The sequence below is a fragment of the Beta vulgaris genome, chromosome 9, assembly GCF_026745355.1.
Source record: "Beta vulgaris subsp. vulgaris cultivar EL10 chromosome 9, EL10.2, whole genome shotgun sequence".
Taxonomy (NCBI): Eukaryota; Viridiplantae; Streptophyta; class Magnoliopsida; order Caryophyllales; family Amaranthaceae; genus Beta; species Beta vulgaris.
Genome location: NC_079210.1, coordinates 31,479,286 through 31,551,374, shown reverse-complemented (window position 1 = coordinate 31,551,374; position 72,089 = coordinate 31,479,286). Strand labels below are relative to the sequence as shown.

The following is a 72,089-nucleotide window of genomic DNA, read 5'->3' as shown; positions in this document are numbered from 1 at the left end:
GCTACATCCACACTTCAATCCCAAAGGGCTCTTGCGTGAGGGGCGTGATAGAGTATAGATCTATTCTTGGGGCCTCAACCATCAGCTTAAGCTTTTGATTGATTTGATCCTTTGACATGGTATCAGAGCCCGGGTTGCGGGTCTCGTCCAAACTGGGGTATTTGATCGCTACTGGATAAGGATTTACCTTGATAGGATGTCCATCCCCTAAGAGGATTATTGCTCTGACCTTTCCGGTTAGCTCTAAATTTTTAAGGACACTCACAAGTTAAATATAAAATAAAGATATTGCTGCGGTTTCATCCTAAAACCGCAGCAATATGGTGTCATCGAGAAAATTTCTAAAAAAATTGACTATTTGACCAAATATATTGCTGCGGTTTTTGACAAAAACCGCAGCAATATATTAAAATAAAATTAAAAAATTATATTTTAATATATTGCTGCGGTTTTTTAAGAAAACCGCAGCAATATTATAAAAAAAATATATAAAAGAGTGACAAAGCTCGCTTAGGGTTTTATTCCTCTCACCCCTTCTCTCACTCCACGCCTCTCTCACCCTTCTCACACTCCACGCCTCTCTCACTCCTTCTCTTCCTCTCACTCCTTCTCTTCCTCTCACCCTTTACATCTCACGCCTCTTTCCTCTCTCACTCCTCCTCATCATCCTCTCAAAAACCGCCGGATCTTCGCCCACTTTTCGCCGGCTGGAGCGTCGTCTTCATCAAGACCGCCGGCTCGTTCGTTGTTCTTCGCCATCTTCGGTGCTTTCAGTGTTAACACCATCTCACGATCCATCGCTGTTGAGATCTTCGCTCTCATCAAGAACGTTCTTCGCGAACTCTTCACTCTCTGTTGTTCATCGTTCTCCATCTCACGATCTTCGCTTGTCGCGCTCCGTCGTCGCTGTTTGTGTAGTCTGTGCGGAGCAAGCCGGATTCGTCGCTCCATCGCTGTTGAGATCGGTTTAGGATTTTTTTATTTTTTTTCTTTTTTTCAGATCTGTACTCGCTGAGTCGCTGTTGAGATAGCTTTTAGGATTTTTTTTTTTTTTCAGATCTGTATGTTTGTAGATTATTTTATTTTATGATTTTTCTTTATTTTTAATATAGTTTTTGTTTGTAGATCTGGTAGTAAATTCTTTGTTTTCCTTTTTTTTGTTCGTTTGGTGAGATCTGTTCATAAATTTTTTTATTTTAGGATTTTTTTTATATTATGTTCTTCTTTAGATCTGTTTCTTTATTTTTTAATATATTTTGTTTTTATTATAATTTTTGTAATTAATCATTAAGTTGTAATTAGTTTTTTATGTTAATATATTAATAAGATTTATGTGATTTTATCTTTAGTTTGTCTTCAAATATGGTGGATAGTGGATATGTTAGTTGCATGGTTTTAATTTTTCAAATTCATTTGCGAAATGACAAAAAAAAAAAAATTTTTTTTTTGTCTGTACCAGGTCATATTGCTGCGGTTTTGGCTAAAAACGCAGCAATATACTGAATTTTTCCTGATAAAAATGAAAATATTGCTGCGGTTTGGCCTAAAAAACCGCAGCAATATTGGTATATTGCTGCGGTTTAAAACCGCAGCAATATTATTAATACCTATTGCTGCGCCCTCAATTGCTGCGCGCCCTATTCCGCAGCAATATGGCACTTTTTAACCGCAGCAAGTAGGCTTTTTTCTACTAGTGTCAACATTCCCACTGTAACACCCCCGCCGACCCCAACCCTTCTTCATTTGATAAAACTCGGGTTTTGGGTGGAAATAAAATCCACGAGGGTTCGACCCGACGCGTGGCGTTACCGCGCACTTATCTCCTTGGAAATAAATGCAAGGCTAAATTAAAGTATACTAAACTCAAATTCATTAAACCTTACAATCAAGTAAATCGTTTATTAAACATTACTTAAGAGTTTAAGTTCCAACGGAAGCTAATCATATGCTAAGTGGATGATAACTCTAAATGATCTCCCTTTTGTTCCCCCGATCGATCACCACCTGACAAATACATTGAAAAGAGACAAGAGAGCAAGCTCCCAAAATCAGAAAAATGACTCCATTCCGTAAAATACTTAAGTTGTAAATACTTTGTAAAATAGTAGATTAATAATTTTGGAAGTCATAGCACATTAACATATATATACACTAAATATATATCATTAATTCAATTAATCTGTTATTCAAGGAGAGGAAAGAGAACGCTAGGAAGCCAGGGTCAATCCCTTGTAACCACTTTAACATTGTAGGCCAGGGTCAATCCCCTGTACCACCTACGGATCGGATAAATAATGGCCATAATACAGAGTCCTAGTGTGCACACCCCTTCTACTTGGATCACAACAAGATAGAAGAAAGACACTAAAGAATAATCAGCATAGTAATAGAGAACCTGTAGGGGCCGCTGAACCATCATACAGGGCAACCCGTTCATCATTTCCTCTGATGTTTCACTTTACGTGATTAACATCTTTTAATCAAGTCATCACATAAATCACATACACATTTACGTCATCTTGTTCAATCCAGTGTGAACATATTCAATCCATCATAATCTCAATCCATTCATAGCAATTTCAATAACTCATTTCATATTCACAACCATCACTTGAGTCCATTTATCACTTCAGATTCATAATCATTTCATTATCACAAGTTCTTACCGATTTCAACTTTCATAATGTCTCAATATTAATAATAATAATAATATTCATGATAATCATAGTAATTATAATAACAATAGTAATCATCATAATAATAATAATAATAATAATAATAATAATAATAATAATAATAATAATAATAATAATAATAATAATAATGATCATATTAATATGATAATAATAATCATAATATTATTAAATGACATTAACCGATTTTTATTAACGGTATAATAAGCATCTTTGTCATATCGTACATCGTCCATAGTCATGATTCATAATCGAAATCCATAATCATTGTCCATTTTGTCATTCGTATTCATAATTCGCATTAGGTCGATAATCCATAATTATAGTCCATACTTATAAATTTTATAAGCACATAATAATCACGTAATCAATTCGTTTTACACTGACGGATCTATGTTTAGATGGACATAGGAGATTACATCGTGACGCGTGCCCGAAAGTTAAGTTCGCGAACGTATTAGCACTCTTGATATTCCTCGTCTACGCAATCGGAGTCTACAATAGATGTTAACGAGATCTAAATTAGTTTCTAATAACCCCTTTTTATATATTATATAAAATAAGCGATTTAAATAATCCAAATAACTTTAAAGAAATTCTTAATGATCTTTAAGAGAGTTTATAAATCAAAGTGTATCATTTATGAAATCATTTTAAGTAATCAAAGATTACTTCAATTTATTTTATTAACTTAAACAATTATTTAACATAGAACTAACTTTATTATACTCCTTATTTTATTTTAGAAAGTCAAGAAACATTTTCATATTATAAAAGATTAATTTAAACTAAAATATACTTACTTAATAAAGTAGGCTAATTTTTTTTGGAAGGTTATAAAACATATTTTAAAACACAATAAATTAAAAGAAAAGGAGGAAGGAAGTTTTTAAGAAATCAGTTTCTCCGTCTGAGAAACAAAACAAGAAGAACGAAAGAAGGGAGGAACAATAGAGGAGGTCGAAGTAGGGGGCGAAGGAGGAAGGGTGGTGCGGGTTTTTCGGTGGTTCGCCGGCGAAGCTCAGGCGCCACGAAAAAGGGATGGGTTCGAGGTGGCTGGCGCGGGTCGCAACAGCAGAGAGGGGCTGTAGAGGCGTCGCGAAGGGGGGGGGGGGAAGGCATGTGTTTATCGCGGGTTGCAGGCTGCGGAATGGGTTTTGCGGTGGCGGTTGGAGGCCGGAATTAAGTCGTTCGATTAGTGGTTCATGCGGTGATGAAGAGAAGCAGATGAATTTGTTTATGGTGGGTTGAAATTTCATTTTTAATTTTCAAAATAAAAATCAGAAATAAAGGAAGAAAGAAATGAATTGAAGCAAACCTTTTGAGATTGTTTGTTTGAGTAATTGGGTGAGTAAAGTTCAGTATTTACAGGAGAGTTTGGTCAGAAATTTGGAGCTTTGGTCAAGTTCCATTAATGGTGGAAGTGAGGTGTGAAGGCTATGGTGTTTAGCCTTTGAAAATTTACCCCTGAAATATGATATTTGTAGACTGAAATTCAATTCTTTACTGACAAGCTGTGAATTGTTGACAATTTGGCTCCTCTGAGCTGTTGTGTGAATCAGACAAAGAAGGAGGGAGGGGAAGAAGATGGTGAAACTGTTTCCACCTTTTTTTCTTTATTTTATTTATTTCCTTTTTCTTTTTGGCTAAAAGGCATATGGACTATGGACTTGGTATTTGGGCTTTGGATTGCTAAAAAAGGATGGACACATGTACAAAGATATCCATAACCAAATTTAAAGAGTTTAATTTATTTAGAAACAATGAAATGAATAATAAAACAAGTAAATGATTTATTTTAAACTTGTTAAATAAATCAAAACTAAATGAAATCATTATTTTAAAACATAGTTATCAAATAAAATCGCATTATCATAAAATAATTTTAAAGAGAAATAATATTAAACCTTACTAAATAATAAAATAACTTCTGAAAATTCGGGGTATTAACCACATGCAACTTTTCCATCATCCCATTCATATTCGTCCTAATGTTGCATGAATGGACGAGTTGCATTTACCCGCCTATTCATCCACTATCGCACAATAAAATAGTGGGTCGTCAATATATTTAATTTGGTAAATTGATCCAAATTTCGAAACCATTAAAATATATTTACCTTCTTGGTCGTCGTAGATCTGGATGTGAATGTCACTCATACCAAGACAAGTAGTTAGTGGCGCAAGCCGACATTTATGTACCTTGTCAAACATCTCAATGTTTACGCAATTACATGTTGTAAACAAAATAACAATTGTTTAATAACAATAATAAAACAAAATATTAATATAATTAGTATATTACCAGTCGCAAACCAGAACCATCCGACTTACAATGGAAAGCAGAAGATTTCACAATATACTTTCCCTTGCTAGGCCTAGATGCAAACTCTGGAGCAATAATAGGAACAGTTACAGTCTGCATACGACCTAATGTTGCAAACATCGATCAGCCATATAGGGTCGATAACTCACCGGTATCGAATGGTGCCCTGTATAATGTTCTCTGTATGGTGTTGGATGAAAATCATGACCATAAGGCAAACAATCCACTTGCATTTTTACAAATAAGCAATTTCATCTAATGAAATGCAAGTATAGAAAAAATTCCTAATAATAGTACATAAATAATAACTTACATCCTCTGGTGTCCGTGTGTCTAGCTGTCTCCTGATAGAACAAAGACGGTCATGAGACCTCTTCGTGGGTAACAATCCAACTTTGCGCTCGTGGAGCTTCCCACCACTAATATGATGTGCGCGTGGCCTAAAGCATGGAAAATACTAAAAATCCATGCATGGAGTAAAGTCAAACAGTCGCTGATCCCGATTGTGGAGGTCCGACTAACCCCACCCAACTGACAATACAAGTACGCAAGTTTAGCCGACCCTAGGAGAAAGTGTGAACGATATCTGGAGACTTGGCCTCAACAATGTCAAAGGGTCTCAACCTCTATCCATTCTTATCTATGAATAAACAGTACCTAAGAATCAACCATATAATTGATAAGTGCGTTTTTGACGCACTTTACGGACTCCTTTTAGCTCATTTTGATCCTCTTTCTCTCCTTTATTCACTCTTTCTTCTCCATTTCCCCTTCTATTTCATGCACTTGATCATAGTGATATTTTACTAGATCTTCGGTCATTTTTGACGCAATTTCTAGTACAATTGCTTTCACCTGTTTTATATTCTGAATATAGGTGGAACTACTTAAGATGGATATGAGTTGTAGATTTGGCAAAATGAAGCAATGAAAATAGAGCACACGTTGATAAATGGTATTGCACCAAGCCCCTGTCCGCTCGCACAAAGGAGCACATAGTGCCACAAAATCTTGTATGAGGAACTTCAAACGGACACAACTTTTCAACTACACATAGGATGAAGGTAATTCTAGTTGGAGGTAAAAGGTCGTTTCTATATCTTTCCAATGACTGGTCATAATCTTGATTTGTAAAAAGAAAAGTTACGCTCGTTTAAGTTGAACTGTCCGACTAGAAAGAAAGTTTGGTGCGCCGACACCATTTGACGACGAACCACGAGGGTTTGGTGCACCCGCACCTCCTCTTGGTGCGCCTACACCTGATTTTGGTGCGCCAGCACCGATAGAAACCGTAAAAGAAAAATTATGAGGCAATCAAAAGACGATAGTGTTGTTTTCAGAAAAAACGTATGCTTTATTATTATAGTTGATAGATAGTGATTCTAGGGTTTATACTATACAGAAAAAAAAAAACACTTTAGTTTTGTCTAAATTTGAGATTCATTGATCATAGTTTGTGATTCCTACAACATTAAAGGTATTTTCATCTAATTTAATTTGAAGTTTCAGTTTTTATTTCATCTTTTTGTGGTTGTTCTTGTTTTTCGTTATTATTAGTTATCCATTCTTATATTCTTATAATTGTTATTTCTTTTAGATTAATCATCTCTTAATCATGTTTAGCCTTAGATTAGTCATAGATTTTATGTTTAATTGCTTAGAATCCATGATAAGTGAGTAGTTTCTTATATAGGGTTAGGGTGAAAGTATGTATTAGGGTTTAAATGTCTTGTTGATGTGATTGTGAAGTTTTAAAGAAGTTTATGCATTGATCTTGGTATTTTGAGACCTTAGGATAGATACTGATCACATTTATGCTTTGGTATTTTGGATTCAAATGTTCTCAAATTGAATTTTGAACTCTTTTATCATCCCCAAGAATCAACTTGATTTTTAGGCCAAGATATTGGGTAGAAATCCGCGGATCCTTCATTAGGATTTTTCCAAATTTATCGAATCTCTTAATCAATTGACTAAAGACCATTGGAGAGAGGATTTAGTTGATTGATTAAGTGATTATTCTTGAGGGCCATTCGAGAGAGGACTCGAGTATTTTAGAGGAAAACTTAACCTTGCATAATCGTCTCCGTTGCCTACAATCGCATTAACGATCATTGTCATTCTTATTCATACTAGTAACCCTAATCTAGTGTCTTCATATCTGTTGTTTTAACCCGTGTTATTTGTTAGTTCTTGTTATTAGCTAGTCATGTTGTTACCAAATCTTTTCAAACCCCCAATACCTTTCAATTAGGTAGTCTAGACTTGATAGACTTTGATTGATCCCGTTTTCCTTGCGGATCGACCCTTTTGCCCTTACTATGTTCTTAGTAATTGCTTGTTAGGTTTTTAAATATTGTTTGAAAAGCAATTTTTGGTGTCTTAACGACACATAAAAACCTCTTATCAATATACATGTCAGCTATTTCTCCAATGGAGCTGTGTCTCCGCATTTGATAGAATATCAGCAACCCCTTGTGCCGCAACAACACCATTTTCCCAAAATGGACTCCCGAGCTCTTGAACTGTCCTATCGATCAAGTCTGCAACCAAACCCCTAAGAGCACCACTCGAAGTGGTGTCATGGACCGTGCACCCCTCAACTGGAATATGCAATATATGCCACACATCATGCATCATGATCATCATCTCCCCAAACGGTAGGTGAAAAGAACTCATAGTAGGCTGCCACCGCTCGACAAATGCTAAAATTAAGGGCGCATCAATGTACGTGAACGTAGTAAAGGATTTATAGTACAGAGGCATACTACAAAGACGATCCTGTATCGATGGAGGCAACGACCTAACCCACGTCCTCAAACGTGCACAAATCCTCTCTCGCGTCTAACATATTAGGAGAATTCTATCCCCGCCCTCCCATATCTCCATAGCTACATGTCCACCAAAACTAGGGATAACCACACCTCCTTTCAAAAAATAAAAATAAATTAATGTCCACATCTAAATGGAAACAAATCATACACAAAAAAACAAATAAATCATCCAACTACCGACACACAAGCATCATTAAACCAATTCCCCCCACATTTTCTCATCCAAACCCAAAAAAAAACAACCTCCATCACCCAAAACTGATCCCCTTCTCCAAACCCAAAGTCCCCCACTACCATACTACCATGGCAACAGAAACAGAGCTAGAAGAGCCAGGACTCTCACAGGATGGACCTACATGGAAAGAGCTCCTCGGGTCCCACAATGGGAAGGTCTGCTGGACCCACTTAACGACGATCTCCGTCGTCTCATCCTCCGCTGCGGTGACTTCTGCCAAGTCACATACGACACATTCATCAATGATCAAGCGTCCGCCTACTGCGGTGCTAGTCGATACGCTAAAGTCGATCTTCTAGAGAAAACTGCCTTTCCTGGTGGCTCAGACAAGTATGACGTCGTAGGGTTCTTGTACGCCACCGCACGTGTTAGTGTTCCTGAGGCATTTCTGCTCAAGTCTAGTCACGTGAGAAGTGGGATAAGGAGTCTAACTGGATTGGTTATATTGCAGTTTCGAATGATCAAATGAGTAAGGAGATTGGAGGAGAGAGATTTATGTAGCCTGGAGAGGAACTATTAGAGATTATGAGTGGTTGATGTGCTTGGAGCTCAACTTCTGTCTGCTAAACCTCTGCTGCGTCACCAACAAGAGGACCTCTTGGTAAGAGATTCAAGTTTACCTTTTTGTTCTTTTAATACCGTCTTCAAGACGTCCACTTTATCGTTATTATCTTCAATTATGGACTAATAAATATTATAAGAGATTAATAACTTAAAATTATATAATGAAACGAATCTAACAAGATTGTATATGATAATCTTCATTCTTATTGCATACTATGTATGTAAAAATAATTATTGAAATTAAATTAATTGCGTAATTACACCTAGTAGTAGTTTGTATAAACATCGTTTACAAAGTATCGTCAAAGAAAAACATTTTTTATAGTACAATAGTAATGACAAAGAAAGTAAATGAACAGAGGAAATAAAGTTTTTCACTTTTATCTTTCTTAGTTTTATTGTGCTTTCTTCACCACATGCACTCCTCTACCTAATTGACATGCATCACATAAGTGACATATCCATCATAATATGCAAAGACAATGAAAAATAGTATAAATGAAAATTGTACGAAACTCAGTATTAACTACCGAATAAGACAACATATAAACTAATTAAAAATAAAATCCTCCCTCATTTGAAATGTGCATGATCTACTCAAAATCACTATATAGTTTTATAAAAGCTTTAATTAATGGGTGGCAATTGCATATATGAAAAATGGGAAAAAACTCTAAATGGCCAACAACATCAATTCTAGTTACTTTATTCTAAGGGCCATAACATTTTAACAAAAATAATGAATAGTCAATATCAGTTTTAGGTAAGTTAGAATGTCACTAATTTTATATCTTCAATATTTCATTAAATATTTACATAATGATTACAAGGGACTTATTATAGAATCTTATATTAAATTTATAAACCCAAAAAAAATTCCCATAAAATCGGCATAGTTTTAAAATCTAGTATTTCTATTATAGTGAGATAAAACAATTTTTTAAGTTTATAAATCATACAATAAACTCAATTTCTTCAACCTACTCTACCAATAACTCGGCTTTCATCACATATACGGATATATCCATCTCTTCTCATTAACCTACATAATTTCTATGCCTAAAATCATACTCCTTTACCTCTTCTATCCTTCCTCCAATCACAACAACAACCACCTTCATGCGGCATCCCATCTTTATTCTCTTTTATCCATCTTGCCTTTCCCTAAAGATCTCCCAATTCAATGATAAAACGTTACGGAGAACAAGGGTCTCAAAGATGATCTTCCAAGACTGATTGCTTTTACCCCACAACAATATTATGACTCTATATTTGACCAAGGATTATACGGAATCTACTCTCAAGTAATTTGAGTTTTCCGTAGGAGATAATTTTCAGGAGAAGATAGAGTAATGGTTACCAAATTCATGAGATTAGGGGCAGACAACTGAGGAAGCGCGAACGCCAGGTTCGGAATTGAGGAACGATGATGGCCATTGAGTTCGTAGGGTTGCGAAGGAGAACCGCGGATGGTCAGCGGGGCTGGACTAGCCGACGATGTTAACCCCGAGTGGCGCAGTGGCCGAAAAAAGAGGCGAACAGCCAAGAAACGTCGAGGAGGACGAGGCAGTGGAAGAGGTGGCAGTAGCGACTGTGGCGGCGTCCATGGCGGTGGGCGACAAGCGGCAATCCAAAGGAAGAAGAGAGAGAAAAAATAATTAATGTTTCCTAGGCTATGACCTTTCTAGGTGGTATCGGAGCCAATACGACATAAAGGTTACCAGTTCAAATCTTATCCATCCCCTCATTTTTGAGTGGAATATTTAGCGCCAGGTATGAGGGAGGCATGTGCTACATCCACACTTCAATCCCAAAGGGCTCTTGCGTGAGGGGCGTGATAGAGTATAGATCTATTCTTGGGGCCTCAACCATCAGCTTAAGCTTTTGATTGATTTGATCCTTTGACATGGTATCAGAGCCCGGGTTGCGGGTCTCGTCCAAACTGGGGTATTTGATCGCTACTGGATAAGGATTTACCTTGATAGGATGTCCATCCCCTAAGAGGATTATTGCTCTGACCTTTCCGGTTAGCTCTAAATTTTTAAGGACACTCACAAGTGAGGGGGTGTGTTAAAATCCATTGAAAGTCCACTTGTAAGTGTCCCACATTGGAGAAAGAGGAGAGAATAAACCACTTTATAAGATTAGGAGTTACTCCTCCTATCACTAATTGGTTTTAGGATGAAACCTCCTAACTTGTAAGTGGGCTAAACTATCCTCCTCCTTATTAGGTTACCCAGGCCCATTTTCATATAATCTGAAAATTAACAAATAATGTTTACGCTCAAACACTGTCCAATTGAAACAAATGTATTGTGGCATTTATGATAAGGGGTGCTGATTGAGTGGATCGATCGCAAGCAGGGCATTGCTCGAATCAACTCGAAAACTCGAAAAACTAAATGAAATCAACTCGAAAACCTATTAAACTCTGTTGTTGTTGATTGTGCTCGCTTTAATTTAATGAAGTAATTTTCTCTTAGTTTTCTATTAGGAAAAAAATGATAAAAAAGAACTTATATGCTGAGATTAATCATACAAATGGGATAGATGAAACACTATATACTTTTCGTGTTTTTAATACATGTATCATGTTGACTTCCACACTTGTGTATGCACTACTTTGACTGATCATATTATCTTTATTCTTTAATTCGTAGAACTTATAAAAATTGTCATTCTGAAAATGAATTTTGAGACTAATAAAAAAACTTATTATATACTCCATCTGTTTCTTTTTAATCTAGACATTTTTCTTGTTGATCTATTGCTTTTTAATCTACAAAAGAGCTGTTTTTTTTTTCTTTTGAAAACATGTCTCTTTCACTTTTTCATCTTATCTCTCTTAACTTATCGACTTCCTGTCTTCCTCCTTGATTTTTTTCCAAAGTAAAGTGAATAAATAAAAAAGAATTGGAGGGACAATGACAAGAAGAATAGCATTAATATATTAGCACTAAAATGTTGTTTAAGTTAATTAGTATTTGAATAGTGTAAAAATTTCAAATGTTATATATATATAATTGGAAATGGAGTTAGTATGTCTTAATAACATTGTTAAATGGAATTGCAGATGACCAATCAACCGAATCCGTTGCTCCAATGAAAGCAACAACTGATAATGGGACAGGTAGTTTTAGCCTTTAGTACGTAGTTAAGGTACAAGTTACTCTATACGTCCTCTTAAATAATGTCGTTAATCGTTATGAAGTTTTATCCTTCGATCATCCTACTGGCAGGAAATTTTTTTCCTTCATGGATCCTGACTTGTTGTCAACCATACGATTCCAAAAAACCAGGTATGGGGCAGACTAGCTGAGAGTCAAAAACTAATGAACATATACACTAATTAATTAGGAAACATTATAAAAAAGTGATAATACTGAGATAAATTTAACGTCTTATAATGAACATATATATTAGTCAAATAGTTCAGGTCAATGTTTTAATATAAACAGTATTGCCGATATCATAGTTAGAATAGTTAATTTATGAAAAAATTGTTTGAAGATCCTTTGTCTAACTAAAAAGCTGGAGAAAATACATCATAGTTATTAGTTAAGCCAAATGAGGTAAAATGTTATTTGGTACGACCATAATCCATAAAAGTTTGATCACGATCTGACAATATCTATGTAATATATTTTTCATAATTTGTCATAGTTAAATTTCTATCTGATTAATTAGTTATTATTTCTGATCTTACCTGAAATAGACGGTGATGATGAAGGCGAGAACGAGGATCCTAAAGTAATGGCAGGTTGGCTAACAATATACACATCTGAAGATCCAAAATCTCCATTTACAAAACTCAGTGCAAGAACACAACTTTTGACTAAGCTCAAACAGCTTATAGATCAGTATAAAGGTGAAGACCTTAGCATCACATTTGCAGGACACAGCCTAGGAGCAACATTATCAGTCGTAAGTGCTTTCGATGTTGCTGAGAATCTTACAACAGAAATTCCAGTTTCAGCAATTGTTTTCGGATGTCCGAAAGTTGGCAACAAGAGTTTCAAGACAAGATTTGATTCGTACCCTAATCTAAAGGTCCTCCATGTTAGGAATGTGATCGATTTGATTCCTCTATATCCGTTTAAACTCTTGGGGTACGTAAATATAGGTACTGAACTTGAGATTGATACAAGGAAATCGAACTTCCTCAAAGACTCTAAAAATCCTAGTGACTGGCATAACTTACAGGCTATATTACACATAGTGAATGGGTGGCATGGAGTAAAGGAGGAGTTTAAGCTCGTAATTAAACGAAGTATAGCGATAGTGAATAAATCATGTGACTTCCTCAAGGAAGAGTATTTGGTGCCTCCATCTTGGTGGATTGAGAAAAACAAAGGCATGACATTGAATGAGGCAGGGGAATGGGTTTTTGGTCATCCAGAGGAGGATCCTACTCCAGAATTTGACTAAGAAGCACTTTTATGTTTCAAGATTTTTCTGCTTATGATTAGTTTTTTTTTTTATCTTGAATGTTTGTAACATGTCAAATTTGGTTGCTTCCCTTGTTTTGTAACTAGGTTGTGTGTCTAGTTTCTATATCATTATTATGTTTAGCATGAGTTACTACTTTTATGTAAGGTTGGAAGGCTAAACGTGTACCATATATAAGTAAGAGTAATAAGATGCAAAATGTAGTCTCTTGTGTATGGACATAGGTACAACACATCAAAAAACATTTGCATTTTGTGGTGAACAAACGGTAGTTTTGAATTAAGCAGTCATGATAAAGAGCCTTCTACAAATCCGCAACTTGATTGTCCTTTCTTCTAGCGAATACGACCTTCGTCTTTTGGAAATAGTGTCGTAGCTTCCTACAATCAATAATAAAATTACTATAAAACTCATCATAATCCTTTGTGTCCGCAGTGATTATATCCACGGCCTTCTTGCAGTACGAGTGTAGAACAATATCTGTGAAGTTGGCTTCACTCGCTACATGTAATCCCTATCGAATAGCTAAGAGCTCTGAATAAAGGGGGTTAGTGGCATAAGACAAAAAATAAAACCTTTACACCAATACCCTTGACTATAACGAATAACACCCGCAATGTATGCTTATCTTAGTTTCAATATTCACATACGAGGCATCGCCATTCACATGGACCCAATTCCTTGGAAACATGGTTCATGATGGGCTTTCGGGACAAGAGTTTTAGTTATTTTTTTATTGTTGGACACTAAGTTCTTTTGCAAGGATGCTTGCATTTTTTAAGTGTTACTTGAGGTGGAGGGAACTTTGTTGCATCAAAGATAAATCGATATCGAGCTTTCCATATTTCAAAGCAAACAAACGGGATCAAGATCAACCACCTTACCCCCTCATGCTCATCCTGATCTATCGCAATGCTTTCTCTAACCCAGTCCCGTGCCTTATTAAAATCCCAAAGGGTAGTCGGCGGATTACCAAATTCCACATCATTTCAGCCTTGATGCAATCTCGTATAACATGTATGGTACTCTCTTCCCCACTGTTGCAACAAGGAAAAATGGGTGAGGGGATAATTTTTCGTTTGTAAAGCAGGGAAATCATGGGCCATCTATCTGACCAAACAAGCCATATAAACATCTTAAGTTTCGGGCTAGTATCTAGTTTTCACATTGATTCCCCATCTTACTTTGAGGATCTGTGTTGGACTAGGGTCATGTAAGCTTGAGAAATGGAAAACTTGTCGTTGACAATAAAAATGGAGCAGCTCTTATCTTTACTAGGCGGGGGTGAGGGGATTGGGAGTGCCAAAATACATGCGGAGATGAACTCCGGTAAGGATGCCAAGATTTTTCCAAGGTTTCATGAATTATGGTGGATGAGGTCCGCTATCCTAAGACTCGACTCTTTCTCAGTCAAAGGCTCATGCACCCACATTCTTATATTGCTCCTATGCCTAACCAATCATAAAGGCAAAATCTAATGGTTGTTTGGACTGCTATTTTCCATCTCACATTTTCCACGAGGAAGGAAGAGTTGCATCCTATGTTTTTCCAAACATGCGACCCATTTCGGAAGGCTATGCTATAATTATCATGTGTATATTTGGATGCTATGCAGTCTTTTGCAAGACTTTGCCCATCGTGAATGATTTTCCATCCTAGTTTCGCTAGCAAAGTGTGATTAAGGTCTCCATGACTCCTAATGCCTAATCCTCCCACGTCCTTAGTGAGAAAAGTATGTGCTTGCCCCACCAAATGTATTTTCCTATCCCCTTCCACATCTCCCTACAGAATGTCATTACATATATTGTTTAGTTCTCGGATAGTAGATTTCGATAATTGAGTGACTTTCATATAATAGGATGCCACCGAGTTCATGGATGATTTGATCACTGCTAACCTTCCAGCCCTAGACAAGCACTTTACCTTCCACATAGCTACCTTCCTTCTCACCTTATCTACCACAAATTGAACCTCGCTTCTCTTTGGTCTCGTACGTGAAAGGGGAAACCCAAGCTATAGGCCGAGATCCTCACTCTCTTTGATGTTAAGGGTTTCCTGAAAGAGCTAGGTCACAATGTTTATGGTTGTATTGGGGGAGAAATTTAGTCAGCTTTTTTCTTCATCAATCTTTTGGCCAGATTGGTCGTAAAAGGTCTAGAGCATTTTTCCCAAGGTGAAGGAAGTAGATTTATCTACCCTCCCAAAAATAAGGAGGTCGTTTGCAAACATCAGGTGTGATATAGGGACCTTATCTTCCCCATTCAAAAGGGGACCATGTCTTTTCATGGCATGTATGGTTGATCATGCTCGTTAAATGTTGTAGACAGATATTAAAGATAAAAGGGGACATAAGATCACCTTGTCTAAGACCCCTAGAGTGATGAAAGGAATGATACTTTTTTCCATTAATCATAATTGATGATGCGGCTTTGTTTATAGAATTCATGATGAGCTCTATGGAAGGATTGTCTAAGTGGTGATTTGACAAGCACTCCCTAACAAAGTTCCATTCCAGACGGTCATAGGCCTTTTTTAGGTCTACTTTTAACGCAAACCATCCCGTTATACCCTTTTTCTTATGCATAGCACGTAACACCTCATATGCTACCACTAGGTTGATATTCGTACCTCTTTCTTGTATACCCATTTTGATTCGATGAGACATGAGAAAAAATATATGGTTTCATTATGTTTACAAGCACTTTTGTTACCAGTTGGTATATGGTATTGTACAGACTTATTGGCACAAATGCTTCACACTTTCAGGGTTTGGTTGCTTAGGAATAACATAAGTTAGGGCTTGGCCTAAGTCTTGTGGAATGTCCTTTCCCATAAACCATTTCCTAATAGTATCACAAATGTCTGGTCCTACAAGTGTCATTCTTTTTGGAAGAAGATCGGATGAAACTCATCCGATACAGGGGCCTTGAGAGGTCTTATAGAACACATGGCTTGACGGATTTCCTGATCAGAGGGAGGGTGTGTTAAGCTAATCTTGTCAGGACAGGTTCTGAAAGGATTTCTACTAGAGAGGAGCTTTTCAGTTGTATACAAGTCCATATAGGAAGTCCTAATTAGATTGTAAAGTTCAGTCTTATCAGTCACTAAGTTTCCCACCGCATCCTTTAAGCATATGATTGCACTCTTTTGTCTCTTGATAAGCACGCTTCTATGAGAGAAAGTTATATTCATGTCCCCGTGTTCTACCTAGTCCAGGCGACTCTTAGCTAGCCAAAGCCACTCTTCCTAAAGGAGTATATCCATAAGCTCCTTTTAGAGGTCCTCCTCAAGTTTGAGATGGTACATAGAGTTTGGATTAAATTGGAGGTAGTTTTGGATACCATTAAGCCTAGCTGTGATCCGCTTCTTTTTGTGTAAGCATTCCCAAAAACGTTTTTGTTCCAAATGATAAGCTCTTTTCCGATTCTTGTGAGTTTCAGGCCAATGTTATCAAATCTCTCTCATCCCCACGCCTCTTGCACAACTCTCTCAAGGGTCGGATCTTGAATGCACATAGGCAGAAACGAAAAGGCTTGGCCCCCACAAGAGGAGGCAGGTTGTGAAAAGTGCGAAGGATCGATGCATGGTCCGATGATATTCGAGCTAAGTGCCATATACTAGAATTTAGAAACTTTGTAACCCACTCATCGTTCCCAAAAGCTCTATCTAATCGCTTATCAATGGGATTAATTTTCCTACGATTAGTCCATGTGAATTTCGGTCCATTGAAACCAAGATCAAGCAAATTACAAATATTAATAGTGTGATTAAAGTGGTTGGTACGATGACTATTTATTGGATCCCCCCCCCATTTTTCAGATTGACATATAACTTCATTGAAATCACCCAACACTACCCAATGCATATTAACATTTTTTGAAACATCATATAAATTATCCTAGACTAACTTTCTATTTCTAAATTTTGGGCTAGCATAAATAGTAGAAAGGAATATAGAAATGTTAGAAGTTACCTCCACAATGGCATAAACTCCTTGGGCATTCTTGCTGATGATATGGACATTCACCGGGGCTGAGTTCCATATTATAAGAATGCCCCCCGCATAATCGATAGGATTAATAAGAAACCTTGAGTCAAAGGGGATATTTCCTACAGTATTTGCGGTTGTGGGCGATCAAGTGCATGAGGTTAGGCTTAAATGTGTTTCGCGCCAAGCCACGCACGTTCCAATATAAAATCGACATATTATGCGGGAGGTGCGGTTTTCTCTTGAGTGCATTGACCACTCCTGAAGGTTTCTCGACCTAAGGATCAACTTCCTCGCCGGTCATTGGACACACCCATTTGTCTCTGTGGCTTGGCTCGCATGTTAGTGTATCTTAGGTGTTTTCCTCCTCTTACCTTGGCCTAGTGGAGAGTGAGAGTTATTTGCTTTAGCATCAGGATGATGTCCATCTCTATAATGGCGTGGGAGTTTCTCAAAGAATTTCAATATACTGTTGTAAATTTCAGTCGAACTCAGTTCTTCCTCTAGGTTATGAACAGCTGCGGGTCCAACCATGACCCCATTATGTGGAGGATTTCCCGTTCGTCTTCTTCAGCTTCTACCACTTTCTTTATTCTATAGTTGAAGAAAATCCATGGTATCGGGGGTAGGTGAGCTTCATCTTGGACTCAAGGAAGGTGAGCGCTACAATCACCCCATTGTGATAGATGAGGAGACCTTAATTTTCTTCCTCAACTTCGGCCGGTTTCAATTTGAGAGCTTTGACCTTTGCAAAGGTTGGCTCGTCCAACATCTCCCCTTCTAGATGTAGGTAAAAAACATGGCGGTGATCGACGTCCGAGAGAAGAGGAAGAATTGGCTTGGATAAGATACAAGGGTACCTCCATTCTAGCCTTTGAACATGGGGGGGAGCGAGTGGGAGACTCGGGTGGGGATTTTTCGGACGATACTGGTGACAGTGGTGGAGGTGTGAGGTCCGACCTCAGCACCTGGGTGTGAATAAGCTGGTGGGCGAAAGGCGAAAATATTTTGTGGAGTTACGTTTTTGTGTGGAGCTTTAAATTCTTGGGTTTGGGCAAGTTTTGTTTCGAGTGGGGGGAGGGGGGGGGGTTATGGGATTTGGAGTGGGAGAGATGGGTTCTAAAACCGGAAAGGGAATGGAGGTTTTAGGCACAAGGCTCAAGGCCCCACTTTTCGACTTTTCCTTGGATGTGGAGGGTTGAGTTTCAAACAAAGGTTGTGACAAACTGTGGAGAATAGCAAAAGAGTAATTAATATAACTCATTGTTTTCAGATAGACTTGACATCTTAAGTTTATAGGTATTTCGTTTAGTGGAAGTTTGTGCTGCCACTTTTGGGAGGGTGCTGATAAGATCACCCTTTTTTGGGGTCCATCTCTTGGCAACCGGGGCCCAGATGTTTAAGTCCACCTGGAATTTTATTTTTTGTTTCCTTCTTCCCTTTCACTGCGACCTACTCGCCTTCTTCCTTTTGTTGCTGGACTGTCTTCACCGATGACAGGTGAAGAACTTGATTTTTCTCGCTGTGGTCAAAGGTTTGGTATTGTGAATAGTACCATGGCCATCCAAAAATACCACTTCCTGGAAGAAATCACCGAACCATATACTTTTAGGGGGTTTCTGTCCTTCCTCCACTAACAATTGTGTCCATGGCACCACAATTGTGTCGAATATGAAGCTCTAAGCAATAATATTCAATGGCATTCCTCCACAATTTTCAATTATCTTCGTCAGAGTCAAATAATGGAATTTATCTAAAATACATTACTTTGCAATATGGTCTTATAAAGGCACACTAAATAATGACAATCGTAGTTTTGATATGTCAAAAAACATTAGACCCAACTACAATATTCTTTATGAAAGTCCAGTAGGTATTCAACTGGGAGTGAATTGAGCATCTAAAACTTAATTCTAATTTTCTTTTCATTTTTTTGGAGACCAATTGTTGGCTGCATTGGTTGCATGAATAGTGGAATGATGAATGATAAAACAAATTTGAAGACCATAATAATGTAACAACGTTCAACTCCTAATAAACCTATCTAGCTCCTCTTACTAGTAGAAAAAACCATAAATGACAAAAAAAAGTCCTATTTTATAAAAATCAAAAAAGTTTATTCAATATTTAATGCGCAATAACGAGGTTCGACTCCTAATAAACCTATCTAGCTCCTCTTACTAGTAGAAAAAAATATTAAATAACACAAAAGAACTTATTCGATTTTAGAAAATCAGAACCGTTTATTCAATGTTTTAATGCGCAAGTTCTATGATCAATTGAATGATTAGATGGGGGGTTAAGGACTTGATTAATAATTGATCGATGGCCTAAAATTTCGCGCGTTATAAGCCCAAAGTGAGGGGAACCCTAACCCTCATTTCCTTATTTCCCTCGATCTCTCACTCGTCTTCTCACTCCTCTCTCCTCTCCTCACCCACTACCATCAACTATCATGATCTTCACCACAAACCCACCACCATCATCCCTCCACTTCACCCACGAACCCTCCTCAACAAAACCCACGAACCCTCTCTCCCCTCTCAATGCACAACCACCAACACGAACATAATCCTCACTACTCATGCCTCTCCTTAGTGTCACTCCTCCCTCGGTCAATGCGCACCATCATCATCATTGCCGCTCACTCAACAATTTCTCCTCTCCTCTTCTCTCCTCTCCTCTCGTTGTCATTGTTCCATATTTAGGGTTGTAACTTTTTATTTGATTTTTTTAGTTCAGATGTGATTTCAAGATTATTATTTACTTTTGATGGTTGTAATTTTTTTTATCCAGATTTTTTTAGTTCTAATATAATTTCAAGATTATTATTTACTTTTAGTGCTTGTAATATGTTATATGATTTTTCATATGTATATTAGTTTTCTTTGATTTATCTTCTGTAACTTTGATTTTTATTTGATATTTAGTTGGTTAATTCAAGTAATGTGACATAATTTCACTAATTAATTCAAGTAATGATATTCAGTTGGTTATAGAATTTATCAATTTGTGTTTTATTGTTGGTTATTTGTAAATACATAATTGGGTCTCCCCATTTAAGGACCCGATGCTGAAACATATTGTGGTCTTAATTGGTCCGACCCATGGGCAGAGCAGTCTGAAAAGTCATTCCAAATCAAAGGTGTTAAAGTCCTATTCTAAAACCCAATTAATTCTTCATGATAATTAATTGTATTTTGGGCCCAATCCTTTGAAAATCCCAATCAATTGTTTAACAATAATTAATTTATTAATTTAATAAATAAATATTTTCAAAAGATATTTTAAATAAGTTGAAATCAGATTTTGTCTCGTAAAATCAGATTTTTGGAATCAATGGATAAAGGAAATTCTTTTGAAAGGCATTCCAAACAAGCTGGCAAAGGCTTGTCCAAAGTCAGGCTGGTGCGCCAATTCCAAATGCAACTTTCCTGACATGCGGCACTGTGCCACACCCCGTGCCACGCACTGTGCCATGGATCTGGCACATTGTTGTGCATTGAGCGCAGTTCTCTGCCTGAGACATGGAATTTCTTTCTTATCTTTTTAAAAACGCGTGTCGCATGTATGCTTTTTACTGGGCATGCCGCGTCATGCGCTTTACACGTCAGCTGTGTCAGGCACAACTAGCCCATGAAGCGCAGTTTCGTTTTCCATATAAATAGGCTTGATTTTCGTACTGATTAAAAACACATTTTTTTCACATAACACTCGACAAATACTTTATGATTCTATTTTTACGAACTACAAAACCTCCCTACAAAACTCATATCTTTCAAACACAAATACATTCAATCTACATACCTTCATACATTCAGATTTTCAGGCTTTATGATTGCTCATCCCAAAGGTTGTCAATCTTGTAGACCTTAGCCACAGTATAATCTTGAGGGTCCTTAAATAATTTTTTTTATATTGAAGTTGCTAATAGTTTTCTTTCTAGATCTAGATCTTCAATATAAAATCGCTATACTATATATTATAACCTCTTCTTTATACTTTATTTTATGTTCATATTATTATTGCATTTGTATATTATATGCTTGCCTAGTTATTATATGTATATTATATGATTCTCCTGAATGATTTTTATCGCCCACATGTTACTTTTAACTAATCAAAGACCTAAAGAACTGTTCTAAGCTAAGATTAATCAGATTAATTTGGATAACCTATTAGGTTCCCTGTAATATTGCTTGCGTAAATAACATATCACTAAAACTAGTCTTTTTATGTGTATCCTGAACCAATCTAGACTAATTATTTTTGGGGTGTATAAAAATATTATATGATGATTCTTTCGCATAAAATCTGTAATGAATCGATATTTCGTAAAGGCCAGCAATGGGAAGCATATTTCCTGACTGTGTTGTACCCTCACCCCCAAACTCAATCTTTGGTTCACTTTGACCATCTATGGAGTCATGACGGGGAAATCTACATTGGATAAGTTCCTTATTCGTCCCTACTGTTTCCCAATATCCAATTAGGTTTATATGATTCTTTTTTTAAAGAATTGTTGGCGACTTCAAAAACATTTTCAATACAATACCTTTGCAGTGGGGTAGTCAAATCTAATACGCACTCATCCCACAGAGGCAAAATTAAAATACGCCTACAATTTTGCAACTCCACTGGTGAGGATCTTAAAAAAATTATTTTTTAAAGAATAAGTGGGTGAAACTTGAAAAATACGATTCATTCTTTTTTTATGCCTTCGAATGATACACAGTTTTGCATGTGCATGACTTTTGATCAGCCATAAGGACAATCTTCTTTGCCTCATTAGCACATGTTCTATGTCTGAGGTCATCCCCGACGGGTTTGCGCTTTTTCCTTCTAAAAAGCTTCCTCAGAGATAGTGTTGGATCTTAGTTATAAGCAAGCCTACCCAACCATGACATTGTTTTTTTTTTCCTCTTGACTTGAGAACTGGAGTGCGTCTTACACGTGGCCACCTCTTTAAGTAGGGGTACGAAGCGTGAGATATATCTCTTAGTCATAAACCCTTTTCAGACTGAGCCTAAATTTGACCAATAGTTTCAAACATAGAATAGGAATTTAGGTTGGAACTTTTGCATCCATCTTATATGACATTTGCCTGTGATTGCAATTGCTGCTTGTTATTATCTTGTCAAATTATCATTATTATGTGTCGTTCCTAAGATAGCGCCTAACGAACAATAAAAAATCGTCAATCAGCCAATATGTCGCCTAAATCCCCAAAAAAATTTGTCGGAGAGTAGTGCGCCAAGTGCATTAGGTTGCGCATGGTGCACCACTCCCGCGCCAGACGCACGACTGTGCGCAGCAATGCTGCGCAGCACGCAGTCTGTGTGCCGCGCGTTTTTCATCAATTTAGTCGTCGCAATGGACGATCCAATGTACATTCCTATGTTCGTTTGTCTACATTCGCTAAAAAGAAGTGATCATTTTAGGAGTTTCAATTCCTGCATGGCACACAGTCTATGTGTCGCACATTTTTTTGTCAATTTAGTTGTCGTAATGCACAATCCAACGTACAGTCCTATGTTCATTTGTCTGTATTCGCTAAAAAAAAGTGGTCATTTTAGGAGTTTCACCTAATTCAAGAAAAAACAGTCCTTTCATGCAAGGCCGAATTTGTCCTAAAAAGTGCATCTAGAAATGTGGTCATGGTTGAGTTAGGAGTGCCATGCATGTCTACCTCTTCCCGCTTCATCCCTGCTGTGCAACTAACCTTTCCTATCAATCTTACTATACCACATTCAATCAATTTCAAAAAGTTACTTTTTCAAAATCAATCCCACACCCTTTTCTATTTTACTCTTTTCTAAAAGCATTTACTGAACATCATCATACACGACATTTGCAAAAATATATGCATCATCTTTTCCTAATAAAAGATAAAACAAGGGTTTCCTTTCAAAAATGAATTTCGAAAATTCTAAAACCAGTCTGAACACCTTCAATCTAGTACATTTCAATCTAAACAGTCCAATTCACTTGCATTCATTTCAGGCCCATATTCATTAGAGTCGATTTTGCATTCATATTAGGTCCGTCTAATTTGAGCCCATACATTCATTAGTATTAGCTAGACTCGATCTTAGGCCCATATAAGTCTAGCCTATGTAAAAATTTAGGCCCATTTACATCTATGTATGAAACCTAGTATAAGTCAGGTCTAGTCCATGTCTAATCCAAGTCTATGCCATTCTAAGTCCAATCCTAATCCAAGTCAAACTATATGTCAATTCATATCCTAGGTCTAGTTTGCATCTCCATGTAAGCCCTATTCAGCCTTCGGACTATAAAAATCGAGTCTTAGGAATATAAAAGTTCATCCCTTAAAGTCTAGCCTGCTTGCTTACCCGTAAGTTCAAGGTCTAACATTCCTTAAGTCTAGCCTGCTTACTCACCCGTAAGTTCAATGTCTAGCATTCCTTCAGACCATAGGCTATTTTTGTGTCTAGCCTACTTTCTCACCCATAAGTTCAAAGTCTAGCATTCCTTAAGACCATAGGCAATGTAACAGCCCGAATTCTCCCGACCAGCTTACATAGGATTAAGCATAGCGAAAGAGACTCTAGTCGAGATAACCCGAACTATTACCATCACACTCACCGAACTACATCGGAGAGTGTGGAACTCAATTCCCAACTCTATTCAAAATAATTAACTATTGCAACTATGCTCTGATTCTCAGACTTTATTCCCATAAATTTCTACAGAAAATCCGGCAGCATTTCTTTTGAAAATATGACAACTCTAAAGCGAAAAATAATATGAACCTGTTACAATTTCAATTTATAAAATATTTCCAAATCCCAAAGTTGAACAACCTCAACGCTTTCGCGGAGCAACAACCAACACAGAATCAGGAGCACTAGTTAACGATTCTTAAATGAAGAAATAGATTATAGAAAATAAACGATTAACTATTACAAGTGGAGCGTCCTCACTTCAATAACAAATATAATATTGCACTATCTCGTCTCCCCTTGAACTTGCAAAAGAACAACCCACGGCTTCAACCTGAAACATATAAAATACTGCCACCCACCAAGTGACAGGCCACAAAAATGACAAAACAATATACACACATCAGCAAAGCTGAGTACTAAACCCGTAAATAAGAGTACCACATGCTTTGGTGGCTTTTACTTGAAAACGACTCAGCAGTCAACATAATCACATTGTCATAATATGCATTACATCAACTCATGTTGACAACATACTTATACATCTTTATCTAATTGTTGCTTTTCTATTACATCGTCATTCACACATTAGCAAACCCAACAACATGACTTGAAACAATCTTGTAATTGATACATATCTTATATAGAAACTAATTAGTCAACCTTTCAACATATCACGATCCCTTATAAGAAATCTGGGTTTACCAACTTTGATATAAGTAATATACTTTACTTCCTTTAATTTATTTCTTATCAGAAATCCAAACTTATGTTTTCATACTCTATCAATCATTCCCTTATACTGTCGTACATAAACCCTTATCAGGCAATAAATGACATAACAACTTTCATCATAACGATTCCTTATCGGGAATCCAATAACTAGATATGATTCCTTATCGGGAATCCACATAACAAGATACGATTCCTTATCGGGAATCTAACGTTAGTATCATTTACCATGATATGTCTCCTTATCAGGAAACCAATATCGATATTCATATTCATATACTGAATAAACATTCATTACTTACCTGATATGATTCCTTATCGGGAATCCGATATCGAAACAACTTACACGATACGATTCCTATTGGGAATCCACTATCGATATAACTTTCAATATTTAAATAACATTCCTTTTAACCAGGGGGAAAGAGAACGCGGCGGAGGAGACAAAGCTTACACTCCGACAGTGGGGGTCGTCACCCAACCATTCGCTTTACTTTTGGCCAATAACCGCGACTAGTTCGGAGTACATTTTTCCGCTGATTTCATCAGCCATCCACAGGTTTCACATTACCTGATATAACGCCCGATTATCGCCCCACAGAGCAATGGGCAGGTTTTCCTGTGGGGCCCCGAAGGTTCACAATCCATGGGGCACTGTTCATGTCACCTCATCCGTCGACTTAGACGAGGCTACTTTCCCCTTTCAGATTCCTTTCGATTATCGTTCATAACTCAATCAGATCATTCATATAACTCATCCAATGATTTAGTAATCCTTTATAACGATCTTTGAACAACGGACCAAACCAAGTGATTTCCCTCGCAGATGACCATAATCATTTAACATATAACTCTTATAAATACGTATTTCAAATTGATACATCTATGCTGTTCATTTCCAATTACCATTATAGTACTTGTGAACCACAACTGGTAGTAATTAATCATGTCGATAAAATATCCACAACAATATCTCTAGGTCTCTCAGTTAGAATTAACTAACGAGAGTTATCAAGCCAATTCCACACAACACTTGCCTTTGCATATAGATAGTTCATACTACTTCTCTTTTCATACTTATCAATCTATATTCATCTTGATAATAGTATTAGTTATTAAGTGTTGGCAACACTTACCATACCTATGTCTCTCTCTTAGGATTAACTAAGGAGAGTTACTGAACCACTAACGCACTAACTCACACTCTTGTATGTAAATAGTTTATACCCCCTTTATACTTCATGATTATTAATCGAGATTTAACTCAACAATGATAACAACTGTTATCAAGCATCAACAACAATTACCATAGGTCTCTCTCTTAGAATTAACTAAGGAGAGTTAGCGTAGATTCCACAACTCGAGATTCATGAAACAAAGGTCGATTAGACCTAATCAATTATGGGCCATGTTATCTCGTATGTCCACTTCCAATTATCCTTCTAGATGATAACCATTAATCAATTGTATTCTTAACTAATTGGTACTCCAATTACAGACCATTAATCATGGTTAAACACCACATTCATAATAATCTAAAACGAACCTATCCTGTTCCAATTAGATTATGCCACCATATAACCGAGGCTACATTGATGTAATTCATAAACTTATACTAATCTCAAGTATTGACTTGGCTCTATGAGAACCAATTAAACAATACAACTTTACCATATTATTCCATCTTTATTCATTAAACTAAAATCATTTATTGAACACATCCTCAGGAATCTAATCCATAACAAGGTAAACTAACTCCAATAATCTTCAAATAAACAATAGTAATTGGTTACATTTCTTCGACTTCTTGTGAGATTACTAACTAAATTGGTACACTTAAACACTATATTGACATTATTCTTCCATATAGGTTCATATGAAGTCTCTAGTCGTATTATCTACCCCTCTTCGAAACTAATTACTCATGAATGCACATTACTATAGACTTTCATGTGATTACTCGCCTTCTTAGAGTCATAATTGATAAGAAAATCATTCTAGTTATAAGTAAATCATCACGTTTCAACTCCATAACCCAATCCCATCATTTCACCGCAATTATGTTAACGAATAACAATAACCATCACCCAATAAAACTCATTTCAAGAATTAGTCCAATTCACTTTCTTAGTATACACCATTTCAATAATCTAAATGACAATTTCTGATTGAGAACATTGATCTTATGGTATAACTTACTATCAATATAACTAGAGTAAGACTTCCCATTAATCAAATGAAACTAGTAAGTTTTATTGAACTAACTTAAGAACTTCTAATCATAATTCTTTACCACAAACAACAACACATCAACTATGTTTATTAGTAGAGTGAAGGTGCTACTCCAATTTGAGTTCATCACAACCAAGAGGAGCATCTACAACAGAGGTGTAGAACAATAACAACTAACAAAAATAATCATCAGCAACATCGAACAGCAATAGCCAACAACAACAATAACAATACAACACATCAACAGTAACACCACAACAACACCACTGCCAATCTACCACAATAACAACATATCCACAATACCCTTTGGGTTTTTAATTTAAATAAACAACATTAGTTCAACATAACTATTCACATCATCAACATAGTAAGGAAATTATAAACTTCAATTAGAACAAACCCATTTAAAAGAAAGGTAAAAAGAGGTTAGTACTTCTGCTCTACTAGGAGCAGCGAAAAACAGAGAAGAACCGAGAAACAGAGGGGTTGAGGGAGATTTTCGAAGCTTCAGTGAACATCATCGGAGCTCCGGCGAGGCTGAATAACAGCAGCGCAGCGCCAACGGCAGGATTCCTGTCATCGTTTGTCGATGAAATAACGCGCCGCAACGAATTGCTCGCTAGACAACCCACGAACAGAGCACGAACAACAAAGAAGAAGCGAGAGAAGTACGCCGTTGTAGAACAGCACGACTCCGGTGAGCTTAGGACGCCGGCGAGACTAGAAAACTCCGACGAGCAGCGACGGCGAACGAGAGAGAGGAGGTCAGTTTTCGCTGGGGTTGGGGTTTTCAGTTTTGGAGTTTTGAGGTTTGAGAGACACGGGGAGAGAGAAAGAACTTGGGGTGGGTTTTTGGTCTTATCTCCCAAACCGACAAAGGAAGCTAAATGAAATGAAAACCGACCCAACTTAATAAAACGTAACAATTCAGTTTCATATTTTGAATAAATACTATTTAAATAAATTTTATATAATTGAAAACCAAAATATCAATTAAATAACAAAAATGATAACTTCTCAAAATCGAATATATAAATATATTACAAACGCGACAAATATAAAAAAATCATATTCCAACATAAATAAAATAAGAAATACGACACACAATTAACTTAATAAATATAATTAATATTTAATTAAGCACACTTAAAATAGGCTATTACAGCAATTTTGGTGTCTAGCCTGCTTGCTCACCCGTAAGTTCAAGGTCTAGCATTCCTTAAGCCCATAGGCAATTTTTTGAGTCTAGCCTACTTAGTTTAATAAAAGTTTTGAATTCTAATTTTCTAGCCTGCTTGTGTTAAGTAAGAGTTTGGTCTCTAATACTATCCAACCTTCCTTAATGTCTAGCCTACTTGCTCACCTGTAAGTTCACAGTCTAGCATTCCATAAGTCCATAAGCAATTTTAGAATCTAGCCTGCTTAGTCTTATGTAAGTTCAAAAGTCTTGTTGTCTAGCATGCTTACCTTGAGTTAAGAGTCTAGTCTTCCTTATTGTCCAGTCTTCCTTAAAAGCTAGCTTATGCTCACCCAAAAGTTCAAAATCTAGTCTCTCCTAAACCCAATCGTAAAGTCTAGTCTGCTTTCACAGTCCAGTCCAGTCCATTTTTGCATTTCCATATAGTTAGGCCCATGTCTCCGTCATGGTCATGTCCATACTAGTCCAAAATCCATAACCAATGGTATTCCCATTTCTAATCATTTCCGTTTCTCACCTCTCATTCCCATTTTCATCTCTTATTCCCATTTCTCATCTCAATTTCTCATTTCGAAAACCTTATTTCTTAAAATTTATGAGGTACATTCGATTTATGTTCAGGACGGATCGTGAGATTATAACTTGGGAACGCCTCACAGAGAGGATACAAGGTCAACCCACTCCCAGACTCGTCAAACACATTCTCAGACGAATCATCTGACTCGTCTGAATCATCATCTGAAATGGGGAAATGCTACTGAACAGATCATTGCTATTATGGCCCAACTTTAACTAATGAACTCTCGTCTTGTGGAATAATACAAAGATATTAAGGCATTGAGAGAGACACTGATTGAGGAAGAAGCGCAAGATGACACTCCCCCGCCACCATCACCTCCTGATAAGATCGAGACAAAACAAAGGTTTGAGAAACTCGAGCAGTTGATCCATTAAATTCCTGCATTCGAGAGTCAGGCTCATGACCATGACATTATTGATGATGAACTAAGGGACAAGCTCACAAAAAAGGTAACATTGGGTGACATCCCAAAACTCAAAAAGGTCAAAGACCTAGATGACCACTTGAAAGCTTTTTCCATCTCTATGGCTCTTAAAGGCATGAGCAAGAACCTGTTTGCTTATATCTTTCCTTTAACCTTGGATGCACATCCATCCAAATGGCTCAGATTAGTGAACAAATCTAAGCTAAATGACTGGGACTGCATCAGAAAAGATTTCCACAAACAATATATATACAATAGAGATGGAGCTAACTAAATAAAACTCCAATGAAGATTACGTCACCTTCATTAACAGATGGAGGGAAAAAGATGCACAAATGAATAATACGCCATCCTAGGAGGATCAAGTCCGACTGGTGATTTGTAACCTGCAGCCTAAGTATGGGGATATTATTAAGTTCCAACCCATAGAGTCTTTCACGAAGCTCTATATGGAAGGCCTGCTGATTGAAGAAGAGGTACAGGCCAACAAGAACAAGGGTTCCAACAACAACAAGTCTTTCAAGAAGAGTAACAATAACCCTTCAACCTCTAATGTCAGTGCCTTAAATGCTAAAAACGGGAGGTTATCAAAAGCCTCAGAGAACATTCACTCCATTGGGCATGACTCTAGAAGAAGCCTTCAATAGATCCAAGAGGTACGGGCCAACAAGAACAAGGGTGTCCAGACCACGCTCTCGAGAATAGATCCAAGAGGTAGGATCCAAATGCCTAATGCAGGTACCACTAAGGGAATGTACACCAAACATATACGTGTTGGATCTTAAAGAATCACCTACGGGATATGGTTGAAGACGGTCAATTGCGAATTTCCCCTGCAACAAAAGTCAGTACTAGTGGCAACCCCTTGGGAAGTGCCTAAATAATGTTGGGGCATAGTCATTTTAATGCTAGTTTTCTAGGTGGAGTCAGAGAGTCCATCTCCTAGCTCCTTCATTTCCTTTTCTGTCGAGTCTATGTCCTCTAGGACTATAATATTTATCAGCCTTGTTATATTTATTTTTAATTAATAAAATAACTGCATTTTATTTTTCTTTTCATTAGCTTTCCACTATTTTTATTTATGCTTCGAGTTCAATGATGAAACTTAAATCACCTCGTGAACTTGACTAATAATCATAAAAAGAGATCTAAAAAAAAAAAAATGGCAAAATAAAAAAGAGGACATACTTTGGACCAGGAGTTATTCCCCACTCCCTTCCATAAGACATCATCCTTAAATTAAACCATCAACAAGAACTAATCTACCAACACTCATTCACCCAATTAATCACACAACATAAGTTTTCAAATTCCAATTCACAAGCAACGATGATTTCAACATCATAAATCGCATCCAACATCCACAATTCATAATCTATTCATTAATCTTCAGTCATAATTTGAAGAAACAACAACCATAGCAACAAAAAAATGAAATACGACAACAACAACAAAAGAAGATTAGTACCTTCGGTACTTTGTGAACCACCAGCAAATCAAGGTGGCGACGACGACATGGAAGATAAGACGGACGGCGGCAGCAGCACACCAACAACAGCAACAACCGCAACATCAACAAGCAAGAACAAGGGGAAGAACGCATCGCGACAACAAGCACCACCGCTGCAACAACAGCGCGCAATAGAAAGAGAGAAGGGTGTTCACTCACCAGCGAGAAAGGTGGCGCGACTCCGGTGGTTATAGCGCGTAGGAGGAGAGAGAAACATAGGGGCAACAACAATAGCACCGCGGTGGCTCGCGAGCAGCACCACGACAGCAGAATACGAACAGGGGATTCGACAAGAACGACCTACAACAGAGCTCCGGCGAGCTTCGGCAATTACCGGAGAGGGGAGCGAAAAAAAGAGAAAGGGAGGTGCGAGAAAAATGGGGTTTGGGATTTTTCCTTTTAGGGTTTGAGAAGTTACGAGACAGAGAGAGATTTTTGAGGTGAGGGGTTTTGTTTCATCCACTTTAAACAGACAAAGAGAGTTAGAAGAGTATACTGATTTTATTTCTTAATTTGGCCAAATACAACTCAACTTAAACTTAATATCAATAATAGCGTCATATTATCAAAAATATTTTACAACACGATAAATAAAAATATTCATATTCGGACCCAATAAAATAACAATATCAAGAAAGTAATTAACTTAATAAATATAATTGACGTTTAATAAACGTCTTTCAAATTAAGCCTCTTACAATACCGGCGCGATAAATATCTTGCAAAGACGAGTAGACTGGTGAGGAATATTGGCCGGCGAATTCCGGGTACTGGCGACGGTAGTTAGCGAAGGAATTTGGGGTGGGTTCACGTGCAAAATTTGGCGGTTCTACTGTGCTGTCGCTGCGAACGACATGTGAATTGTGATTACTAAGGAAGAAATGAAGTATTCCTTCTATTAGGGTTTTAAAAAAATTGGAATAAGCTTATTCCTCACTTCCTTGTTTAAAAAATTCAGGCGCCTTTTTTTTCTCTCCAATTTACAATTCATCACCATACCCGCTAATATATATTTTAGGAATCCATATTTACTCTAAAAGGATTTAAATTAAAAAAATAACCACTTAACAAAAATAAGTGATTTCTTTAATATTTGTTATTTTAAGGATGTGCAAAGAGACTATATGTCTAAAAAGGAGGTCTTCTTATCGTAAATAAGAGACCTCTTGTCTAGAAAATTAGGTGTTTTTTGCTAAATAATCACTTATGTCATCAAAGGGCCTCTAAGGGGTGGTCACTTTGCCCATATTTGTAGTACAATATTATTATATTATTATAGTATATTATTTTCTTTAAACATAAATACATAAATAGTGACCTAAGGTACCACATTATCATTCTTGTCCTTAGGTTCCTTGTACAGTTCAGGCATGAAGATCTCATCTTCAAACTCATATATGTTCTTATCATAATAGTTAATGTATCTCTTTTGTCTTTTAGATCCCCTTATAGGTTGATGCTCTTCATCATATAATTCTGACTCAGTTTCATACCTGAAGGAAGCACGGTAAAAAACCAGTCTGGTCTGACCCCTAGCACGGTCGAACTCTGCAATGAGCTCATCATCACTGGCCACATCAGATCTTAATATCTTATGCATACTCCAATTATCTAGATTGGTATAGTTATTATCATTGACAGACACATTATTATAGTCACCTTCATCATCATTTATTACAATGGGATTTTGGTAACTTCCTACTATGGCAGACATGGTTAATGATCTACAACAAATAAACATATTCAATAATATATTTAGTAGTCTCCCTGTACGCAATTCCCAACAATAACAATAAAGAGTTACCATTAACATCATAGGCACAAGAATGTAATAGTTAGCATGGAAGAAAAATATAAACATTTATCAGGGAAGAAAAAAATAATAACATGCTGAACTAACTATTCAATGTACGCATATAATATTTCTATCCTATATGTCATTCCTATACTACATATTCTCACAATACAACAAGTAAAACTTTAAAGGTAATAAAATAATCCATACTCTAATTATAATTTTCAAATAAATTAATAATAACTAAGTGTCAAACTAAATAAAAAAAATCGCCTACTAATACCGAAAAAGTTTCGGACATTACTAATAATATATTGAACCAAAGAAAAATATTTCGGACTTAATTTCCAAAAAAAAAAATGAAAATTCGAACATAAATTCTACAAAATAAAAAAGTTCGAGCCTAAAAAATAATCGAACATAAAATAGAAATTTTTTTCGGACCCCTAATTTATTTTCCAAAATAATCTATTCCTACTGTTAATTTAAAATAATAACGTGTTTCAATACGAATAAGTAGGAGCAATTCTAAGAAATATATTCAAATAACTAGTAAATTAGTTTGGCGCCTAAAAGTTTTGAAAATAACCTAAGGTTTGATACCACTTTGTAACACCTCGATAATTCTCTCTTTCCAAAAATACCTTTTCAATATAAAACATAGAGAATTACCAAAGCATTATCGCCCGTGGAATAATGCATCGGCTTATTCAGAATTTTCCAGCAGAAAACATATATAACTAAACTTCATACTTTTATTATAATAAAAAAACAAAGTACTTACAACCAACACACTATAAATGTAAACTTCAAAACCAAGCTTAATAGTATGTTCCTACTAAAGCAATACATAAAACAATCAGTTACACAAGCTCTCCGTTCCAAGATCCCCGTGATGCAACATCTGCAAACCTGTAGATGTTAATGCTCTAAAGAATCTGCTCACCATAATTGGTCATCACAGGATCAATAAGGCAAAGCCATGGTCAACTTATACAAACAAAGCACATAATCAACAAAGCTGAGTACTACATAGTAATACATAAACATTCCTAACAAGATACTAATAAAAAATAATATATATAACAATCTAACATTCTGCAGATAACTTTTACTGAACTAAACTTTAACCATCTCATTACTTTAATGGAATAGTTATTCGACCGACTCGTCCTACAAAACCATGCCTTCGCCTAAGAAGAGACATACGGATGCGACTCCGTATTCCAAAGTGACCTACGATATCGAGGAACCTTTGAAAAATAGGAACGGTGATCAATCTGTTTCCCAGAAAAAGCCATGGGCTACCACCATATACTCCAACTCCTGATTGTCCAACATCATACGTGCACCAGTCTAAAGTTAATTACTACCCAAGTTACAGTTTACGTAATCAACAATTTATTACTTGGCATGACACACAAGCAACACAAATATATATATATATATATAATCAAACATTCACAACTAAACTCCTTTTTATCTTACAATTAAATAAGTGATCACACAACTTACAATCCAAGATTAATTTTTATTCCAATGTTTCTTATTGGTTGAACCTAGCCAACAACCAACTTACCTTTCAAAGGCATAAATCATCAACTTACCAAATAAGGCCCACAATCCTCATAAAGTAGTGAAAATAATAATACAAGGGAACCCATGATTCAACATGATCCAACTCAATAAATATATTAATTCCCCTTTGTGAATTAATAACTAAAGTTCCCAACCAACATGCTTGCATCAATATTCCATACAAACATGATATTCAACTCATAATCAAATCTCATAATGAGCATGTTTGCGCACAGGCATAAAACATGTAAAATCCATTCATAATACAAATCACATATGAAATTACAAAGTTCCTATACATGATACTACAACTTTTACTTCCTAAAATCATGATACTACACCACATTATGCAAAGGTATTTACATACATTGTGTAAACAACTTGGTAGGCCACCTTTAATCACCTTAAAAATCGCCTACGGAATAATCTCCGCCTAAAAAAACCAATATAATTTAAAGTCAATACTCCAAATAAATTCCAGCAACTTAAAAATACTTAAAAATCCCCTTTAAAAATATTTAAAAGTTGGTTTTACCATTAAAATTCAATTACTTATTTTACCTAGCATAGTACTAGTCATTAAAATCCATAAACTCCATTATTAACACCCTTTCTAAAATTCCAGCAACTTAAAATATTAAAATTCTCTTAAAACATAAACATGCTGAAATTCATAAATTAAATGAATTTCATAGTTTATAACATGCTACTATGATTTTTCAGTCTTTAACACCCTAAAAATTCATGCTTTGATAATTAAAATTCAATCTAAATATAATAACCAAATCTGAAATTTTCTTCTTTTAATACAAAATTTATATAATTATATATTCATCATTAAAACAGTAAATTAAAGTTATTAGTCATAATTAGTACCAAAATAAAACATAAATACATAATCTTTAATCAAAACTTGAAAAGGAATAAAAGAATTAAACCAATAAATCAAAGGAACAAAGTAGGCAAGGGGCGCCGATGACACGCAGCAGCAGGGACGCATCAATAGGCGGCGGTGGTGGAAGATTTTTGGTGCTTGTGACGTTTCTTGGTGAAGAAGAAAGTATTTCTTGAAGAAGAAGAAAGAGAATTGGAAGAAGAGAAAAAATCAACGTGAAGAGAGAGAAGGGAGAGGAGGCTGGCTACCTTGGGGAGTGTGAGTAGAGAGAAAATTTTGTGTGGTAAAAATAATTGGGTTTAAGGTATTTATAATTGGGTTTTCCTTTTGGGCTTACAAAAAGGAAATTGGGTTTGAATAGAGTTTTATGATGGATAGGATTTGTTTCGGGTAAAAACTTGTATGATGGGGGATATATCGAGATCAGGAAATGAGGGTGATCAGCTGCTCGGAGAATGACGAGCGACCTGCAATAGCGAGAGTTAGACCTGCTCCCTATTTATAGGCATTGAAATGTGCGAAAATGTCCTGCCAAGCTGGCGCAAGATCCGAGGTAGATGGGATGGGATCCACTGAGGGCTTGTCATGCTAGCATGACCCTGTTGAATGTGCAGGGCCCACTAAGGATTTATTGGGCCCAAACATTAGCCCCACGCAAAATATGTGGAAGAAAGCACTCCTTATGCCACTGTTTTGCGGAAGTTATTGAATTGCTCTTGGGGGTTTGTTGGTCTGCTCATCTCGAGGGACATCAGACCTCGAGAGGGTGGCACCTCGATCGAGTTCGAAATGAATTAGGGAGAGTTGAAGTTTTGACCAAGGTTATTCGAGGGCCGATGAATCTCGACGAAGCTCGAGGGGTGCTTGGTGCTGGATATCTCGACAGTCGTAGAGCTTCAAGAGGCTGACACTTCTCTCGAGGTTATCCAGGGGCTAATGAACCCCAAACAAATCGAGGAGTCTATGGACCTCGCTCAAAGTTACCCAGTAGACGCTAATGAGCCCCAAGAACCTCGAGGGTTCGATGGACCTCGCTCGAGGTTACCTAGGGGCTAATGAGCCCCAAGTAACTTGAGGGGTCGATGGACGTCGCTCGAGGTTACCCAGGATCTAATGAGCCCTAAGCAATTAGAGGGGTCGATAGACCTCGCTCGAGATTACCGAAAGGCTAATGAGCCCCAAGCAACTCGAGGGGTCGATGGACCTCGAACGAGGTTACTTAGAGGCTAATGAGCCCCAAGCAACTCGAAGCAACTCGATGGGTCGATGGACTTCGCTCGAGGTTACCTAAAGGATAATGAGCCCCAAGCAACTTGAAGGGTCGTGACGCCGTAGCACTTGACGGGCGCCGCCCTCGGTGGTGATAGTGACCCCGAGGTATCATTCACTCGATCTGGGTGAAGTACCTAAGTGTAGGACTTCGATCTTTGTGCGAGCGCAACCGGTCTAATGGGTCGACGCGGGTTGTCAGGTGATCGAAGGTGGTGTGCTCCGGCAAGGAGCGGTCTTTTGGGTGGTGTTGTTGGGCCTCATCCCTGGGCTCAGCTGAATTTAGTCAAGCTCAAGTGGCTAATTAGCCCCAAGCAACTCGAGGGGTCGATGGACCTCGCTCGAGGTTACTCAAAGGCTAATGAGCCCTAAGCAGCTTGAGGGATCGTGACACTGTAGTACTTGACGGGCGTCGACCTCGGTGATGTTAGTGACCCCGAGGTATCCTTCGCTTGATTTGGGTGAAGTGCCTAAGTGTAGGTCTTCGATCTTTGTTCGATCCCAACCGGTCTAATTGGTCGACGCGGGTTGTCTGGTGATCGAAGGAGGTGTGCTCCGGCAAGGAGCGTCTTTTGGGTGGTGTTGTTGGGCCTTGTCCCTGGGCTCAACTGAATTTAGTCAAGCTCAAGGGGTGAGTGGACTAGTCTGGCCAGCTGGTGAATTTGGGCCTGCCGTGAGGCCTAATTTGAATGCTTTTCGAGAACCTTTTAAGCCCGTTGGATGTTAACCGTCCTTTTCAGGCAGTCTATATAAGGGGAAGCAAGTACCTTATTTTGTCCGATTGTGTATTTTGATTTTCCAAAGACGCGTTCTTTATTTATATAATTTTGAGAGCGCCAAAGGTCGATAGCCGCACTTCGATTCAGGGGAGGATCTCAAGACCCTTCTAATTAAGGTACGACCTTCTTCTTTCGCTTCTTCGTTTTTCTTTTAAATGGACCTTTCTGTATGGAGCCCCTTGTTAATGGGTACCGGGGGTTCATCATCTAGCTCGGGGACCCCTCCTCCCCCGCTTGAACCATTGTCCGATGGGGTTTTAATAAATGGGGTTCTTGTGTTGTCCACGAAATTCAACTGTCCTGACCCTTCTCAGGTGCTCGATGCCCAGGGGTATAGCGCACTTCCACGTTTGAGGCCCTTTCATGGAGTTCCTAACAGATAACCTTCGATTTCTTGAAAGCTCTTACTGATTAAGCACCCCTACGCCTTGTATATACCGGAGCCCACGGAGACCGTTTGTACCCCCTGACGGGTTGTATAGCTCCTTATAAGGCTTATCTCGAGCTGGTATGAGGTTCCTCTTACACTTTTTTTATAGTTGAGGTGCTTTACTCATACGGTCTGACCCTTTGCCAACTTATGTCCAACAGTGTGGGCTCGATGGTAGGCTTCTTGGCTATTTGCAATATGATGGGTGTAGAACCCTCCTTGACGTTGTGGTGAAATATGATGAATCGTCGTCATGTCAGCTACCTCGAATGGGGAAGGATGGTGGAGCTTCCAAGTTCGCTATCCTTACAAAATCGTGGGCGTAATGCCCTCGAATCAGCAACACTTTTGTACTGAGTTTATGTACGTGTATCGTGCTGAGTAGTGGAATTTTCTTGTTGTTCCTTTACTCGAGGGGCCCAACCTGGGTTTGAACAGATCCGTGCCTCGAATGACCGAGGACGAGGCTAGGGTGGCTATTTACTGCCAATGTGTCACCATTATTGACAGAGGTGACCGAAAGCAGGTCCCTCAACTTTGGAATCCTGCTGCGGAAGATCTGAGTAATGAGCACTTCTTGTCAGCGATGGGGTTGAGTCATGCCTATCCCCAGGGTAGGGATTTTGATGTTTAGGTAATCGACCGCCCTTCTTTAAATTTGGCTACTGATATGATTCTTTTGTCTTGCAGTTATTACTCGCCAGGAACTCGACGAAGAAATACAAAAGTGTTTAACGGCGAATCAACGGGTGCAAGACCAGATTTGACAAAAGGTGTCGAGAGGGGATACTCGAGTACCTCGAGCCCAAAAGGTAGTGTACTTCCTTGTTTGCTTATTCCTTCTTTCTTCGCTTCGATTACTGATTCTTACTTTTGCAGGATCCTTCAAAGAGGCCAAAAACTCGACCCCCTACTGCATCTGCCATTGTCACTCCTCGAGGGACTGACGACAAGAGGGAGGTTTCTAAAGGAGTTACTCCTCGCTCGAAGGGGAAATCTATGGAGACTCGTGAGGTTGGGGAAATCCCACCCCCTCGAGAGGAGGATTCGCCAATCCCTAAGAGGAGAAAGACTTTAGACTCGGAAACCATCGTGCTTCCGTTCACAAAGCGATCAAGTATGCAGAAGGCTGCTCTTTTTGACTCAGCGGTGAAGCGCTTCTCAATATGACGGATATCGAGGTCATCCGGGATCTTTCGTAAGACGAGGAAGTCGAAATGCTTCACTCTACCTGGATTGACGTAAGTCTCAACCATTACTTATTTTGTTTCAAGATGATTTGGCGCTAACTGTTTCTTTATTTCAGCACTCGATCCGGATGGCCGTGATGGGCCATTGACACACTAATGCTCCCGGAAGCTTCGAGAGGAGTTGGCGGAGTAAACCAAGCTTGCCTCAGATCGAGAACTTGAAATCGAGCAACTTAACAAAGACTTCAAGATCGAAAGGAAGCAAATGGCCGAAGATAAGGCTGCTTTAGACCAAAAGCTTCAGGATGCTATAAGCCAGAGGGATAGTGTCAAGCGCACCAAAAAGCTTATCATCTAGAAGTGGAAGGACTCCAAGGAGGGCAAAGATTTTTCCGCCAACATGGGGCTGCTGGTTGGAGTAAGGTCGAATCGGAATATAACTCGACGGTTGATGCAGAGCTTAAGGTCGACGATGCTTTGGACATCGAGGGCATTTTAGCTGAGGAAGTGCCAAACGCTGGCGGAGGAGAGGTGGCCGACGACGAGGATCCTGGAGAGCAACACTACTCGAGTACTCCCGCTTCCAATGACAACGAAGACGATGATGAAGAAGTTGAGGAAGCCGAAGAGGCCTCTGATACCTCGAGTAGCGGGTCCTCGAGCAGCTCAACATGATCTTTTTGGCTCACTCGTCCTTCTGCTTTTTGCCTGTTGCTTTTTGCCTTTTTGCTTTTTGCCTTGTAATTAGCTAAGTCTTGAATGGCTTTTTAGAATGTAAATCTTTTACTTCAATGAATGGAATCTTTTGGCTCAACCACTCTTTCTTCATTTTTGTTGCTTTGCACTTCGTTGCCTAATTTTCGGTCATTCGAGACGTAACATACTCGAGCCCAACTGCCCAAGTGATCCTTCAATATCCTCCTATGCTCCTGACTTGGCCCTGGGCCATGTAAGCGTGTGGCGCGTTACATGCAATTTGGGCTTTGACACGTAGAGCCCACTGTGGGGGTTAGATTTAATGAATCTTTGAGAACTGCAAACTTATTTGCTTATAAGTACGGACAGAAATGCCTGCATAATTCGTAATTCACTCTTCCTCTTTTCTCTCTCTTCTTTAGCTCGATCCTTGATCCTTCTCTTTCAATCTCGAACGATGATGTCTCAATCCCTGATCACTACTGAGGCCCTTCGAGCGGCCAAACGTCGCCAATTGGCTAAGTCCAATTCGAGTGCTTCTACCCCCTCGAGGGCACTGGCAGATGCTTCCAAGGTGAAGCTTGAGGTCCCGCCCCCATTTGAAGGGGTGGGGATGACTATCGATTAGGGTATCGGCTTTGGCTCGAAGGTCCAAGCCAGGGATTGCTGCGGGGACCTCGACAGGCGAGATGCCCTCGTCAACCGTCTTTGATTAGCCGAGATGCGGCTCTTTGAGGCTATGAAGAAGGCCCGAGAGGCTTTTGATGAGAAGGTGATGGACCTTGAGCAATCTATCAAGGTCATCACGGAGTAGATGGAGTCAGCCAGCAAGATACGACGGGAGGCCCTTAAGGACTGCAAGAAGGCTGATCAGCGGGCGGAGAAGGCCTAGAAGAATGCTGAGGAGGCCATCACCAAGGCTTGGGAGTGCCGAGATGCGATTCTCAATGACTGGAAGGTCTCCGTGGAAGGGAGGACCTTCAACGATGACGCATCCCTGCAAGCCTCCGAGATAGGCCACGTTGAGGCCGTTCGAAAGGTGCGGGCAATACTCGAGAGGATCTACCCTAGCCTCTCCTACGCTGAAGTCGAGAAAGGTGTAAAGGCGCTCTCCCAAGAAGATCGAGGGACTAGTGAGGCCCCTCAGGTCGAGCGTCAGGTTCCCGCCCCTAACAACCTCGAGGGGTGAGCCCAGGTAGGACTTGTTTATAAGTGATGGATGCCAAAGTTGCAGCCTCTACCCATTTCGTAGAGTAATATACAGTCACCAGCAGGAACCTTCGTTGCCCTGAAGTAGGGAGGATGCCATCTCGAGAAAAAGATATGATCTTATCCATACAATTAGGGCTTCTATCAAGGGTGGCTACCCCCCTGTTGATACTTGGAGCTTTCAAGACTTCGCACATGATGGGTCGAGGTGAGAGGTCTTTTGCCGAGCTAGCTAATCTCGACAACGCATCTGCTTGCTGATTCTCAGATCCAGGGATATGCGTAATGGTGAAGGGAGCTAGATCAGTAATTTCTGCCTTTACCTTCTTCAGGTACATCTTCATGTTGTTTTCTTTAGCTTCGAACTCCCCCGTTACTTGTCCAACGATGAGCTGAGAGTCGGAGTGAGCTCTGAGCTTTCGGGCACCAGCTATTTTGCATAGATGGATCCCGAGGAGTGGTGCTTCATACTCGGCCTCATAATTCGAGGCAGCAAAATCGAACTTGATGGTGTATTATGTTCTGATCTTTTGTGGGTCTGAGATAAAGATTCCGGCTCCACATCCGACCTTTGATGATGACCCGTCGACAACCAGCTCCCATAAGCCTTACTCCATAGGTTCGGGTCTAGAAGTGCATTATGCTATCAAGTCTGCTAAAGCATGTGCTTTGATAGCACGTCGTGGCTCGGATTCGATGCCAAAATCTAAGAGTTGGTTAGGCCAGTGTGTCACCCTGCTAAACTGGTTCGTTCCTTTGAGTTTTCGAGTGGCGAGGACAAGGGCCAAAATGATCTTCTCAATGGGAAGATACTTGGCTTCTGCGCCTCGAAGGGCGTGGCTTATGAAGTATACTGGATGCTGATTCTCGAAGGGCGTGGCGTATGAAGTATACTTGCTTATGAAGTATACTGGATGATGAAGTATACTCGAAGGGAGCCTCGAAGGGGGTGGCTCGGCGACTTGGACTGCGCTGAGGGCGTGTTTTAATACGGTCAGGTAGACAAAGAGTGTCTCAAGGGTGAGACAAGTTTAGGGAGGCTGGCCAAATGGGCCTTGAGTTGCCGAAAGTCTTCTTGTGCAGCTTTATCCCAGTCGAATGTCAATTGCTTCAACGCTCTAAGGAAGTACAAGCTTTAGTCGACATATCGAAAAATAAAACGACCCAGGGCCGCCATACAGCCTAGGCGCTAGACCTCTTTAACTGTTCGAGGGCTTTTCATTTAAATGATAGCTTGAATTTTATCAGGGTTGGCCTCTATTCCCTTTCTTCATCCATAAGAAAACCAAAGGCACTTTCCTTCTTTTACACCGAAGACACATTTCTTTGGATTTAGCTTCATGTTGTAGGTGCGTAGGGTAGAAAGTTTTTCCCTTAAGTCTGAGATATTGTCTTCCTCTTTTTTTTCTCTCCAGGATCATGTCGTTGACATAGACTTCGATATTTCGCCCTATTTGCTTCTCGAACATTTTGTTTACAAACCGCTGGTAGGTGGCTCCTGCATTCTTGAGGCCGAAGGGCATCACCTTATAATAGTAAACGCCAGAATTGGTAGTGAAAGTTGTGCGTACCTGATCTTCTTCGACCATGAGAATTTGATGATATCCCGCATTAGAATCCATAAAGCTGAATAGTGCATGTCCTGCCGTCGAGTCGACTAGTCTGTCGATCTTAGGGAGAGGAAAGTCGTCATTTGGACAAGCCTCGTTCAAGTCTGTGAAGTCGACGCACATTCTCCAGGCCTTAGATGACTTGCGAACTAGGACTATGTTGGCATGCCATTCAGTGTATTGACACTCTCGAATGAAGCCTGCGGCCAACAACTTCTTGACTTCCTTCACGGTGGCAGTGCTTCTTTTTACCCCTTCGTGCCCGAGCTTTTGTTTGATTGGCCGGTGTCCTTCTCGGATATTTAATCGATGGACCATAAGCTGGGATTGATGTCGGGCATTTCGTCGACGGTATAAGCAAACACGTCTTGAAACCCTCGAATGACCTCTATAATTTCGGCCTTTATGCTGCAAGGAACTTTCTTACCGATTCAAACTGTCCGACCTTTCTTTTCGTCGATGCATACTTTTTCATCCCTGTCTACCCGTCGAGGCCTCTCGTACCGCTTGGGATTTTCAGCCACGTAGAGTCCCATGACAGGGAGGGGCTCTTCAGGCTCGGGATGCTTTCTTTTCCGAATGATTTCTTCTTTATCCTTGCTCTTGAGAATGTTGACATAACATTCTCGGGTGGACTTTTGGTCACCAAATAATCGAGCGACCTTGCCATCGTCCCCCTCGAATTGTAGGAGTAGTTGGTATGTTGAGATGAAAGCTTTGACTTTGTTGCGGGTTAGGTGCCCTATTATTACATTGTAGGGGAGGTTGGTGTCGACGACCAGGTAATCGATGATCACATTTCTTCCTTTTCCCTTCTCTCCTATTCGAGTGGGAAGTTTGATCGAGCCAAGTGGGTGGACGGACTGTCCGCCAAACCCCAGTAAAGGTTGATCGATGGGCGTGAGATCTGCCTCCCGATACTTCAGCTTACTTAAGCAGTCCATTGTGATGCTATCTGCAGAACTCCCACTATCGATCAGTTCTCGACCTACCCGTAGATTCGTTATTTTCGTCTCGACAACCAGGGGGGTCATCGTGTAGGGTCTTAATTGGTCGATGACTGTCTTTGAATGTCATCGTAGGGAACTTAGCCGAGGTAGTGACGTCCATCCTATTCTTCAGGGCATATAGGTATTCATTTCGAGAGCGCCCGAAGCATATCTTCTTACAATGACGTTTACATACCCAGTTGTCTCATCACTTCGGGGCTGCTTTTCTCTTCGAGGCTCACTTTTCTTCTTTTTCGGATCTTTTAAGTATCGGTTCAATTTCCTTCATCAGCTAGTTTGTCTAGCGCTCTCTTCAACTCTCGACAGTCACGCGTTATGTGACCACAATCGTGATGGTGCTCGCACCAGAGCCTCTTGTCTCTCTTATTGACAAAAGTTCTAATACGATTAGGCTTTAGTAGAGTATACTTCTCTTTGATATCGAGGTAGATTTCTCTTCTGTTCAGATTGTATAGAGGATCGTTTCAGTTGTCGTCCAGTCGGGGTTTCTTATCTCTTTCCTTTCGAGGGACATCTCTTGGGGCGTTCGCTCGAGGAGTATACTCGTGCTTCCTTTAGTTGGAACTAGGTTCCTTATGCGTTTTGCAAATGCCGGAGCTTGGATGAACTTTTGAGCAAGGTTCATGGCCTTGGAGAATGTAGAAGCCTCGCTCTCTTGGAGTTTGAGCTTGAACCTACTCGAGGGATACAACCCTGACATGAGTGCGGTGAATGTGACGATGTCCTGGAGGTCGGAGACCTTCAGGGATTCTTCATTGAATCTCTTGATATAATCCACCAAGTCTTCGTCTCTTTGTTGTCTGATGGACATCAGTTGGATGCTGGTCTTGCGGTGTCTTCGTCCTGTTATAAAGTTTTGTTTAAAGGCCGTCTCGAGGGCCGCGAAGTTCGAGATGCTTCCGGGGGGAAGCTCCGTGAACCAGGTGAGAGCCAGTCCCTTCAAGGTGGTGGGGAAGAACTTACACCACGCAACCTCGCTACCTGTTTGCATACTCATTTATGCTTTAAATGCTGCCAAGTGATCGATGGGATTAGTGGTTCCACCATAGTGTTCGATTAGGGGGACTTTAACTTTTTGCGGGTTGGGAGTTCGCATGATGCTTTTGCTGAAAGGAGTGATGAAACCCAAGTTGCCCATTTGGACCCCGGATTCTTCACTGGGCTTAGAGCTACTAGATCCTTGCTCTGTCGTCTTTTTTTGCTGTCAAGATTCCCTCCATTCCCGGTTAGGGATTGGGGAGTCTCTCCTCCTCTAGACCGTGTTGGCTTCTCATTCAAGACTTCGCGGGCATCACGTCTACCATTTCTTAGGTAGCGTTCATTGATTACGTGCCTCGCGTCTCCTTTGCCGGGAGCAGTTCGAGCTGATCTTTGAGGAACTGGAGGTGAGTTAGGGGGGTCGAGGATTATGACCTGAGGTGGAGGGTCGAGGCGACCTGCTCGAGTATGTCCCAAGACCAATAAAGGAATGGGAGGAATGGGAGGCATGTTCGAGGTGCCATCCCCTTTGTTTTGGAAGTCAAGTATCAGGGTCCTGAGGCTGCGCTCGAGGTTGTCGCTAAGACAATCCGCCAGTTGTTGGAGGTCTTGCTGAGTGACTGGATTGGAACTAGTTTGCTCAAATCGAGGGGGCTCAATCTGGGGCAGAACCATCCTCTATCGAGGTTCCCCAGAGTGATGGCACAGGTTGCCTCTCAAGAGTGGACCTCTTCGAGGATACGCTGGTGGCGAGATGAGAGGACGAGAGCTCTTCGAGGGTTCCCTGCCATCTCATCGGCTACTTTGGGGGGCGGAGTCCCCGTAAAATGTGACGGGCTTGGAGACCTCTGTCGTCGCCGGGTTCTTCGAGTATTGGCCATGGCTTTTAGTTCAATGTCCCTACAGACGACGCTAACCTGTTTCAGGTAAAAGCTTGTATGATGGGGGATAGATCAAGATCAAGAAATGAGATGGTGACCAGCTGCTCGGAGAATGACGAGGGACGTGCAAAATGGAGAGTTAGACTACCCCGGGGGTGGATTCAGGATCGCCCCTCCGACGATCAAGTCAGTTGATGTGTATTAATTGGGATGCGTGAAGTAGTTTATCTAGAATTCATTACCTCAATAAATGGGGATCTGCTCCCTATTTATAAGCGTTGAAATACGTGAAAATGTCATGCCAAGTTGGCGCAAGATCCGAGATGGATGGGACCCACTGAGGGTTTGCCATACTGGCACGTGCCTATTGAATATGCGGGGCCCACTAAGGATTTATTGGGTCCAAACAGGATTGATGATTTAGAAATCCTAACATCAATAGAACTCCTTTTCTTAATCCACTTAGAATTTGGATTCCTCAATCCATTTATACTTCTTTTCCAAATCCAATTAGTATTTGAAATATTTTTCAAAGCATGCCTAAACAAAAATATTTTAACTTCCTTAAATCCTTAAAATAATTTCTAACTTTCAAACTGGTCAACCTTCTTTAAATAAATAAATCATTTCGAACTAAATTATATTTAAATATAAATACTAAAATATATTTATAAAATCCATAAATTTATGGAGAATTACACAAACCTTCAGGGAGACGCGACATTCGCAAAAGAGTGTGGCGCCGGCGGTGAGGGCGAGATGCGATCGGCAGCGAACAGTTATGACAGTGAGAGTAAGAAGATTAATTGTGAGTTGTCGTTAAATCGAATCTGGTTATATTAGGTCTATTTTTTGCAATATATTAAACGGTTTTTTCACCAAATACCTCCGACAAATCAAGAAATCCACCATATACCCTCAATGTTACAGAAATGCACCGTATACCCTCGAGTTTCGAAAACTGTGCACCATATACCCTTTTCCTAACTATCGTTAACCCACCGTTAGATTTATTTACGATTTTACCATCGTTAAGCCCTAATCCTAATTTAACTTAACCCTAACCCTAATCTAACCCCAATGCTTCCCCTAAACCCTCCCCCTTACCCTAAACCTACCCCTTGGCAGCCCCCACCCCCACCCCTCCCCTCCACCCCACCCCCATTTCCCACCGCCGATGTGCGTGCCGACCTCTCCTACCCCCACCGTCGCTGCTTTTGTCGGTCTCCCCCACCCCACCGACGCTGCGCGTCCGTTCACCGCCGACCACCACTCACCCCTTCCCTTCGAACACCAAACCCAGACCCCTCCCCTTTCGCCACCCCTACAGTCCCCCCTCCTCACCATCCCTACAAAATCGCGCCAACTCCCCCCCCAAAATCGCGTTGATTTACAATGTTGAAACGCTTTGTAATCATTGGTCTTAGGATGGATTCAAGTTTTCGGTGATTGGAAAATCCTTTGTCGGTCTTAACCTAAGTCGCGCTGATTGTGAAACGCTTCGTAATCGGAAGAACATGCGAGAGATTAGGAGAGAGGGGGGGCTTGAGATAGCAGCGATGAAGGTGAGGGAGTAGTGTGCTTGGTCAGAGGTGGGATTAACTAGCAGACGACAGTTAGTAGATGGAGGAGTGGTGGTGGTTGTCGCCGGAGCTCGTCGGTTGCGGCAGAGGGAAGGGGAGGGGGTGGGGGTTGCGGCAGAGGGAGGGGTGGGGGAGGGTGGGGTGGGGGTTGCGGCAGAGGAAGGGGTGGGGGGGATGGTGGAGGGGGAGGGGGAAGGGGAGGTGGCTGGGCTGGGCTTAGGGTTAAGGTTTAGGGCTTAGATTTTAGGGTTAGTATTTAGATTAGGGTTAGGGATTAGGTTTAGATTTTAGGGTTAGGAGTTGATTGTGGCAAAATGGTAAATAATGTTAACGGTGAGTTAACGGTAGTTAAAAAAAGGGTATTTGGTGCACAAAAATGAAAAGTCATGGGTATATGGTGAATTGTTGAAACATTGAGGGTATATTGTGAATTTCGTGATTTGTCGAGGGTATTTGGTGAAATGTGTGTTTAGAAATTAAATTATTATTAGAAAATAATAATTTAATATACGGTAATTTAATATATGGTGCACAAAAATAATTTCTAAACAAACATTGAGGGTATATTTTCTAAAAGTCATGAGGAGTGATATATGCCCCTTAAATTAAACCTCATTACTCGAGTATCTATGAATTTCTTAAACACACATTATAACTATCTTAATAGATTCATGCAATAAAAACTATATAATCTTCTTAACAATGCATATGCTTATTGTCACATAGAAATTCATGCTCTTAAAATCAACACGATCCATCTAGATTCAATTCCTATTGCAATTAAGAATAATCGATTCTCTAATAACCAACCCTAGTATGATATTATAGTTAAGAATAATTCAATTAAATAAGAATACTAAATCTAGCAAACTTGGGGATATGGGAAAATCATGTATTATATCCTGGCTGGATTTTAACTTAACCCTTAATTAATAAATTATTTACTCATAAAGTAAAAGTTTGTGGAATAGGGCAAACTAAACATAACAATCTAAACCTTAAAGAAGTGGTTTTCGAGAAGGGTAGATAGGGTATGGATTACGAGATAGGATTATAAGATATGTAGCTTTTGTTTACCAGGGAGATGAGGGTCAAAGCAAGGTGGGTTCTCCAAAACCACAATCATTGATGAGATCTAACACTGCTCTAACCCTACTCTTTCACATCAAATATGTGATATATCCATCATGACGGGAAGTAAACATGAAAATTGGGGAAGGAGAGAGAGTGTAAAGAGAGAGAATGACAAGGTTTAAATGAAATAAAAAAGCGAATGAGGGATGGTATGAGGATTTTTACATATTGATAGGGCCTTAGTTACTAAGAAAATACAGGTCGGGATTTAAATAACAATGCTTAATACAACTTGCTTGGGATTTAAGTGGGGGAGGGGGTGAGGAGGGGGCTTCGAAGTGCGTCTAGCTTTTAAGGAGCCTCTAAGTAGGAGTCTTGTGCGAAGACACTATAGAGAATTTCTTTTACCTATTAAAACGAAAATAATAATAATTCTCATTTCATTCCAAACAAAAGAAGATGTGTAGTACATGCTTTATCCTTATCTCATATTCTCATACAGCAATACCAAGTAGTACTTGATTTAGTGGTAAGGTTTGTATCCAACAATATTGAGGCCTCAAAAGATCTTCTCTATGTAATTGGGCCTGCAAGGTTCCAGATCAATAGGACACTTCACCTTCGCAATTTTTTTTAATAAAACTTTATTTCCATTTAAGTATTAACTTTATATCACTTTCTTATCCATATTATAATACAAGAAGGTTATCACAAGCAGTGTAACAATAGTGCTCATTTCCCACCTGGAAATAATAGTGGTCCAAAACAAGAGACGATATTATTGATATATTACCTTCATAAGTCAACCCAATCTGGCCAATGCTATTAAAGTTAATAACTCCCTAAATTGCTCGTCCAACAAACAATCACCAATACTACCTTCATCACATTCATCCTTACTCTCCAAACACCATTCTTTACCATTTTCTCATGAGCCATGGCTGAAACAGACATGGTAGAGCTAGGACTCTCAGATGGAGGCCCTACATGGCAGCACCTCCTAGGGTCCCACAACTGGGATCACCTTCTGGACCCACTCAATGAAGATCTTCGACGTCTGATCCTTCGTTGTGGTGACTTCTGTCAAGTCACCTACGACACCTTCATAAACGATCCTAACTCCGCCTACTGCGGCGCTAGTCGATACGCTAAGGCTGACCTTCTTAAGAAAACCGCCTTCCCTGGTGGCTCTGATAAGTATGATGTCGTAGGGTTTCTCTATGCCACCGCACGTGTTAGCGTTCCTGAGGCCTTTCTCTTTAAGTCCATGTCACGTGAGAGGTGGGATAGAGAGTCTAATTGGATTGGTTATATTGCAGTTTCTAATGATGAAGTGAGTAATGAGATTGGGAGAAGAGAAATTTATGTAGCGTGGAGAGGAACTACAAGAAACTATGAATGGATTGATGTTCTTGGGGCTAAACTTCAATCTGCTATGCCTTTGCTGTCTGAAGGAGGTGATCATGGTTAGTAATTTTTTATCCTTTAATTATTATTATGACTCTAAATTCGTGGCTTTTTTCTCTCTTTATTTCGTGGGTTCTTTTCTATAGGCTGCCTCCGTAATTTAATTTTTAACCTTGTCAATTCTAAAATGTCTACAGTTTTAATATGATTTTGGAAGTATTTCTATGATTCCCATATCAATTTGTATCATATCTTTGTTGATAATTATAGTGAAATGGTCAATGTTATAAGAAAAAGTTACAAAGATTCCAAACTTGCATCATATAAGAGAGTTGAGATGATGTTCGTATATGTACGTACAATTATTGCGCCACTAACTGAGCTCTGATAATATGAAAATACCATTTCCTCAAAAAAAAAAAAAAAAAAATGATCTGAAAAGACCATAGCAAAATCAAATTAATTAAGAATAATAATAAGCGAGCATTTGGTATGATCAATGGAAACGGAATAAAAAGAATTTGGATAAAAAGAAAAATAGAAATAATAATTGTTGTCTTTAGTAGTTGTTTGGCATCCTTGTGGAATGGAAATAATTGAGAGGTTTATAATTGAGGAAGGAAACGTGATTTGTTTCCACTAGTTTGATAAGGGTTACAAATGGGGGATTGTGTTTCCCTCCGAAAACGGTATTTGTTACTTAACACTCATACCAAATAATTAGAAATGGAAACACTTTTTTGAATCCGCTTCCTAAATCAAATTTTTCTATACCAAACACCCTAAATGACTATTGTTTGATAGAGTATACTACAATTACACATAATTCTTGCTAGCTAGTCTTCTTTATTGCACCTAAAAGAATTTTATTTGTAAGGATATTTTTTTGACGGAAAGGATATTAAGATCAACAGTTAATATTAAATTATAAACTAATCGAAAACGATCTTAATAATTACATGTACTTGTTTAATATATGTAAGGTTTTTTTGATATTTGCAGTAAAGTGACACCATTTTTCATATGCTAGAATCTAGATATATCATCACGAAAACTTATGTAAATAACTTAATATTGCTATAATTGGCTTTCGAAATATTACTATTTGGAAAAAACTTTATCAATCTAGTGGATCAGCAACCCACTATTAATAAAAATAAATAAATAATAAAATTCAACTCATCAATTTTAATAATTTTTTAATAATTATTTTATTTATAATGGGTTAACTACCCACAGATAAATATAATACTGTCCTTACTTTTTCGATACTTTAATTCTTTAGAATATTACCTTTTACATGTTTAAGTGGGGGGTTTGGCAGCAAGCACTATAAACGTTTGGATTAGGCTGCCAGTAAATTGTTGACCACTATAAAGTGTGATACCTGGCAGTCAAAGTTGATTATTTTGATTTCTGACTAGTGAAAACCTTTTGGGATAATTTTCGCCTGTTATATTGTACTACCTCCGTTCTTTTTAATTTTTACACTTTGACATTTTACACTATTCACAAATTGCACTTTGACCCTCGTTTGTGATTTATACGTGAATAAAAACATAGTCATGTGGGATCTTGTTAGATTCGTATTAGTATGTATTTTATTAATATATAGTTTTTATATTTTTTACAAATACAAAATAAGAGATATAAAGGCTCAAAGTAGTGCATTGGCATGCGTGAAAAGTGTAAGTGTAACAATTAAAAAGAAACGGAGGTAGTATCATACTTCAAATTATTTTTTTTTAAGTCCCCACTAGGACCTCTTTGGTATGACAAAAAACTATATGAGATTAATACCTTATTCAGATCAGTCAGCTCAATTATATAATTAATGCTTGTGAGTAGGAAAATATAAGAAAATCCCTATTTCCAAACACAAGTATAGTGGGGTTCAAACTTGTAACTTTACCAGATTACAAGTGAAGTTTCCCACCACCCCTACTAATCAAACTTGATATACTTAAAATTATTATGCTTCCCTCTTTATGTAGTGCTATTGTGCTATCTTCCAAAAGGAAAAGAATAAAGAGATGGCTGGACAAATAATGTGTCAATGTCATTATTGTCTGGCATTAGAAAAACTCCGTCAAATAATAATGAAAAATAGATGGTTGGTTTGGGGGACCGGGTTGATGGAAAAGCTATGCAAGAATTAAAATTAGAATTTTGGAGGGAATATTCCAACTGAACCAAACTTTTTATATAAACACATAATATTTTCATTAAAATAATTTTTTTGGAACTATTCCAAGGAAAAAAAAAAAGGCTAACACACCCAATGCCGTGCTATTTCTGATAATACAGCCTTAAATTTAAATATTATAATGATTTTTGTTTTAAAAATACTTGCCAATCAGTATCTTAGTAATTAGTAATCTAGTACTATGTCATTATCTTAGTTTTTTGGAATATTTTCTTCTAATCTCCAGATATATATAATCTTCATTTGCAAGTTGGTAGCATGTAACATCAAACTATAGGAGCCGAAGATTCAATAGTCAATACATGGATGAGTCCTCTTGCAATTTGTAAAAGTATCTAGTATTGTAGTCTATATACCATATTCCAGAATGATTTTACATAATCTTATCAGAAACGTCTCATATTAATATTTATGCTAATTAAAGTGTATCCATCCTCAATTATTTCATTCAATTTCACATTTATCTTCACTATCGATGACAAGCTTGAATGTGATATTGATTAATAATTATGTGATTAAAAAAAATATGTTTTATGACTTAAATTACTGTTAGTAACATTTTTCTTTTCTTTTTGACGGGGATTACTGCTAGTAACATTGGTACAGTTACTACAGTACGATATTTTTATACGAATTGAAATGTAAATTAGTTATTAACATATTATTATTACAACGTATACAATGTGTACCCAATGAGTCTTAAGTGTCTTAGGGAGATCAAACTGAGACTTGTTTACAAGAGAAAAACCTCATCAAACTTAGCAAGTATAGGCAATAGACTTCTTGTGGTTTTAGGTATTGTTTTTATAAACATTCTAATTTATAGATAGTCTAATTTCATAGAAAATAAGAATCAAAGTGGTTGTTAAGTTGACATGATGATATAAAATGAAACTTTTTAGGAAGTTATGCTTCTAATAAAATGAGAAGTTGCTAACATGACCTCTCCTAAATAAGTAGAACTTCATATGGCAACTCCAACTGCCTATGCTCGACTAAATAATTAGCATTACTCAATTCTTAGGACATGAAGTTATATAGGAATTGCAAGAACAATGGAAATATAACATCCCAAATGCAACCAAACAACACCTTAGTTTCAGTATAACTAATAAAGCTACTAAATTATGGTTATATTTTGTTTTTCATATACTACCAGTTTTTTATTTATTTACTATACTACACATTCATGATTCAATACTACGTTTCATTTGGCCAAGTATGCCACCAAAAATTGATATGAAGAAATATTATTTATAACCGATATGATGAAGTTGGCATTTTTTGAACAACCATTCAAGAGACAAAGTATTAATTGATGTCAATGCTTAAGCTCATAATGTAATTCTGTTTCTTGATCCGCAGACCACAATGAGAACGGAGAAGATGACGAAGATGAAGATGAAGATCACGATGAACATGGACATACATTGCCCAAAGTTATGAAAGGTTGGCTTACAATTTACACCTCCGATGACGAAAAATCCCCCTTCACGAAACTTAGTGCAAGAGCACAGATTTCAAACAAGATCAAACAGCTAATTGATCAATACAAAGATGAAGAACTTAGCATCATATTAACAGGCCATAGCCTAGGAGCAACACTATCAGTAATAAGTGCTTTTGACATTGTTGAGAATATAACAAGGGAGATCCCAGTCTCGGCCATTGTTTTCGGTTGTCCTAAAGTGGGTAACAAGAGCTTTAAAAATAGGGTGAACTTACACCCTAATCTTAAAATCCTGCATGTTAGAAATGTGATAGACACAATACCACTTTATCCCGCTAGACTCATGGGGTACGTACACATAGGGACTGAACTAGAGATCGATTCAAGGAAATCGCCGTACTTAAAGCACTCGAGACATGTTGGTGATTGGCATAACTTGCAAGCTATGTTGCATATTGTGAATGGTTGGCAAGGCATTAAGGAAGAGTTTAGGCTTGTAATTGAACGGAGTATCGCGTTGGTTAATAAATCATGTGATTATCTCAAAGAAGAATGTCTTGTTCCACCATCTTGGTGGGTTGAGAAGAATAAAGGGATGGTTTTGAATGAGCGAGGAGAATGGGTTTTGGCTGGTCCTGAGGAAGGTCCGGTTCCTGAATTTGATTGACAAGTATTAAATTGGTGTTTTGCAGTGTCTAAGTTGTGTTGTTTGGCTGCTATTTTTTCTTGGCTTGATTGGAGATTGGCTCAGTGATCATTTGAATTTGTGTGTGATTTTTCAATTACAAATCTTAAGCATTATTCTTTTGTGTATAATATTGAGTTGGTCAATATAAAATTATGTCAACAACTCAGTGGAGTGAGTATATAAACTTTTTATTTAAGGGAAAATTCATGAGGTTTGACGTAATTCTCAAACTTTTTATTTGAGAATTATGTCAAATTTCGAGTGTACCTGAGTAATTTTCTCTTTATTAATAAAAGGAAACATTAGCATTAACATATTGTGTGAATATGTCAATGACACAACATAGCTTGTAAAATAGCGAGGATTTATCACTAAAGAATGAAGTTGTACTAAGTATACAACCAATCTCAAAACATGTTGATTGTTCAACGAGGTGTGAGAGCAAGTAATGAGGGAACTGGAGAGCATGAAGAGTTACATGCAGAACTTGTTCCACTACAGCAATACCTTGATTGTTTTGCAAAGGTAAATGTCGTTGTTTGTGTATCTTGTTTGAGCATCGTTACATTCTTTCTTTTTTTTTCCAATTACTCCATTTATCTTTAGGTGCGATACTTTACTTTTACATTACTCATCGTGTGTTTAAGCACTTCCACTGATGATTTTTTTGGTTTAAGAATCAAAAGTATCCTTTTTTTCTTCATAATAACATCTTCCAACACGCATTGACATCATGTAAGTAGATAGGTATCTGATTTTTCAAGCAATTAGCTCTCATTACCCTCGCCTCTCACACCGCAAACATTAGACCACAAATCTCCCCTCTTACCTAATATGGCTTGGTTATTCTGATAGGTAATGAAAGCATTGCTTGTATCCAAGGTAACCAATATTCTTAGATGTAGTCTAGGGGTGAAAATATGTTTTTTTTTTTTTTCTTGGTGTGAATGAGCAACTAAGTATAGTGAGATAGACAAGATTCGACAAATTTGAGAAATCATCTCCACACGACTTTACCAACTGGGCTATATGATATCCGCGTGAAAATATGTTTCTTTGGACTGATACATGCATCATACATGTGTTTTCAAAAAAAAAACAAACAACGAAGTTCAAAAGAAAGTTCAACAACAAATTATCGGACTTTCAATCAATTACACATATTCTAGTTATTTGAACCTAACTGTTCTAGATCGAAATTCCTTTTGCTCGAATATGAATCAGACTATGTAGAAATTCGAATAGGATCTGGAACGGATATGAGATACCCCTAATTATTCAAGGCGTTGTTCAAAGCCTGACTTACTAATTTTCTCATTTAACCTACCAATGTCGACCCCTGCAAATAGTTATTGCCAAGTAATAACTTCATGTCGAGATTTAAATCTGACTTGCGTAGGCCCGATTCATGTTAACATTATTGTGCTCCAGACCAAAAAGCACCTATTATTTCTGAATAATCTACTATATCAATCAAAAACCCAATATATCATGCGAAAACACACTATATCATGCATAAACTCACTATGTCATTCAAAAACATTCATGCAAAATCTACTTCATTTCTAAACAATCACTATATCATTTAGAAACCCACTATATCATTCAAAAACTCACTATATCATTCAGAAACCCACTATATCATTCAAAAACTCACTATATCATTTGAAAACATATTATATCATGCAAAAATTAATTATTTAGAAACAATACACTTTATCATTTAGATACTCACTATATCATGCACAAACTCACTATATTATTTAGACACTCATTATATCATACTTCCTCTGTTTCTTTTTACTTGCAACAGTTTGACATTCACGCTTGCCAATGCATATTTTTAACCATCAATAAGTTTAATTACCGATAAATAAAAATTACAAAAAGTATATATTCGGAAAATATACATTTAGACGCATCTAACAAGATCCCACATGAATATGTTTTACCTTAACTATAAATCACCAAACACAAACTAAGTAGAGTTGGTGAATAGTGTAAAAGTCAAACCGTTGCAAGTAAAAAGAAACGGAGGAAGTATATTCATACAAAAACTATATATTTCTATATGTTAAAGCATATGTCACGATATATATTACACAATCTACATCTTCCTACATGTTAAAACATTAAAATTAAATCATCCACTATATTGCATATAATTTCACCATATGCTTTCTACTAATAAAATTTACTATATTGTATATAAGTTCATTATATCTCTATAAAACTCACTATATGAAGTTTATATCGATTATCAACTGGTGTGCACTAAGTTAATGTGCACCGACTCTATTTGAGTTTTTTTTTTCATTTTTGAGATTATATGCAATGAGAAATATAAACGTAGCAGACATGTAGCCTGTAGGCATTATGTATAACTCGAAATATCCAACAGAGAGAGTTCAATACGATATTATAGACTAGTAAACAACTACTTAGATGACTTGGACATGTATTACAGAATTATCCTTCACCATAGGAAACAAGTGGTACACTTAAAAATTAAATCAATCATTATAAGGGAGAGAGTTTGACCAATTACATAATAGATGACACTAAGTGGTAGTATTAAACTTGTGTTTGTTGATTTAGTTATTCATAATAATAATAATTTGTATGAGATGTTTATCCACAAACTTTGAAACAAGGTTGTAACTTGTAACAAATAACACCCTCACCACCTTCTCTCCGAACTTTCCTGAGTCAAATCATCCACCTGCACAAGCCCCTCTTCCGATGGCCGAACAAGAGTTAGGATTCTCAGAAGAGGGTCCCACATGGAAAAACCTCCTAGGGTCCCACAACTGGGAAGGTCTTCTAGACCCACTCAACGACGAACTCCGTCATCTGATCATCCGATGTGGTGACTTCTGCCAAGTAACCTACGATACCTTCATCAACGACCCTAACTCGGCCTACTGTGGCTGCAGCCGCTACGGCAAGTCAAGCCTTCTTCGCAAGACAACATTCCCCGGCGGCCGGGACAAATATGACGTTGTGAGCTTCCTCTACGCCACGGCACGAGTTAGTGTTCCGGAGGCTTTCCTGCTCAAGTCATTGTCACGAGAGAGGTGGGATAGGGAGTCTAATTGGATGGGTTACATTGCAGTTTCGAATGACACGGTGAGTAGGGAGATGGGGAGAAGAGAGATTTATGTGGCGTGGAGAGGAACAACTAGGAGTTACGAGTGGATTGATGTGCTTGGAGCAAAGCTTCAGTCTGCTAAGCCTCTCTTACGCGAAGGAGCTTTTGGTAAGAAAAACAACACCAGCATTACTTGTACGTGTTACAATATGCTCTTCTTTTCTTTTCTTTCCATCAATACTTCTTTCTTTTTTTTTTTTTTTATGGGATATCCAACAAAAACTTCAAATAGAGATTAACAAGTAAAATTGCTATACAATTTCTGGTTAAAAGGTCAACGTTAAACACGAGTGTTCAATCACATATATTTGTTTTCATGTCCATCTTAGGTTGTTCCTAAATTATACATTGTCTCTGCTTTTTTTTAAACAAAAAATTGAAAATATGAAATATTGAGAAATATATACTAAAGCAAGTTTAGCTAGACTCTACATGTTTTTTTTTGTTATATAGGTGTACATGTATGGTCAATGCTTTCTACTTAACTTCGAGCAGAAGTAAATAGGGATGAAAAAAATACAAAGAAAGTTTCAAAAAACTCTACAATTTAGAATAATAGTAAATAGTAATATAGGACAAATTGATCAAATCGAGTACGATATAGGTAGCTTTTGTCTTCATATCATGGGTTCAAAATTCTCCAAATAATTTCGTATACATGTCATATCGATTTCAGTTATATGTATGTCATGTTGGTTTTTGGTTTTGGTTGTTGGAACGTTTAAGAGATTTTCAGCTTTATACCAGGCGCGGCCCTCGGGTTGTTTTGAGGGAAAATCTCCCAGGACCCGGAAAAATAAAGGGCCCCAGTTTCCAGAAAACCTAAATAAAACAAAGCAACAACAACCATATTCAATAAAATTGACTTTGGATTGCTGGTTTGCTTTACATTTGGTAGTGTAAAAAACGCGGGATCAAAATCAATAAGGAATAACAGTTTGCTTTATTCTATTCAACTTTATTTTACATTTTTCATATTTATATTTTTCTTTTCAACTCCCTCTTTCCAGCAATACTTTTTATTTTTACACTTCCTATTTATTTTTCCTACGTTACTCTTTACACTTTTATTTTCAAATACATCTAATCATTCTATATTTTAAACATGAGCCACGACTCTCTCTCCAAATAATTGAATCATATATACCTTTTACATTTAGATTTGTCTCAATGTTGTTTTCAAAATATCAACTTTTCTTAATTTTTGCTTATTGATAATTAGAGATATTAATGTTCAAATTATTGAGTCGGCAATTGTACCTAAATAAATGAGTAAACTAAAAAAAATAGAGGAAGTACTACATAGTGGCGAAATTCTAGCTCCGCCAGTATATATAAGAGGGCCTAAACTTTTGTTTCACCCCGAACCTACAAAATGTCAAAAACGGTCTGTTTTATACATAGAGTATATGTTAATATGTCTCACAAGGAGATTTTCAAGACATGTAAATCAACAATAGTTTTTCAATGTTCATTGGTCAATAAAGGTTGGCAAAAAATTGAATATGAAGAAAAAAAACATCCACACTATTTACTACTCGTATTTGTATGGTATCTTTTTCCTCTTTCTCCCTTTTATACTTCTGCTTCCTCCATACCCACGACCACCCATAGCCTACACCCACACCCCGGCTCCATCCCAATTCCCATCCCAATCCCCATCTCCATCCGCCCAGCAGCCCCATACGCCCCTTCGGCTGCCGCGCCAATCCTCTTAGCCACAAACCAACCCCCCCCCCCCATATATTTTTTTATTGTTAACCACGAAACCAAAACAAAATTTCGTTCTATCATGATGGAACCCACTGAATTTTTCGATTCCACCATGGTAAGACTGAAAAAAAAATTTGGTTCCTCCAGCTTGTTTCCACCAAGGTGGAACCAGAAAAAATGGTCGTCAGTCTTACAATGGTGAAAACGAAAAATAGGTCCGTTTTATGTTGTTTTAATGGATGTTTTGAAGTTTTAGACTAAAAAACAAAGAAAAGGGGAGTTCGACCCGCGTGCCATATACGCGGGCTCCTGCCGAACCGGGCCTGAAATAAAATTTCTTCGTCGTGTCAGACACAAGACCCACAAAGTGGACAACGGACCAGGCCTAGAACGTACTCGGTCGGGCCTAGAACTTACCTGGTCAGGCCTAAAACGTACCCGGCCATGCCAGCCTGCATGCTGGCCTGACCAATGCCCACCTCTAACTAAGATATTTCAACTAGCCTTTGTCTAATGGTTAGAGTTTGCTGTAATGACTTTGATATCATGAGTTCAAGTGTCAAGTCTCACTAAAGGCACCCTTAAGGTAGAAAGAAACTAACCCCCCCCCCCCCCCACCTTTCCTACACCCCCTAGCTTCATGGTGTCTGGACTTAAAATGGGCTTGAAGCACCCTAGTAGTAGGGCATTCGGGTGTACCCTAGTACCTTTACGGTCTTGCCCAGTTCATTACGAAGCGAAAAAATATTATTTTTTGTTAACAAAGCATCTTCATAATATAAAAAAATTTGTTAGAATCCTCAATTCATTGAGTATTACAGTAGCTAGGGGGGTTGGGGAAAACCCTAGGTACATTACAAGTCATATCCGGATATCTTCATTTTTAGCTAGCACATTTTTTAGCTAGGTACATTACAAGTCATATATAACCTATTTAATTTTAAATTTTGTACTGAAAAGTTCATAAATGGCACCCACATTTTGAGATGGAAGTAATGATTTTGTTCAACTTCTTACTCCATCAGACCACCATGAGAATGGAGAGGATGGTAGCGACAATGGCGATAGTGACAATGAAGATCATCATCACAAGTTGCCCAAAGTCATGAGAGGGTGGCTCACAATATACACATCCGACGACCCAAAATCCCCCTTTACAAAACTCAGCGCAAGATCACAACTTTCAAATAAAATCAAGCAACTGATTGACAAGTACAGAGATGAGAACTTGAGTATCATATTCACAGGCCACAGCCTAGGAGCGACATTATCAACATTAAGTGCTTTTGATATTGTTGAGAACCTTACGACAGAAATCCCCGTAACTGCCATCGTTTTTGGTTGCCCCAAAGTGGGTAACAAGCACTTCAAGGAGAGGTTCGATTCATACCCTAATCTTAAGGTTCTCCATGTTAGAAACACGCTCGATATGATCCCCCATTATCCACCTAGGCTCATGCATTATGTACATTTAGGCACTGAACTAAATATTGATACAAGAAAATCACATTACCTCAAGCATTCAAAACATCCCGGCGATTGGCATAATTTGCAAGCTATGTTACATGTAGTAAATGGTTGGCATGGGGTCAAAAGACAGTTTGAACTTATAATTCAGCGGAGTATCGCTTTGGTTAATAAATCATGTGACTATCTGAAGGAGGAATGCCTGATTCCTCCATCTTGGTGGGTCGAAAAGAATAAAGGGATGGTGTTGAATGAGAAAGGCGAATGGGTTCTGGCTTGTCCTGAGGAAGCTCCTATTCCTGAATTTGGTTAACACTTTGTTAGTGTGACTGTTTTCTATTGTTCCTTTGGTCGTAATAGACAAGATTCTAGTCTGCTTTAGAAGTAATTTTCATGTCAGTACACACTCTATTTGGCAGTGTGTTAAAAGTCTGGCTTTGTATTACTGCCAAATTATAACTAATGCTTACCAGAAATAAACAATAAAGGAACAATTTCCCTATGTATCTATATACTTGGATTAATCTTTCATGACAGATTGGCTAGGCAAAAGAACTGGTACATACAAGCTACGCCAGATATCATGTTGTTGTCAAGAGATTTTCTAAAAGTAAAACAACATAATCCAGGTATCCTAGGAAAAAAGTAATGATCAGAGACTGATAAGCATCACTCAAGAAGCCGAATATATACATATATATAATTAGGTGTTGAATCATCAATTGTGAATCTCATAGGTAAAGACAGGACATCAAAACCAAATCATCTAACCTATTTCAAAGCTTGTTGTATAACATCATCATTTATAAACGGCCTTAAGTTCCACATTAGACAGTAGCTCTCCAATTCACCACTCGATGATTTAAAATTCAATGACGAAACAATCCTTTCTTGCATCATATAATCTTGCTTTACCATGCTATAGATGACTGCCATAAAGGAAGCATAATGAGCTGCATCAAGCTTTTCAGGAGCTTCTTTTTCTGCACCTTGGAACTCTGTCTCTAGCTTGTCGTCTGAGTTCATACATAAAGCATTCCCTGCCGTAACCACAAGATTTTCAAGATTGTTGAGAATGCCTTTGGCCTTGGCTAAACAATCCTGAAGGTCACACAAGCTTGTATTCATCTGAATGACCCTTTGCGTGCTATCAGAAGCATTGATACAACCAGCTTCAACGTACGAGTGAATCCTCTTGGTTTCATTCCCTTTGATGATGCTCTTTACAAGCTCTGATGATTCATATATCGAGGGCTGGCAGAGAAACTCAAGTCCCTGCCGAAATCTAATAAGAAACCGCCTACCAACTTCCACCAATTCCTCCAACTTTATAACTCCCACCATAAATTCTGCTAGTATTTCCCTCACTTCATCATTCAGATTCGGCATTAATTTTTGTTCTCCTTCCCTTCTGAAAGCCAAGTCAAAGAATATTACATACCGAAAAAGAAAAGCAATGTATAATAACAATAGATCCTAATACACACACTTAATCTAAAGGCATAAATTTACTACAGCAAATAAGACCGAATAAGCTCATACAACTACATATTCACCATTTGACTATTATTGTAAAGTAAATAGATTGTGGAGCATATCATAGAGCAAAACCACAAAAGCCAAAGTAAGTATTGGTTCCATGATTCAAAAGCACGTCCACGAAGGTGTTTCTGTGGTTTTGTCATATTGTCCTTCGTCTCCACCACGCCACAAAACCACCTCTGCCCACAATTAAACCTGCGTTAGGTTAAGACCAATGTGAAGCTTCGATTTTCAATTCCATGTGGCATTAACATCACCAATGTACCGTGAAACTGGGTACAATAACAGGCTACTAAATCAACAGCTTGTTCATTTAACAAGTAATTCATTAACAAACGAATCACGTTAATTGTCCTGTAACTTGATTCTAGCATTCTAATTTCTTTAAGTGCAATGAAAGTAATCCAAGTTCATACAAATCTTCCTCATATCTTTAGCCGCATATAAGTAAAAAAAAAAAATAACAAAATCTATATGAAATTAGTTGAATTATCATTGCTATTAAAGCCGCTTTAATAGCAATGTCTAATAAAGTCTGAAAGTTAGGGATTAAATTAGAAGAAAATGAGAAAATATTAGTGTTGGGCCCTCGATTTTCTGGAACAGGCGGGCTTTTCTAAGCATTTCGAATTTCTAATTAATGCAGCAGTTGGCGAAGGAAGTGGGGAGACTGAGTCAAGTGACGTTACTTGGCGTCATTCTGGGCAGTTGAGATATGTGCGGGATTGCGGCGACGGAACCCTTAAATTGTGGAACAACTCTAAAGCAGCTAGGGAGATATTTTCTTAGTAGTATATATACATAATTTGTAACCTAGTTTTGACTTACGTTCTTTTTACTTTGCTTTCACTATCTCTCTCCCAAAAAACTCCCACCTATTATTATTCTCTCTCTACGTATTTTGAGTTCCATCATCATCATTGTAATCAGCTACTATTGTAACACCTGCTTCGAACGTCATATTAGTGGATTGGTGATCAAGAGCATCACCCGCGGTTTTTCCCCTTTTGGGTTTTCCGCGTCAACAATTTCTTGCCTCTTTCATCATTTTATTCTATACGCAATTCATTTTTCTTTGTCATGTCATTTAATATTAGTATGATGATTTTGTTGTTGGCACCTAAACCTTTTTAGTACTTGGTACAAAATCGGCATAAACAATTTGGCGCCCACCGTGGGGCCACAGCAAGATCTTCATACAATCGCATCTTTTTGTTTTACTTTTCCATACTCTTCCATCTTTTCGTGTTTGCTATGGCAGAACAATGGGTCACCACCCAGGAAGTCATTGACGAACTCAACCGCGTCAAGGCGGAGATGGCGACGTTAAAGGAAAGCTAGTCGCATCATGCATGGAGATCCAGAGCTTGAAATCCGCCAAGAAGACGTCCAAGGGGCCCAAGCCTCGCAATGTCCGTGGCGTCTCAGGATGCAAAATCTGGACGACGAAGGGTTCGAGACCCCAGAAATCGTGTGATCTCGGAGATGCTGATGATTCAGAAAAGAAGATGCCGCGACGGCGAGAATGACGGTGCTGACCCTTCGAAAGAGTTCGCCCAAGGCCGTCTTGATGATCCATCCAGCAGCGTCTCCAGCAATTAGAAGACATGATCGCCCGTATCCCTGGTGTCCCAGGCCTATGGAAAAAGCTACTCCTAACAGTTATGCTGATTCTCCTTTTGCAGATCCCATAGCATTGATCGAGGTGCCCAAGAGGTTCTCCGTCCCGTCCATGAAACTGTACGACGGCACCACAGATCCCAACGACCATGTCGCTCAGTACAAGCAAAGAATGATTACCATCTCAATCCCGAAAGAATATGCGGGAAGCATGCATGTGCAAGGGATTTGGCTCTACGCTGACTGGGCCAGCTTTGCAGTGGTTCATTAATCTTAATAACGGGACCATCTCTTCTTTGCTCAATTGGTTAATGCTTTTAATATGCAATTTGCTAGTAGTCGCAAAATGGAAAAACAAGCTAGCGACTTACATAGGATTGTGCAAAAATCTGACGAGTCTCTTAAAGAATTTGTGAACAGGTTTAACAGGGAAAAAGTGTCTATCCCGAATTGCGATGCTAGGACGGCCATCGAGGCGTTCAGACGTGGTCTGGATGAGGAATCGGACCTCTACAAGGAGCTGACCAAATATCCATGTCCGACGTTCGAGGATGCTCAAGCCAAGGCATTAGCCCAGATCAGACTGGAAGAAGACGTGCAATCCAGAAAGGCTTATGCCCATGCTGACAGCCGGAAGGCAACGTCCAACAAGCAAGCTCTTGGCGTCAAAAGCCTTATGAGCGCCCGCAGCAGGTCCATAGCGTCCGTCATGAGGGCCAGTCAATGATTGGAAGAATGATCCCGGTCTCCCTCCCAGGCTAAGCGAATACGGTTTCAACGTCACTATGGGAGGTATTATCAACACTTTACATTCTTTAGGTTCTGCTGTTAAATGGCCTTTCAGGAACGAAAAGTCGACGGCCCATCGCGACAAATCCAAATGGTGCGAATTCCATGGAGACCATGGGCATCACACTGACGAATGCGTCGCTCTAAGGCGAGAAGTATCCCACCTGCTGAAGCAAGGATACCTAAAAGACTTGCTGACGGAGAAAGGTAAGCAGACGGTGTCGAAAGATGACGACCGACGTCAACCGCCGTCATCTCCCACCGCACGTCAAGGTAATCAATGTCATTAGTGGTGGTTCAGATATCTGTGGACTAACATATTCTGCAGCTAAGCGGCATGCACGGACGGTCTGAATCAAGACGCCGTCCCAAAGAATCCGTCACCCCGTGACATCGAGCTGGAAGCCATGCCAATCACCTTCGATGACGCCGATCTCGGTGACGACAGGGACATACACCATGACGGCTGGTAATATCTCTAACTGTCAGTAATTGCTTGCTAAAACGTGTGTTAGTGGACAATGGCAGTTCAGCAAACATCCTGATGAGAGGCGCTTTAGAGACATGGGGATCGATGAACGTGACGTTATCCGCAAATCTACCGTCCTTGTCGGATTCAGCGGAGAATCCAAGCACACCATGGGAGAAGTGACCCTGCCCACCTTCGCCAAGGGAGTTAACATGCCAACTAAATTTTATGTCATTGACTGCCCTTCTTCTTATAATGTGATTTTAGGCAGGCCATGGATCCATAGCATGAAGGCTGTCCCCTCGTCCTTTCATCAATCCTTAAAGTTCCCTACCAAGTGGGGAGTGCAGGAAATCAAAGGAGACAGACGGATCGCGAAGGAATGCTACAAGACGTCCTTGAAGCCAAGAAAATCGGAAGCATAGCAATTACAGATAGGGACGTTGGGGGAACAAGACTTCGACGAGCAGCAAGTAGATGAGGTCGTCTTGGACCCCAGCAAGCCGGATCAAACAGTCAAAATAGGGGCCGCCTTATCCTCCGACGTCCGTCAACAGGTAATCGATTTTCTAAAAACTAACGCTGACTGTTTTGCATGGTCCCATGAGGACGTTACAGGGATAGATCCCGACGTGATCACACACAAACTCAACGTTGATCCAAACCACAAACCAATCAAACAGAAGAGACGCAAGTTCGCCCCAGAGCGAAACAAATTATCAACGACGAAGTACAAAAGCTGATTGACACCGGTAAGGTAAGGGAAGTAAAATATCCTGATTGGTTAGCTAACGTCGTTGTTGTAGGTAAGAAAAACGGGAAGTGGAGGGTCTGCATAGACTTCACTGACCTCAACAAGGCATGTCCCAAAGACTCATTCCCCCTGCCGCACATTGACGCTCTGGTAGACGCCACAGCCGGACATGAGTTGCTGTCATTCATGGACGCCTTCTCAGGGTACAATCAAATACTCATGCATCCTGAAGATCAAGAGAAGACGTCATTCGTCACCGATCGCGGCATTTATTGCTACAAGGTCATGCCTTCGGGCTGAAGAACGCTGGCGCAACCTATCAACGGCTGGTCAACGCCATGTTCAAAGACCAGCTAGGGGACACCATGGAGGTGTACATAGATGACATGTTGGTCAAATCTAAAAATTCCCACGACCATGTGTCACATTTACAACAATCATTCGACGTCATTCGAAGGTATGGCATGAAACTTAACCCACTAAGTGTTCTTTTGGAGTGTCTGCAGGTAAATTTTTAGGGTACATTGTCACGAAACGGCGCATAGAGGCTAGCCCAGATCAAATCAAGGCTATCCTCAACATTCAATCGCCGCGAAACATAAAGGAAGTGCAGAAATTAACGGGACGTGTCGCTGCGTTGAATCGTTTCATCTCTAAGTCCTCCGACAAATGTCGACTGTTCTACGACGTCCTAAAGAAAAACAAAGGATTTAATTGGACGCCAGAACACGAGCAGGCCCTCCAAGACTCAAGCAATACCTCATGACGCCACCATTGCTGTCAAAGCCAGTGCCGACGAGCCATTACAGCTGTATGTCGCCGTCAGCGAATCATCGGTGAGTGCCGTCCTAGCCAGAGAGGACAAGACGGGCAATTGCCAGTGTACTATGTAAGTAAGTCCTTGGTCGACGCCGAAACCAGGTATTCTTCTCTTGAAAAACTTGTCTTGGCAATCGTAACGGCGTCTAAAAAATTAAAACATTATTTTGAAGCACATTCTATCTATGTCAAAACTAACTATCCCGTCAAGTCTATTCTAAGACACCCAGAACTAACGGGCAGAATGAGCAAGTGGGCAATAACCTGAGCAGCTACGACATCACTTATCAACCTCGGACAGCAATAAAGTCGCAAGCATTAGCGGATTTTGTGGCGACTTTAGCCCTACACTAGAAGCAATAGCCCAAACAGAGGTAAGTATGCTTGAGGTTAATACGACTAACAGTAAATGGATCTTGCATGTAGATGGATCTTCCAACTTTCGAGGCGCCGGTTTAGGCGTATTGCTAAAGTCGCCACAAGGGGACATCATAGCCCGAGCTGTCAGTTGCGACTTTAAGGCTACCAACAACGAGGCAGAGTACGAGGCATTGTTAGCAGGATTAACACTGGCTAAAGACTTAAAAGCTACCGAAGTTGAAGCATATAGTGATTCATTGCTCATCGTCAGCCAAATAAAAGGGGAATTTGCCGCCAAAGATTCCAAAATGACGGCATACTTGGACGCCGTCCAGCAAAGGTAAAATTGTTTGACAAATTTGACATCTTTCAGATTCCCAGGGACCAAAACACACAAGCAGATGCATTGGCAAACATTGGGTCAGCCATGAGAAAGTCAGGGTTCAAAAGCATACCTATAGTACACCTGTCAGCACCAGCGGTCCACAAAGCAACCACAGCTGATAAAGCCAACGACGTCGCGACGGACGTTAACGACATTGACGTTTAATCTGCTACTGCGTCAACAAGCTGGCAGACCCCGCTTATCCAATATCTTAAGGATGGCACCCTCCCCGAAGACAAGCTGCAAGCCAGAAAGGTACGATTCAGGGCTTCTATGTATGTTTTACTTGACGGTATATTTTTCGGAAGTCCATTGCAGGACCATACCTAAGATGTCTCGACGGCGACGAATGCCGGCAAGTGTTACAAGAGATGCACGACGGATGTTGCGGCAATCATTCGGGAGGACGCAGCCTGTCAAACAGGACCTTACGCATGGGATATTATTGGCCGACGTTGCGCCGGACGCCGTCGAGTACGTTAAGAAGTGCGACGCCTGCCAGCGGCATGCCGCCATGTCACACAAACCTGCAGAACGGCTACACCCTACTATCACCCCTTGGCCCTTCATGAGATGGGGAATGGACATCGTCGGAAAACTCCCTCAAGCACCGGGGCAAAAGGTGTTCATGTTAGCTCTGACGGATTACTTTTCCAAATGGATCGAAGCTGACTCCTTCACCCAGGTACGCGACAAAGAGGTTATTACTTTTATATGGCGTAACATCATATGCAGGTTCGGCGTTCCTTCCGAAATCATCTGTGACAACGGTTCTCAATTCATAAGCACGCCCACAAGGAATTTCTTGGCTAAGTGGAACATACAACTTAGCACCGCGACGCCTAGGTATCCTCAGACCAATGGTCAAGCTGAGTCTAGTAACAAGTCAGTCCTCAAAGTCATCAAGAGGCGTCTCAAAGCAGCCAAAGGTAAGTGGGCAGAGGAGCTTCCGTCAATTCTGTGGGCAAACAGAACCACCCCCAGGACGGCGACGGGGCAGACCCCTTTTTCCCTAGTCTATGGGTGTGAAGCTGTCCTTCCCCCTGAGGTACGTATCCCGACATCGCGTTATGGATTACTGACGCCAGACAGGAACGATGAAGAATTAAGTCATGACATCGTGACAAGTGAAGAATTGAGGGAAGCGGCCCTTGTTCGAATGGCGTCACAACAACAGATAGTGGCTAGAAGCTTTAAAAAAATGTCAAGGCTAAAACATTCACGTCGGAGATTGGGTCTTGAGGGAAGTCTTTCAAAATACTAAGGAAGTCAATGCAGGAAAGTTAGCACCTGCATGGGAAGGCCCATACAAGATCCAGAAAGTAGTAGGCAACGGCGCCTATCGTCTCTGCACCAAGGATGGCAAACTCGTACCAAGAAGCTGGAACGCCGTTCACCTTAAGCGCTACCATTTTTAACTGATATGTTGACACGTACTAGATAGTTAGAGTAGGTAATATTACACTCAACATGTCGTGACGTCGTTTCGTTTATTCTAGTCATATGTGCCTTCTCTTTACTAACATTTCTATGTGAGTTGTGTGGCGTATTACAGGTTCATTCATTGTACAAATAAAGAATGTGGCGTCAGACATCGACATCGTCGGGGATTAACGTCCTACACTTACGTTATGGACGGACAGGGGCAACCCCCACATGATCAGATAGACGTTCTTCCCCGTCCGATTTCTACGACACTTACATCTATGACATCCACAAGGCCAGTGTGTCTGGTTGGAAGTGGTGATTATCCCTTCATTGCAACCAAGACATCATTTGGTTCACAATACCAAGGTACCTTACAACGTTGTACATACATACATACATATATGCTTGTGTTCATGAATTAAAAAGACGACATTCATTGCAAACAAACACACTACAACATAACAATGTAACATCAACACAATTCTTGAACACAACATAACATCGTTTCGAAAACACATAAAGCAAAATTACATAGTGTAGCAAAAGAAACATCACAAAGTATAAAGTTTCGGCGATATATCACCTTGAAACAACTATTGCAAAAGCTAATTAATGATTATCGGTGACGCAGCACCTTGCAGGAACTAGTGAGAATCAAGCGGCGCCGTCAGTTTCAGCATTGACGCCTGAGTCCGCCGTCGCCATGACGTCGGCGCTACTCTCGCCCTCGGGGATCAAGTCCTCCGGCGTCCCAAAAACTTCCAGGAATGCTGAATGTCTGCTTCAGGCGTCCACTTCGACGTCTGCCCTTCCAAAACTGCTTCATCAACCTTGCCTTAGTCTTCCAGGTGTATCGGCTAGCGGCGTCCATCAGTCTTCACGGAGGCTGGCATGATGGCGTCCGTCTCCTCCTTCATCGACGCCAGGCTGATCACGTGGCTAGCATTCTGGCCTTTCTCTTAGCCAACTCCTCGGACAGCTCTGCCACCTTCTTTTCTGCTGCCGTCAACGACGCCGAGACCGGTCCAACTTCTCGCGAGTGTCTTGCACTCCTTCTCTAGAGTGAGGGCAGCAGACGTAGGGCCAGAGAATGTTGTGACGCCTATACAAATGGTGACGTCAGTAAGTACTAATGAAACATTTAAATGACATAACATGTGTTAGTTGGCTTACATGTATTTGCAGGGCCAATCCTTCTTCGCCACTGTGAGCAAGGGCAGGCTGGCTAGGCGACTGAGGGCGGAAACGCCAGCTTCTCCGCCGACGGGAAGATTGTCGGGGCGGTGATTTCACAGAAGTTCTTGGGAAGGGAGATAGTAAAAGTTTCCCCTTCGGCAAGAGGCGTCTTCACAGGTTTGGGGGTCTCAGTTGGAGGCGCTGTCCTGGCAATCTTGGGAGCGCCCATGGATGACGGCGTCACCGCCGAAGCACTTGCGGCCTGTTTTCTTTTCCTGGCCCGTTCCAACATTTCCGCTTCAGAGAGGCCGACGGTAGGGGTCTTTGATCTAGTAGACATGGTGTTCTCTGGAAGACGACTGGTGATGTCAGTTTCAAAAAAAAAAAAAAAAAAAAAAAAAAAAAAAAAAAAAAAAAGAAAGAAAGAAAAAATTTTCGACGAGACAAGTATGCAAAGTATATTACCTGACGCCATAGAGGGACTGGTGTTGGTTGTGTGTTCTTCTGTAGATTGGGGCAAGACGTCTCCTTCCGACAACGTCAGTTCAAACTTGTTGCGGAATGTTCTTTCCTTGGCGGAGTATTTCTGGAGAAGTTGGTTGATTTTGGCTTTGCTGAGAGACGAATCTTCGACGGGCAAGGGTAAGATTTCTGCAATCACAGGGGAAATTAGACGACGTCAACAGCATAAACAAGAGAATATCTTCGACGAGGAGAAAATTACCTTCGGAATTCCATCCGTCACGTAAGTATTCAAAGCTCTTCCCAAAGAATTCTTCTCTACAAAAAAGTATCTTTTCTTCCATCCCCTGTCATTAGCCCCAGAATTTTCTACCAAAGATGGTTTTCCTGGTTTTAAGAAAAAAGTGTACCTAGACACCTCTACTCTTTTAATGTCGTACATGTATAGAAGGTCTTCTAGGGTGAAGTCCACATTCGAGTCTTGGGCCAATTTGTCAATTACATGAACTACACGCCAAACAAGTGGCATAATTTGGCCTGGACTGACTTGCATGACAGTTAAGAGTTGAGTCATGAGAGAATAAAGGGAGGGAGTACCCAATCTTGAAAGGGTATTCATACAAAACTACCCACCCACTGGGGCAGTCGTCGGGTCGTTGTTCTTCATGGGAATCCTTGTCATACATTTTTCGGGCATATATGTTTCTATTAGGGTAATTACATCGTCTTCAGTGAATTCGCTGGCGATACTTTTTCCCCCAATTATCCCAGTTTCTAAGATAACTACTTCATCTGAACTTTCTGCCATTTTCGAAGTTCTTTTTGATTTTCTAATCTTGGGAAGATTTTCTTTGGGGGCCATTTAAAGAAACAAAAGTCGGAGGAATTTAGGAAGAGGGAGTTACCTGGTTCTTGGATCTTCAAGAGGTTGAAGAAATCACCTGAGGAAGTAGCCGTTTGGAGAAGAAACGAGTTTAATGAAGAGAGAGAAGTGAGTTGGTGAAAAAGGAAGGATGTGAAAGGACAAAGTGGGTGATGGGACTCTCTTAAATAGGAAGCGTGTGGAAGTGGAGAAAGTGGGCGGTTTTTCCCAACATGATGATTGACGGTTTTCTTACAACTGGGTTTCGGACACGCGTCAATCAGGGGCAATTGTTGGGCCCTCGATTTTCTGGAATAGGCGGGCTTTTCTAAGCATTTTCGAATTTCTAATTAATGGCAGTTTGGCGAAGGAAGTGGGAGACTGAGTCAAGCGACGTTACTTGGCGTCATTCTGGGCGTTGAGATATTGCGGGATTCGCTGACGGAACCCTTAAATTGTGGAACAACTCTAAAGCAGCTGGGGAGATATTTTCTTAGTAGTATATATACATAATTTGTAACCTAGTTTTGACTTAGTTCTTTTACTTCTTTCACTATCTCTCTCTCAAAAAACCCACTATTTATTCTCTCTCTAATATTTTGAGTTCCATCATCATCATTGTAATCAGCTATATTGTAACATCTACTTCAACGTCATATTAGTGGATTGGTGATCAAGAGCATCACCCGCGGTTTTTCCCTTTTGGGTTTTCCGCGTCAACAATTTCTTGCTCTTTCATTATTTTATTCTTTACGCAATTCATTTTTCTTTGTCATGTCATTTAATATTAGTATGATGATTTTGTTGTTGGCACCTAAACCTTTTTAGTACTTGGTACAAAATCGGCATAAACAATTAGTTAGTATTTGAAATAAGAAAATGTGAGGTGTCTGTAAAGATCCAAGCAAACAAATAGAAATCAAAGACTGAAAGAGAGAGAGCGGGAGGAGGGAATGCTCACTAGAGTAAACAGAGAAGATGTTACAGTTGCTTGACGCCGCCCAAAACCAGATGTCGCCAGTCCCCGGAGAGAAACCACAAGTGTATGACTGTCAATTTAATCTACACCATTTGACAATCAGGTTTGTTAAATGCACAACATTTAGGATTTTTTATTTTTACGCTGTTTTACCCACTATCACCTTTTTTTTTTTTCAATTTTACCACCTTGAATTTTCCGACTCACTAAAAACTACTTCCTTAGTCCCTGAATTAGGGCTGTTTAGAGTGTGATTTGGACCGCACCAAACCGCAATCCAAACCGTTTTTCGCGGTTTGGGTTGTTTGGCAGTTTTAAAATTGCGGTTTAGGTTATGGTTCCAAGCAAATCGCAGTTTGCGGTTTGGGTTGAGTTTTAATTTTTGTAAACCAAACTGCACCACAAACCGCAATTTTATATGATTTTTTTATAAAAAAAATTAAATACATTTTACAAGGTGGCATACAAGTATACAACGAAAAAAAGAAGTTTGAGGTATAGAACTTGAACACTTTTGATAAATTATTATTTATGTTTGATTAGAAGTCAACTTCATATTTATATGGACTCTTATTAACAATTTTTTTTTACTCTTAGATTACAAAATTAATGTCGCGGAATAAAAAATGGTTAAACCGCAAACCAAACTACACCAAACCATTTTGCGCGGTTCGGTTTGGGCGAAAGTGCGGCGCGGTTTGGGTTGGAAAAATGACAAACCGTATATTTGCGGTTCGGGTTGGGTTACATCTCAAACCGCACCAACCGAAACCGCGAACACCCCTACCCTGAACACTTCTATTTTGGGGCATAACTCACTATTATTCGCAATTTAGATCCTGCACCGAGGTGTAGGATGAGCATCCTACACCTCGTGCAAAACGTCGTCGTTTGGTGTGTTTTAGGGGGGGCCAAATTTTGGCAGAGGTTTGGC

At 39.2% G+C, this 72,089-nt stretch overlaps 4 protein-coding genes and 1 pseudogene across 8 annotated transcripts in view; 4 read left to right on the top strand and 1 right to left on the bottom strand.

The window, feature by feature from the left end:
• The window catches only part of LOC125493139 (phospholipase A1-IIdelta-like), a 16,179-nt gene extending 2,863 nt beyond the window's left edge, over positions 1 to 13,316 (top strand). The window contains exons 2-4 of one of the 3 annotated variants that reach the window (XM_057391721.1): positions 11,726 to 11,782; positions 11,892 to 11,951; positions 12,368 to 13,316. In XM_057391721.1, coding sequence (XP_057247704.1) covers positions 11,726 to 11,782; positions 11,892 to 11,951; positions 12,368 to 13,080 — 830 coding nt within the window. In that variant the 3' untranslated portion in view covers positions 13,081 to 13,316. The remainder of the gene's footprint in view (positions 1 to 11,725; positions 11,783 to 11,891; positions 11,952 to 12,367) is intronic. The other 2 variants (XM_057391722.1, XM_057391723.1) reach the window with 2 other exon arrangements.
• Positions 8,045 to 8,791, top strand: LOC130589985 (phospholipase A1-IIdelta-like; annotated as a pseudogene).
• Positions 13,317 to 48,183: 34,867 nt separating the features above from the next.
• Positions 48,184 to 53,491, top strand: LOC104903503 (phospholipase A1-IIdelta). The gene is made up of 2 exons (XM_010691543.4): positions 48,184 to 48,894; positions 52,407 to 53,491. The coding sequence occupies exons 1-2, from the start codon at positions 48,366 to 48,368 to the stop codon at positions 53,156 to 53,158; spliced, it is 1,281 nt and encodes a 426-aa protein (XP_010689845.2). The 5' UTR covers positions 48,184 to 48,365; the 3' UTR covers positions 53,159 to 53,491.
• A 2,238-nt stretch (positions 53,492 to 55,729) lies between these two features.
• On the top strand, positions 55,730 to 60,055 carry LOC104903519 (phospholipase A1-IIdelta). 2 transcript variants are annotated; one of them, XM_048636609.2, is made up of 2 exons: positions 55,730 to 56,465; positions 59,069 to 60,055. In XM_048636609.2, the coding sequence occupies exons 1-2, from the start codon at positions 55,922 to 55,924 to the stop codon at positions 59,821 to 59,823; spliced, it is 1,299 nt and encodes a 432-aa protein (XP_048492566.1). In that variant the 5' UTR covers positions 55,730 to 55,921; the 3' UTR covers positions 59,824 to 60,055. The 2 variants fall into 2 exon arrangements, with proteins under 2 accessions (XP_048492566.1, XP_010689863.2); XM_010691561.3 differs by having other exon boundaries at positions 55,732 to 56,438.
• Positions 60,056 to 60,183: 128 nt separating this feature from the next.
• On the bottom strand, positions 60,184 to 71,345 carry LOC104903502 (uncharacterized). Of its 2 annotated transcripts, none has more exons than XM_057391977.1 (2): positions 71,138 to 71,345; positions 60,184 to 61,247 (listed from the first exon to the last, which is right to left on the bottom strand). In XM_057391977.1, exon 2 carries the CDS (start codon positions 60,897 to 60,899, stop codon positions 60,282 to 60,284), a length of 618 nt encoding a protein of 205 aa, XP_057247960.1. In that variant the 5' UTR covers positions 60,900 to 61,247; positions 71,138 to 71,345; the 3' UTR covers positions 60,184 to 60,281. The 2 variants fall into 2 exon arrangements, with proteins under 2 accessions (XP_057247960.1, XP_019107419.2); XM_019251874.3 differs by having other exon boundaries at positions 60,184 to 60,921.
• Between the last annotated feature and the right edge of the window lie 744 nt (positions 71,346 to 72,089).

Excerpts from the sequence above, each read along its gene's own strand:
- LOC104903503 (XM_010691543.4), top strand. The coding sequence starts at position 48,366 with ATGGCTGAAACAGACATGGTAGAGCTAGGACTCTCAGATGGAGGCCCT. Across the intron at positions 48,895-52,406 it reads GTCTGAAGGAGGTGATCATG|ACCACAATGAGAACGGAGAA; the intron begins GTTAGTAATTTT and ends CTTGATCCGCAG.
- LOC104903519 (XM_048636609.2), top strand. The coding sequence starts at position 55,922 with ATGGCCGAACAAGAGTTAGGATTCTCAGAAGAGGGTCCCACATGGAAA. Across the intron at positions 56,466-59,068 it reads AAACAACACCAGCATTACTT|ACCACCATGAGAATGGAGAG; the intron begins GTACGTGTTACA and ends TTACTCCATCAG.
- LOC104903502 (XM_057391977.1), bottom strand. The coding sequence starts at position 60,899 with ATGCCGAATCTGAATGATGAAGTGAGGGAAATACTAGCAGAATTTATG.